This window comes from Bufo bufo, chromosome 2 (genome assembly GCF_905171765.1).
Source record: "Bufo bufo chromosome 2, aBufBuf1.1, whole genome shotgun sequence".
In the NCBI taxonomy this organism is placed as follows: domain Eukaryota; kingdom Metazoa; phylum Chordata; class Amphibia; order Anura; family Bufonidae; genus Bufo; species Bufo bufo.
The window spans coordinates 619,906,098-619,978,186 of NC_053390.1; positions in this window are offsets into that span (position 1 = coordinate 619,906,098).

Sequence of the window (72,089 nt, forward strand, 5' to 3'; positions counted from 1 at the left end):
AATCCACCTCTGAATGGCTGAAAAAAACAACAAAATGAAGGTTTTGGAGTGGCCTAGTCAAAGTCTAGGGCAATTACTTTTTCACAGAGGGCCAGGTTGTGTGGGGTAGCTTTTTTTCCTTAATAAATGAAATCATCATTTAAAAACTGTAATTTTGCATTTACAGAGGTTATCTTTGGTATCTTGAAACATTTAAGTGTGACAAATGTGCAAAAACTATTATTATCATTATAATTTATTCTCACAAACTGTTGTGGAGTTTGTGAAACTCCATAACATGCTTTGCATGCTTTATTCCAAATAACCAAGATAACCAACTTCATGACATTGAAGGAAGACTCTCACAATATATACAACACAATTTTCCAGTAGGATTATAGTCTTTGGAAAGGAATATTATACACTTTTCACTTTGATAATATAGAACAGGTTACAGTTTGGAAAACTAATCAGAGAAGTAATTCTTTGTAAAGATGAAGTTGAATAAAATTCAAAGAGATATACAGTACAAAGAAATGGATTATCTTTCTTCCTTCATCTGAAATATATGGGTTTCAATTATTTATAGCCTTTCACCGTAAGTGAAGTTAATTGGGGAAAATTAATAATTTAAATTTGTCAGAAATAGTGTTTTGTCACTCCAAAGGATTTCATAGAAATGAATCATACTAAATGAACTATACATGTCTATCTTGATAATATCAGTGAATGTTCCAGAAAGGGTCATGAGGTAATGTAAAAATAACAACTTTGTGCCATTTACTCTTGTTCCACACACACAGTGACAGGAGGGTCTATGTTAACATTTAAGGAAAGTTTTTGAAAAATGTACCAAGAGTAAAGGTAACCATGCACCCAAGTTAAATAAAATCTATTGTTCTTGTATAAGTTAAGTGTCTTAGTGGTGCCGCTTTTGTACTTGCTTTTAAGCTGGACAGTAACAGGAACGCTTTGTGTCGATTGATGGCTGAGCAAAGATGTTTGAATGAAAAGCAACAGGATCCAGTAAAGAAAAGTATGATTGAGGATATTTATCTACGTTGTTACAGGATGAAGGAATTTTTGTGCAACTTGTTACATATGTTAGATGTTTGCCTTCTCTTATGTAACATTATTTATATTAATATCTTAAACGGGATGTGCCATCAGAAAATGACCATTTAAAAGGGTTTTCTGCCAATTTAATACTGATGACCTATTCTTCAGATAGGTCATCAGTATCTGATCCGTGGGGGTCTGTCACTGGGGATCTCAGCCAATCAGCTGTTTGAGAAAGCACCAACGCTCCTGTGAGTGCAGCTGTCTTCTCGCAGCTCATCAAGCACAGCGCCGTATATTGTATAGCGGTTGTGCTTGGTTTTGCAGCTCAGCAACATTATATGGGGCTGAGCTGGGCATAGGTCAAGTGACAGATGAACGTGTCCTCACTGGCCTAGTAAAAGCTGTGAGAACCCCTTTTTTTTTACATTTACAGTCATGTGAAAAAATTAGGACACCCTTTGAAAGCATGTGGTTTTTTGTAACATTTTTAATAAATGGTTATTTCATCTCCGTTTCAACAATACAGAGAGATTAAAGTAATCCGACTAAACAAAGAAAACTGAAGAAAAGTCTTTTCAAGATCTTCTGTAAATGTCATTCTACAAAAATGCCTATTCTAACTGAGGAAAAAGATAGGACACCCTTGCCCCTAATAGCGAGTGTTACCTCCTTTGGCTGAAATAACTGCAGTGAGACGGTTCTTGTAGCCATCTACCAGTCTTCGACATCGGTCTGAGGAAATTTTACCCCACTCCTCAATGCAGAACTTTTTCAGCTGTGAGATGTTTGAGGGGTTTCTTGCACGTACAGCCCTTTTCAAGTCACCCCACAGCATCTCAATGGGATTCAAATCTGGACTTTGACTTGGCCATTCCAGGACTCTCCATTTCTTCTTTTTCAGCCAATCTTTGGTTGATTTACTAGTATGTTTTGGGTCATTGTCATGTTGCATGGTCCAGTTCCGCTTCAGCTTTAATTTTCTAACTGATGGTCTCACATGTTCTTCAAGCACCTTCTGATACACAGTAGAATTCATCGTGGATTCTATGATGGTGAGCTGACCAGGTCCTGCTGCAGCAAAGCAGCCCCAAACCATGACACTTCCACCTCCATGCTTCACAGTTGGTATGAGGTTCTTTTCTTGGAATGCTGTGTTTGGTTTACGCCAAACATGTCCTCTGCTGTTGTGTCCAAATAATTCAATTTTGGACTCATCTGTCCAAAGAACATTATTCCAGAAGTCCTGGTCTTTGTCAACTTTATCGCTGGCAAATGTCAGTCTGGCCTCGATGTTTCTCTTGGAAAGCAAAGGTTTCCTCCTTGCACACCTCCCATGCAAGTTAAACTTGTACAGTCTCTTTCTGATTGTAGAGGCATGTACTTCTACATCAACAGTAGCCAAAGCCTGCTGTAGTTCTCGAGATGACACTTTAGGGTTTTTGGATACCTCTTTTAGCATCTTGCGGTCTGCTCTTGGGGTGAACTTGCTGGGGCGACCAGTCCTGGGCATGTTGGCAGTTGTTTTGAAAGCCCTCCACTTGTAGACTATCTTCCGGACAGTGGAATGGCTGATTTCAAAATCTTTTGAGATCTTTTTAAATCCCTTCCCAGACTCATAGGCTGCTACAATCTTTTTTCTGAAGTCCTCTGACAGCTCTTTTGCTCTCACCATGGTGCTCACTCTCACTTCAACAGTCAGGAGCACACCAAACTAAATGTCTGAGGTTTAAATAGGGCAAGCCTCATTCAACATGCAGAGTAACGATCTACTAATTATGTGCACCTGGTGTGATATACCTGTGTGAGATCTGAGCCAATTTAAGAGGGAATACATGTGAGGGTGTCCTATCTTTTTCCTCAGTTAGAATAGGCATTTTTGTAGAATGACATTTACAGAAGATCTTGAAAAGACTTTTCTTCAGTTTTCTTTGTTTAGTTGGATTACTTTAATCTCTCTGTATTGTTGAAACGGAGATGAAATAACCATTTATTAAAAATGTTACAAAAAACCACATGCTTTCAAAGGGTGTCCTAATTTTTTCACATGACTGTAGATAAAAATCCTAATGTCGTGCAGTTTTCACTATTGGCCAATAGGCCTAAAATGTGTCCTGTTCTTGAGAGCACTCACATGGCACAAAGACACAATGGACAGGAGGGAACCTCATGGACTTCTAAGGGAGATTTATCTAGACATGCTCTGTGACCTGTGAAGAGGTCAGGAGGGAGTAAATAAGTTGTGATATCACCTATTGTGAATGGTGGATCCTGTGTTATCTACATAGAGGAATTACTTGTCATAATTTTCCCTGGTGGGCCCAAGTAACCCCAGTCTGACCCTGATGGTAATATACATTGTAAAAAATGTTTAACATAAAAACACTTTACTTATTTGGGCAGTGACAAGGCCAAAACTGACCACATAACTGAAGTATGAACTCAGCCTTACAGGTCGATGTTAGCGCCAGGAATAAAGAACCGTGTAGAGGCACAAGATCGTACTGTAGCGTAAAAGAGTGCACTCCTTTTACACTGTCATCAGCTGATTCCACATAGATGTCTACAAGACCTGTTCTATTAAACACTTAGGCCTCTTTCACAAGGGCGTCAAGGGTGAGGGCCGGATGCGTTCAGGGTGTATTGCGTGAAACCTGCGCGAGTAGGCACGCAATTGAAGTAAGTTTTGTCTGTGATTGCGTTCCGATGTTCCGTTTTTTCCGCGCAAGTGCAATGCGTTTTGCACGTGCGTGAGAAAAAAACTGAATGTGGTACCCAGACCCGAACCCGGACTTCTTCACTGAAGTTCGGGTTTGGGTTTGGTGTTCTGTAAACATGGTTATAATGGAAAATAATAGCATTCTTTTAATACAGAATGCTAAGTAGAATGTCAATTGAGGGTTAAAAAATAATAAAAACATAACTCACCTTATCCACTTGATCGCGCAGCCGGCATCAACTTCTTTCTTCTCTTTCAGGACCTGCAAAAAGACCTTTGATGAAGTACAAACCGGATTCCAAAAAAGTTGGGACACTAAACAAATTGTGAATAAAAACTGAATGCAATCATGTGGAGATGGCAAATGTCAATATTTTATTTGTAATAGAACGTAGATGACAGATCAAACATTTAATCCGAGTAAATGTATCATTTTAAAGGAAAAATACGTTGATTCCAATTTTCACGGTGTCAACAAATCCCCAAAAAGTTGGGACAAGTAGCAATAAGAGGCTGGAAAAAGTAAATTTGAGCATAACGAACTGGTCAATTGGCAACATGATTGGGTATAAAAAGAGCTTCTCAGAGTGGCAGTGTCTCTCAGAAGCCAAGATGGGTAGAGGATCACCAATTCCCACAATGTTGCGCAGAAAGATAGTGGAGCAATATCAGAAAGGTGTTACCCAGCGAAAAATTGCAAAGACTTTGCATCTATAATCATCAACTGTGCATAACATCATCCGAAGATTCAGAGAATCTGGAACAATCTCTGTGCGTAAGGGTCAAGGCAGTAAAACCATACTGGATGCCCGTGATCTCCGGGCCCTTAAACGACACTGCACCACAAACAGGAATGCTACTGTAAAGGAAATCACAGAATGGGCTCAGGAATACTTCCAGAAACCATTGTCAGTGAACACAATCCACCGTGCCATCCGCCGTTGCCAGCTGAAACTCTACAGTACAAAGAAGAAGCCATTTCTAAGCTAGATCCACAAGCTCAGGCGTTTTCACTGGGCCAGGGATCATTTAAAGGGATTCTGTCACCTCCCCTAACCGAAAATCCAATTTTAAAGCATTCATGTAGCACAGCTTACCTTGAATCGGCTGTGCTCTTTTATCTTGTAATCCGTCCAGTAGTTTATGATAAAAATGACTTTTATGTTTATGTAAATTAACCCTGAAGGTGCCCAGAGGGGCGTTTTGTTAGCTTTAGTGTGCCCAGTACCGCCCCTCTTACGGTGCCCAAAACGCCTTCCTTCCGACTGCCTAACCGCCCACAGCCTCTCATCCCTCTCCTCCCTCTCCCTCACGGCCGAACGAACTCTCGCGCAGGCGCAGTACCCACTGAGGGCTGCGCCAGTGCGATCTGCAGGAGACTGAGGGCAGGAGCTTCATCTTTGTCACTGGGCATGCGCCGAGCCCAGTGACGTCAGATGCTCGCTCTTCCCTCAGTCAGCCTGGTGAGGAAGCGCAGAGGATTGCCGATCGGCTGCTGTACCCTGCGTATAATAATACCTATTTTCTCCAAAAAAATAAGGATTTCTTTCCAGGAGGGAGGGTGGGGAAAGAAATCGCTGGCTGGCTTCACTCTGGCAGGAAGACAGGCTGGAGAAAACGCAGGGTGCAGCAGCCGATCGGCAATCCTCTGCGCTTCCTCACCAGGCTGACTGAGGAAAGAGCGAGCATCTGACGTCACTGGGCTCGGCGCATGCCCAGTGACAAAGATGAAGCTCCTGCCCTCAGTCTCCTGCAGATCACACTGGCGCAGCCCTCAGTGGGTACTGCGCCTGCGCGAGAGTTCGTTCGGCCGTGAGGGAGGGGGAGGAGAGGGATGAGAGGCTGTGGGCGGTTAGGCAGTCGGAAGGAAGGCGTTTTGGGCACCGTAAGAGGGGCGGTACTGGGCACACTAAAGCTAACAAAACGCCCCTCTGGGCACCTTCAGGGCTAATTTACATAAGCATAAAAGTCATTTTTATCATAAACTACTGGACGGATTACAAGATAAAAGAGCACAGCCGATTCAAGGTAAGCTGTGCTACATGAATGCTTTAAAATCGGATTTTCGGTTAGGGGAGGTGACAGAATCCCTTTAAAATGGAGTGTGGCAAAATGGAAGACTGTTCTGTGGTCAGACGAGTCACGATTCGAAGTTCTTTTTGGAAATCTTGGACGCCATGTCATCCGGACCAAAGAGGACAAAGACAACCCAAGTTGTTATCAACGCTCAGTTCAGAAGCCTGCATCTCTGATGGTATGGGGTTGCATGAGTGCGTGTGGCATGGGCAGCTTGCATGTCTGGAAAGGCACCATCAATGCAGAAAAATATATTCAGGTTCTAGAACAACATATGCTCCCATCCAGACGTCATCTCTTTCAGGGAAGACCCTGCATTTTTCAACAAGATAATGCCAGACCACATTCTGCATCAATCACAACATCATGGCTGCGTAGGAGAAGGATCCGGGTACTGAAATGGCCAGTCTGCAGTCCAGATCTTTCACCTATAGAGAACATTTGGCGCATCATAAAGAGGAAGGTGCAACAAAGAAGGCCCAAGACGATTGAACAGTTAGAGGCCTGTATTAGACAAGAATGGGAGAGCATTTCTATTTCTAAACTTGAGAAACTGGTCTCCTCGGTCCCCAGACGTCTGTTGAGTGTTGTAAGAAGAAGGGGAGATGCCACACAGTGGTGAAAATGGCCTTGTCCCAACTTTTTGGGGATTTGTTGACATCATGAAATGCTGATTCAACATATTTTTCCCTTAAAATAGTACATTTTCTCAGTTTAACTTTTGTTCTGTGATTTATGTTCTATCCTGAATAAAATATTAGAAGTTGGCACCTCCACATCATTGCATTCAGTTTTTATTCACGATTTGTATAGTGTCCCAACTTTTTTGGAATCCGGTTTGTAATCGCGCTCCCCACGTGGTGAATGTGGTGACGTCAGTGCAGGTCCTGCTGAATGACGTCAGTGCAGGTCCTGCTGAATGTAGATAGAAGGGGGGAGCAGTGGTGGTGTTGGATAAGCTGATATATAGACGCCTCAACCTATCAAAAAGTAGAACACAACCCCATTGATGATTATCAAAAACAGTATATGGAGACCCTCTGCAAAGGCAGGTATAGGGGTTTCTTTGATCATAAACAATATACTTATTTAAATGTGGAGTCGCCCATCACACCCATCATACATGCCCTTCCCAAAATTCATAAAGGGTTAAATCCCCCACCTCTGCGGCCCATAATATCTGGGATAGGCTCTCTCACAGAGAGATTGGGGCAATGGCTGGAAACCATCTTAAAACCTTTAGTTAAATGTGTCCCTGGATAGACAAAAGATACTGGGGAGGATTTTATGATAAAAAATGGAAAGAAAGTTTTGCCTGGTTGACCACTGATGTTGTTTCTATGTATCCATCCACACCCAAACATGTTGCATTACTTGTCCTGGAATATTATCTGCATAAATATAGCCAACATAATATGGATTTTATTGATTATGTGTTGGAAGTTACTAGTTTCCTCCTAACGAATAATTATTTTTCCTTTGATAATTGCTGTTTCTTGCAGATACAAGGAGTTTCGATGAGGGCTAAATTCTCCCCATCATTTGCAAATCTCTCCATGGCTTATTGGGAGGAGCAATATATTTACAATGAGGAGAATCCATTTTTGGGAGCTATTGAGTGCTCTTGATTTGGAGCGACAATGTGTCTGCCATACCCTCATTTTTGAATTATCTCAATAATAATCCTTGTAATTTGTGTTTTGTTTGCTCATATGACACAGTCACAATCAATTATTTGGATTTAACCCTTACAGGTGTCACTAACCAGAACATACAAATGAAAACATATTGCAAATTAATTGCAGGTAACACTATTCTGAGAGCCAATAGCCATCATCCTACCTATACGTTGAAAGCGATCCCTGTGGGTGAATTCGTCCGCGCTAAGAGAAATTGCAGCGTGGATGATTTATTTCAGAGGCATTAAAGGGAGTCTGTCACCACAATTTGCCCTTATAGACCACTTACATAGCACAGTAGCATAACTATAGATCAGTCAAATGGTACGTTTGTCTTTTTGTTTGGATGTTCACCAGGGGCAAAAACTGAGTTTTATTCATATGTAAATGCGGGATCGCAAGTGCCCAGGGGCGGCGTTCGGGCTGTAAGTGCCCAGGCCGCTCTGCCTTCCTCTCACATAACCCCTCCCCAGCCTGTTGCTTGGCCCGCCCTGTATGCCTCTTACATCATCCAGTGTACTGGCCGATATCCCGCTGGCACATGCGCACTGCATGGAATAAAGCTGCTGCCGCCCACAATGGTCATCACAGTGCGCATGCGCCGGCGGGATATCGGCCAGTACACTGGATGACATAAGAGGCTTACAGGGTGGGCCAAGCAACAGGCTGGGGAGGGGTTATGTGAGAAGAAGGCAGAGCGGCCTGGGCACTTACAGCCCGAACGCTGCCCCTGGGCACTTGCGATCCCTCATTTACATATGAATAAAACTCAGTTTTTGCCCCGGTGAACATCCAAACAAAAAGACAAAGGTACCATTTGACTGATCTATAGTTATGCTACAGTGCTATGTAAGTGATCTATAAGGGCAAATTGTGGTGACAGACTCCCTATAATGACAATTAATATTCGTTTATCAGAAAGAGGGTATCCACAATGGTTGATTTCAAGAGCTAAGGCCATAGCTCAGAAGAAATCCAGATGGGATCTGTTATTCAAAAATGTTAATAATTATAAACAAAAAAGAGATAATCAAATACTACCTACGCTAGTTCTCACATATAGTAGACAGTTTTCAAAAATTCAACGAGTGATTTCTAGATGTATTTCTATTCTGTATGAAGATGAGACACTATATGAAATATTAAAAAATGGACATAGAATAGTTTCCAGACGACCCCCCACTCTTGCCAACACCCTTTCTCCCTCCTATTTTTTACAAACTTTTAAGAAAAATAAATCCGATACCTGTTTAAAATATGTAGGTTTTACCCGATGTGGGAGTCATCCTTGTAAAGCATGTAGTCCCTAAAAAAACTTTTCATGATTCAGATCACAACTCTAATTTCCCCCTTAAGTCATATATAAATTGCAATTCTACTGGGGTTATTTATGTTGTGGAATGTAAACAATGTGACTTATTGTACATGGGCAGCACATCCAGGAAATGTAAAATAAGAATTCTTGAGCACATAAATTGCATCACAAATCCATCTTATATTAATATCTCTAAGGCAGCAAGAGATTTCATTATAGAACACAATCGTTCCTTACAGTTCTTTGTGCTTATGCTATTGAATGAGTTTTTACTAGAGGAGGTGACATTAAGAGGTTAATATTACAAAGAGAAGCCTTTTGGATATTCAGATTAAAAACTAGACCTTCAACATGCATAAACTTAAAGGGGTTCTGCACTTTGTTTTAACTGATGATCTATCCTCTGGATAGATCATCAGCTTCTGATCGGCGGGGGTCCGACACCCAGGACCCCCATCGATCAGCTGTTTGAGAAGGCAGAGGCGCTCCAGCAGCACCGCGACCTTCTCACTGTTTACCGCCGGCCCACTCACTGGGTGGGCGGGGCTAAGCTCCATTCAAGTAAACATAGCTTAGCCCCGCCCACGCTATATGATACTAGTCGTGACGTCAGTGGGCTGGCGGTAAACAGTGAGAAGGCCGCGGCGCTGCTGGAGCGCCACTGCCTTCTTAAACAGCTGATCGCGCGGGGTCCCTGGTGTCGGACCCCCACCGATCAGAAGCTGATGATCTATCCAGAGGATAGATCATCAGTTAAAACAAAGTGCAGAACCCCTTTAAAGAAGGAGTTAATGCATTTTTATTGAACATTTATATAATTAGTATTTTTATGTTCATGCATTGCTATTTATTTTCCTTGCACTCACACTCACGCCATGTGGACTTTTGTTGCTTTATACACAGTGAACAACAATGCAGTTTTCAGTTTTATATGTGTATTCAGATTGTGTGGCTTGTGGAACATGCAAGCTCATGTTCGTGTTTTTCTGCAGGATCAGACTGTGGTTTGCACTAAAGCGTGAACGAGATCCATTGACTATATTGCTATCCATTGCTTTTATTAACGAGCACATCAAATGTCATATTTTATTTGTCTTTGCACTTTGTATGAAATTAGAATAGCAACACAGGTAACGCCAAAATCAGCTGAAATGAGGCATTACACCTGTCTCCCCCTCCCCCTTCTAATGGAGTTGGAAACAGGAACAGCTCTCTATAAATTTCAGTTGGTTGGGCAATTTCTTTAGTCATGAGTAAGAACTTTTATGTTCGAAACGTGTATACTACAGTCCTGATCAAAAGTTTAAGACCACTTGAAAAATGGCAAAAAATTATATTTAGCATGGCTGGATCTTAACAAGGTTCCAAGTAGAGCTTCAACATGCAAGAAGAAGAAATGGGAGTGAGACAAAACATTTTTTGAGCATTCAATTTAATGAAAACAACTAATAAACTGAAACAGGCTGTTTTTCAGCTGATCAAAAGTTTAGGACAACACCTCCAAAAAAAACATAAACCCCCCCAAAAAAGAAATCCAACTTCCAAACATGAACTCAGTAATGAGTAGCTCCGCCGTTATTGTTTATCACTTCAAAAATTTGTTTTGGCATGCTTGATGCAAGCGTTTCCATGAGGTGAGTGGGAACATTTCTCCAAGTGGTGAAGACGGCCGCACGAAGGCCATCTACTGTCTGGAACTGTTGTCCATTTTTGTAAACTTCCCTTGCCATCCATCCCCAAAGGTTCTCAATTGGATTTAGATCAGGGGAGCACGCAGAATGGGCCAAAAGAGTGATGTTATTCTCCTGGAAGAAGTCCCTTGTCCTGCGGGCATTGTGTACTGTAGCCTTGTCCTGTTGAAAAACCCAGTCGTTACCACACAGATGAGGGCCCTCAGTCATGAGGAATGCTCTCTGCAACATCTGGACATAGCCAGGGGCCGTTTGAGGCCCCTGCACTTCCTGAAGCTCCATTGTTCCACTGAAGGAAAAAGCACCCCAGACCATTATGGCGCCCCCTCCACTGTAGCGCATAGAAAACATCTCAAGTGGGATCTGCTTGTCATGCCAGTAACGTTGGAAACCATCAGGACCATCAAGGTAAAAAAAATTCTCATCAGAGAATAAAACTTTCTTCCACCTTTGAATGTCTCATGTTTGATGCTCTCTTGCAAAGTCCAAATGAGCAGTTCTGTGGCGTTCAAGGAGACAAGGTCTTTGAAGAATTTTTTGTTTTTGAAGCCCTTCAGTCTCAGATGGTTATGGGGCTGCAGTCAGCACCAGTAAGGTCCTTAATTTTTGTCGAGGATCGTCCAGTGTCTTGACGGACAGCCAATTGGATCCTCCGGCTCAGTGCTGATGAAATTTTTTTGGGTCTTCCACTTGACTTTTTTGTTCCATAACCCTCAGGATCATTTAAGAATTTAAGAAATTCCAAATGACTGTCTTACTGCGTCCCACTTCAGCAGCGATGGCGCGCTGTGAGAGACCCTGCTTATGCAGTTCAACAACCCGACCACATTTAAAAAGGTAGAGTTTTTTGCCTTTGCCATCACAATGTGTGACTACCTGACAGAAAATGACAATGAATCCACATCTTTGCACAGATTTGGCCTTTTAAAGGCACGTGGTCCTAAACTTTTGATCAGCTGAAAAACAGCCTGTTTCAGTTTATTAGTTGTTTTCATTAAATTGAATGCTCAAAAAATGTTTTGTCTCATTCCCATTTCTTCTTGTTGCATGTTGAAGCTCTACTTGGAACCTTGTTAAGATCCAGCCATGCTAAATATAATTTTTTGCCATTTTTCAAGTGGTCTTAACTTTTGATCAGGACTGTATCACTGCAATGAGAGGATTTGTGTTGATGCGATAAAAGAATTTTAAACGCCACAAATAAAGAAACGAGCAACTCAAAGATACTTTGGTGCTGGATTCCTCTTTATTTGTTTCGCAGAAGAATCTTCTATCTTCATTCAGAAGGACCTGTGCTGACATCACTGCGCTCACCACGTGGTGAGCGCGATAACTTCATCAAAGGTCCTTTTGCAGGTCCTGAAAGAAGAAGAAAGTAGAATATAGAACATGTGTGGATGACCGGATGGATGGCGGCTCACCTGGGAGATCCCTACAGGTAGGTGGCTCCTCAGGGCTCACCCAGTACCAAAAAAGATAGCTACCACTGAAGAAGGGGAGGTACCCCGAAAGGCGTTTGGTCAGTTCGGACGGAGTAGCAAGCCAGGACTCGCATAGACTTTGATAGCGGTCTCCTTGGTTAGGGTAATATATAGCCCTATATTTCATCCAGGAGTATTGACAAACTCCGCATCATACCATTCATCTGGAGGGGCGGAACCAATGAACGCTACCTTTGTACCACACGACCGCCTGATCACATACACGGGCTCCTAGTCACGAAGAAACACCGCCAAGTCACTTGGGACGCCACGAGAATACCGCAAGACTACACGGGACGCCGTGAGTTAGTCTCGGCGGTAGAATAGAGAGAACTTTGAATAACCTACCTGCCTCTCGGCGGCGAGATCATCACATACAGTGTGAACCAGCGTAAACTAGGACTTGCCTTTCATCCGGTGGTAATGTATATAGTTCCTCCTATACTGTTCTAATCTTGATATGGACGTCATTCCATGAGCGATTCTCTTGTTATGCCATCTACTCACAAGAGCTATATTGCCTTCACCCATATCCTTACCATGGATACTGTGTACTGGTTGCACATCTGGTTTTATTGCTGGCTCTATCTGGTCACCATTTAGCCAGAGACTTTTTATTAGTCCTGCCCACCTCAGATGTACTACTCTATGCTTCGCTTATCACTTCTTATGTGAATTTTATGTATCATGTGCTATTTTATGCTATTGTAGATATTAGTGTTTTCATCGATTTATTGGTGTCCATTAAACATTATTTACATATCCACAGCTGTCCAGGTCTCCCTGATATTTGAGTGCCCCTCTTTTTTCTTCTATTAGAATATAGAACATGCTGCGATTTTCACGCAACGCACAAGTGATGCATTAAAATAACCGCTCATCTGCACAGCCCCATTGAAGTGAATGGGTCCAGATTTAGTGCGGGTCCAATGCGTTCACCTCACGCATTGCACCCGCGCAGAATTTTCGCCCGTGTGAAAGGAGCCTTATACAAGTAGAGCCCCCCTGACAGAGTAGAGAGAGCGTCAGCAGTAAGTTTGTGTTGACGTCACTGATTATTTTGTTCTTCCTATGATCCATCAGAACAATAACCTCCCAAAAAATGGATCCTGTCTGTTGAGCATCCACCTTCACTCGGTCAGCATTTGGCCAGTAATCCATCAGTATTGCTAAAGCCCCAAAAAAAACTGGATCCAAAACAGAGATGACACGTGAATGGAATAATTGCATGTCTTCTGTGTTTTGTACCGACTCCTGCTTTTGACTGCAAAATCATAAGCCAATTCTGATGGACAATACAGGCCTTACAGCTGCAACACAGACAGGATCCGTTGTGTGACTTATTTATCCTTCCTTCTGACAGATCAGAAAAAGGGTCAAATAAATGATAATGTCATCCAGGCCAAAATTGCAAAATAGTGGCCAGTTATGGAGTGGGGAGGATGGGAGAACAGCTTGAAAAGTCCACAGAGTGGTGCAATGACATAGTGTTGAAGGTAGCAGTAGCATGAGGAGGCCACAGAGTGGCCAAGTGACATAGTGGGGAGGTGGCAGCAGCAGCAGCATGAGGAGATCACAGAGTGATCCATTTACATAGTGTTGAAGTAGCAGCAACATGAGGAAGCCACAGAGTGGCCCAGTGACATAGTGTTAATTTAGCAGCAGCATGCATAGACCAGAGATTGGCAAGGTGACATAGTATGGAGGTGGCAGCAGCAGCAGCATGGGGAGGCCACAGAGTGACCCAGTGACATAGTGTTGATTTAGCAGCAGCATGAGGAAACCACAGAGTGGCTAAGTGACATAGTGGGGAGGTAGCAGCAGCATGAGGAGACCACAGAGTGGCCCATTTACATAGTGTTGAGGTATCAGCAGCATGAGGAAGCAACAGAGTGGCCCTGTGGCATAGTGTTAATTTAGCAGCAACATGGGGAGACCGCAGAGTGGCAAGGTGACATAGTATGGAGGTGGCAGCAGCAGCATGAGGAGGCCACAGAGTGACCCAGTGACATAGTGTTAATTTAGAAGCAGCATGAGGAGGCCACAGAGTGGCAAGGTGACATAGGTGTGGAGGTGGCAGCAGCAGCAGCATGAGGAAGCCACAGAGTGGCACAATGACAGAGTGTGTAGGTGGCAGCAGCAGCACGAGGAGCCCTGAGTGGTGAGGTGGCAGCAGCATCAGGAGAGTGGCAATGCCAGTGCCAGGTGAAGATGGTGGGTGCAGGATGGAGATCTTGGCTTCAGATGTGTGCCATCAGGCGGGTGGCAGCATTAGAATAGTAGCTGAAGCATGGTCTCCTTTGTCAAGGTTTGGGTGAGGCAGCATGGATGATCTAATCTGATGAATCAGGCATTAGTTGGTGGAAATCCTGGCTGATCCATGCCTGATTCATCTTGATAAAGGTCAGTCTTTCCACATTTTGGGCGGACAAGCTATTTCTCCTTGGGGTAACTATGGCCCCCACGACACTAAACACACACTCTGATGCCACACTACTGGCCGGGCAGGACAGCCTTTCCAATGAAAACTCGAACAGTTGTGGCCACAAATTCAGTTTGGCTGCCCAGTAGTCCAGCGGATCTTCAATGTGGGGTGGCAGGGTGCTGTCCAAGTATGCCACCACCTGCTGGTTTAGGTTCTGCTCCTGGTCTAGCTGCTGCTGCTGGTGAGTAGTTTCTTCACTAGGCGGGTAAAGAAAGCTGCTAATTATCGACTCTATACTCAAACTGCTGCTGATGGAGCTGGTACTGCTCCTACCCTACCACCCAGCCACAGCAGCCATGGCAGTGGAACGAGAGCGCAGAGGGCTCCCCCAGTCAGACCTGCGAGAAGATCGACAATTGTGCAGATAGGCAGCAGCCAACTGACTATATAGGATATCTCTATAGTAGTTCAGTTTGTCCTCCCTCTCAGTGGGGATAAAAAGGCCCCCATTTTGGACCGGTAGCAAGGGTCCAAAAAGGTAGAGAGCCAGAAGTCATTACTATGCCAAATGGTGACAATTCAGCTGTCTCTACCCAAGCAAGTGAGCATTTGCATAAGTGATTCCACTGCATACTGCCACGGTGTGCCTGGGTCATCTGCCTCATCTTCCTCATCTCCCTCTTGCTCCTCCAGCTGCTCCTCCTCTCCTGTCACCTGTGTAGAAAAACCACCCATTTTGCTACACATTTTTTGTGTGTCAATGTCCTCCTCCACCTCCTCCAGTTCAGCCCCCACAGGGCGTATGTGGCCACCACATCTCCAGTCCCCTGACCAGTCAGATGTACCAGCATCTGTTCCAGGATATGAAGCAGTGGAATGACATTGTTCATCTTGTAGTCCTGGCGACTGACGAATAACGTGGCATCCTCAAAGGGCCTGAGCAAATGGCAGGTGTCACGCATGAGCTGCCACTGGCTGACATCAAAGTTACACAGGGTAGTACTCCTGTCCGCTTGGATCATCAAGAAATAGTTTATGATCTTTCCGTGTTCGTATAGACGGTCCAACTTATGGAGGGTGGAATTCCAACTGGTGGAATTGTAACATATCAGCCAATGTTTGGGGACTCCGTTCTACTGCTACAGCTCAAGAAGGGTGTGCTTGGCAGTGTATGAGCTGAACTGTATGCAAAGTTTCCTGGCCATTTTTAGGATGTCTTGCAGATGGGTGGAAGACATCATGAACCATATGACAACCAGATTGAACAGGTGTGCCATGCAGGCGCATGGCTCAGCCCTCCTTGATGCAGCACCGACACCCTGTTCTGCCCGTTGTCGGTCACCATGGTTCCGATTTTGAGTTGTCGAGGAGAAAGCCAGGATTCAATTTCTTGATAAAGGACACGGAGCAGTTCCTCCCCTGTGTGAGTCCATTCACCTTAAGCAAACGAGGTTTAGAACAGCATGAAACCACCGTGCCCTGCACATGTGGTATGCTGGAGGAGCACTGTGAATTGTCCCTGCAGTGGAGGCTGAGGACACAGTGGAGGATGAGGAGGTAGAAGCGGACATTGTCGCAGGACCAACGGCGTGAGAACGTGGAGGCGGAAGCGATTTTACCTGGCCAAGTTGCTGGTGTGGCTGGAGAGGAACCACATTTACCCAGTGGGCCGTAAAGGACATATATTTTCCCTGACCGTAGTTATAGCTCCACACGTCGGTGTCTGCAGTGCACTTTGGCAGACACCGACAGGCTCAAGGACTGGCCCACCTTCTATTCTACATATATGTTCAGGTCTAGTACTGCCTTTTTGGCAAATAAATAACGGCTTAGGACTCTCCACCTCTGCTTGGCACAAGCCATCAGTTCTCTGAAAGGTGTAGAGTCCACCACATGGAAAGGGAGGGACTGCAGCACCAGCAACTTGGCCAGGAGCACGCTCAGCTTCTGTGCCGTTGGATGAGTGCAAGCATACTATTGTCTCGTTGCAATCGCTTCAGTGATCGATTGCTGCCAGAATGAGTGACGAGGAGTAGAGATTGCCTTGCGGTTCACCCGGCGGTAGTTTCGTGGCGAACCTAGCTCGTTCGCGGTTCGCAGAGTGAGCGAACATATGACGATGTCCATCAGCGCCATATTATTTTACATTGTGAAGAACTTTGACCCATGACACATCCATCAGGTGGTACAGGACAGCCAATTGAGACGTTTTAGCACAAGGACATACCCCCTACCTTATAAATAGACCTAATCTGGCCGCCATTTTACATTCAGTCTTTTGCCAGTGTAGGGTAAAAGTTGCGGTGTGGAGCAGGGACAGACTGTTAGGGACACCCAACGCTAGCTAATAGGGCCACAAAAGTCCTTTTACGGACTGGTATAGGTGTGCTATCGATAGGTGTGACTTACTGAGGGGTGCAATATACGTATAATATACTTTCTAACTTAGAAAGCATATTATAGTGCATTTGCATTGTGCAGCAGTTGTATGCGGTTCCGCTGCGATACTGCAGCTAAACAGAGTTCCAAACGCTATTGGAACAAATAATTTCTACTGGTGTGATATACCAGTTGCCACCCAAAAAAGTGATTGAAGCAGGGGTATTATATACCAATTATATACTTTCTATATAGTGCATTTGGGTAGTGCAGCATTTGTTTGCGGTTTAGCTGCGTTACCTCAGCTACAGATAGTGACAAACGACATTGGAACAAATAATTTCTACTGGTGTGATATACCAGTTGCCCCCCAAAAAAACTGATTGAAGCAGGGGTGTTATATATGAGGAGCAGGAGCATCAGGACCGGTAAATGATGGGAAGGACAGACAGCTTCCTTTGGCTGAGGTGGTGGAGCCTTGACTGCCTGAAATTGGGTGCTTGCCACTGGGTGATGCAGCGGTTGCTGCGGCAAGCTGTACCACCACATTGGAGCTACGGTTCTCCCAGGCCACTTTATGGTGACGCTGCATATGTTGACATAGGGCCGTGGTGCCAACATTGGCACCCAGGCCACGCTTCACCTTCTGCTAACAGATTCGGCAAATGGCCATGTTCACCTCCTCCGGTGGCTTAACAAAAATCTACCCCCAACAGTCCGCACTGATTGACTGCTACCGCTGCTGCCTCCGTGAAACCCTGCACCACTACTTTCCGGGAAGGTAGGCTCCTGTGAAGCTGCTGGTCTACCCCAGGCACGTTTGGCTCCCGACCTCCCACTGCTGCCACCCTTCTCCCGGCTACGCTACTGACTTGCTGGCTCCGCCGCTGTCTCACGCGCAAGCTGCCACCCTCTACTCTCGATGATGATAAAGCCCCTTTGTCACAAGGCTCCCAATTGCGATCGGTTACCTCATCATTGAGTACTGTTTGAACGTCACTGATGTCCTCCTCAACGGTCTCTGAGCCAGGAGCCTGACCGCTCGCAACACCAGCTCCCACTCCACTCTCCTCATCACTATTTGCCCGCCTACTGGAGTAAACAGCGGATGTCTCCTCCAGATCTTGGCTTGGCAGTAGCTGCTGACTGTCCTCTAGTAGCTCATCCTCGCTGTATAGTGGAGTTAAGCCCACAGCATATAATACTTCTCTGGCTGAGGGAACAGAAAAGGACAGAGGTAGGTTGAGCACCATGCCAACTAAGGATTGTGTCTGACGAACCCACCAACTCTTGGCTGTGGGTATCTGATGTCACTTGGGACAAAGTGAATAACCGAGTCATCATTCAAGAACAGCTGGGTTGCTGGTCAGGACACGACCGCTAGCTTACACTGTGAGCTCAGGTCTCTGGAAGTGACCCCTGCTGCCACGCCCCCTTACTCTGCTGAGACCTGCACTTGTGCCAGAAATATCTAGGCCTCTGCCCCTCCCCTGTGAATGGCCCGTCGCTTCTGTGTCTGACACACTGTAAGATCAAATCAGTAAATAAAAAGGAAATTAATACACCCCAAAAAAGGCTGTAATTTTGTCACTTCACCACACAATGGCAAATACTTTTTTTTGCCACTAATACATGCCAAAAAAGCTTTAGAATATATAACTGCACTGCTGAACTGCAAATAATACTTAATTTTTGCCACTAATACACAACAATAAAGGCTTTAGAACATATAACTGCACCGCTGAACGGCAAATAATACTTCTTTTACCACTAATACACGCCTAAAAGGGCTGTAATTTTCTTACTTCACCACACAACGGCAAATAACACCTTTTTTTGCCACTAATACACGCAAAAAAAGCTTTAGAACATATTACTGCACCGCTGAACATCCAAAAAAGCTTTAGAACATATAACTGCACCGCTGAACGGCAAATAATACTTAATTTTTGTCGCTAATACAGATGTAGCAGGGTTAGCACTCAACTCTAAACTCAAAATTCTTAACTCATCACGTTATCTTGAGACAAAAGCCAATGAAAAGCAATTGAAGGTGTTTGCTTAACTCATTTAGTTTAGATAACACGTCTCATAAACCACTAATATACGCCAAAAGGGCTGTAATTTTCTCACTTTACCACACAACGGCTAATAAGCCCTTTTTTCCCACTCATACATGCCAAAAAAGGCTTTAGAACATATAACTGCACCGCTGGACGGCAAATAATTTTTTTTTTTGCCACTAATACACGCCAGAAAGGACTGTAACTTTCTCACTTCACCACACAATGGCAAATAATACTTTTTTTTTTACCACTAATACACAACAATAAAGGCTTTAGAACATATAACTGCACTGCTGAACGACAAATAATACTTAATTTTTGTCGCTAATACAGAAGTAGCAGGGTTAGCACTCAAACTCTAAACTCAAATTTCTTAACTCATCATGTTATCTTGAGACAAAAGTCAATGAAAAGCAATTGAAGGTGTTTGCTTAACTCATTTAGTTTAGATAACACGTCTCATAAATCATGAGTGTTAACTCTACTACATCCGTACATGACAGAAATGGTTTTACAACATATAACTGCACCGCTGAATGGCAAATAATTCTTATTTATTTATTTTTTTGCCACTAAGATACGCCAAAAAGGGCTGTTTTTTTGTGACTTTACCACACAACGGCTAATAAGCCCTTTTTTTCCCCACTAATACACGCCAAAAAAGGCTTTAGAACATATAACTGCACCGCTTAAAGGCAAATAACACTTTTTTTTGCCAATAATACACGCCTAAAACGGCTGTACTTGTCACGACGGGGAGTGGGGGAAACCCCCCACCGTGCGGTGTCAGAGGGTAAAGGGGATCAGCCTGGCCAAAAGGAGTGATAAGGGAGCAGGTCACCTCCTACATCATCCCTAATCCTCTTCCTGACTCCTCACCGTATGAGCGGACCCCGATGGTAGGACGACTCATACTCAGGATACCTAAAGACCCTAAGTCGCCCTGGTAATCCCTCACCAAAGAGCAGGGAAGAGAAGACCTGTTCATCCCAGTAATGGAGGAACAGGAGTCTCTATCTGAGGCCAGGCTGCAAGGAGAGGGGAACACATACAGCTATGGAGATGGCAGGTAAGTGAAACCAGCAACACACTTACCTGCCACAGACACACTGACTGGAACCCGTGCACAAGTGCTAGTGTCCACACCAACATCAAAGGACACAGCACACACCACAAACCACACAGGGACCCAGGACACTCATAGCTGCAATAAATGTGAAACAGGGGAATGTCTAAAAAACATGCTGGACACCAAACACTACCAGACATGTAACACCAAAAATAGACATACCAACACCCTGATCAAAAACCCACTCCATACACAAAGGGACAGGAAGGGAAGGAGACACCGTGATAACATTGATGACCACAAGGGTGGCCCTCACTGGACAGATGGAACAGAGAACCACCAGCATACACCAAGGCTGGAGGAACACCGGGCTACAAGCATCCAGCAGAGACTAAATAGCCCAAGCAGCCACACCCACACACACATAAACCCAGTATTCACAAGACACTAGGAAGGGAGTTAACCCTTCCAACACCAGACAAGGGAAGGCTACAACTTAAAACGGAAGTGCACACACAAGCATACAAAACCACATGTTACCACCGGCAACAGCATGCGTGGCAACCATGTCACGGCAATCACCCAGAAGGCCAAGACACTGCCACCGCATGCTCTCACATCAACACGTTGCCACGGGCAACCGCAAGTGTAGCAACAGTGTCACAGCGCAAACCAAAGGCCGTGACAGTACTTTTCTCACTTCACCACACAACTGCAAATAACACTTTTTTTTGCCACTAATACATGCCAAAAAAGCTTTAGAATATATAACTGCACCGCTGAGCAGCAAATAACACTTTTTTTGCCACTAATACATGCCAAAAGTTTTAGAACATAGAATTGCACCGCTGAAAAGCAAAAAAAGCTTTAGAACATATAACTACACCTCTGAACGGCAAATAATACTTTCTTCTGCCACTAATACATGCCAAAAAGGGCTGTAATTTTCTCACTTCACCACACAAACAGAAAATAATACTTTTTTTTTTTACCACTACTACATGCTAAAAAAATCTTTACAACATATAACGGCACTGCTGAATTGCCAAAAAAGCTTTAGAACATATAATTGCATTGCTGAACAGCAAATAATACTTTTTTTTTACAACTAATACACGCCAAAAAGTGCTGTAATTTTCTCACTTCACCACACAACAGCAAATAACACTTTTTTGGCCATTCATACATGCCAAAAAAGCTTTAGAACATATAATTGCACCGGTGAAAGGCAAATATATTTTATTTATTTTTTGCCACTAATACACGCCAAAAAGGGCTGTAATTTTCTCACTTTCCCACACAACGGCTAATAAGCCCTTTTCCCCACTTATATACTCCAAAAAAGGCTTTAGAACATATAACTGCACCGCTGAACGGCCAATAAGCTCTTTTTTTCCCACTTATACATGCCAAAAAAGGCTTTAGAACATTTAACTGCACCGAACAAGGGCTAATAAGATGCAAAAATATTTTCTAGTAATACAATGAGGCATTCCGTTATTCATTCCATCATAATAGAAGTCTATGGCCTGCATAAAGGATCCGCCTGGTTTACATTATGCAGGAGAGGACTCCAGCATAATGTAAAGCGGACGGATCCTTTATGCAGGCCATAGACTTCTATTATCACGGAATGAATGATCCTGCGGTAATCTTTTAACCCTTAACCACTTCCCATCTGGGCCCTTTGCCCCCTTCCTGACCAGGCCAAATTTTGCAAAACTGACATATCTCACTTTATGTGGTAATAACTTTGGAACGCCTTTATTTATCCAAGTCATTCAGAGATTGTTTTCTCGTGACACATTGTACTTCATGATAGTCATAAATTTGAGTCAAAATATTTCACCTTTATTTATAAAAAAATCCCAAATTTACCCAAAAATTTGAAAAATTCGCAATTTTCTAAATTTCAATTTCTCTGCTTTTAAATCAGAAAGTGATACCTCATAAAATATTTATTATTTAACATTCCCCATATGTCTACTTTATGTTGGCATCATTTTGGAAATGTCATTTTATTTTTTTAGGACGTTAGAAGGCTTAGAAGTTTAGAAGCAATTCTTCAAATTTTTAAGAAAATTGCCAAAACCCACTTTATAAGGACCAGTTCAGGTCTGAAGTCACTTTGTGGGGCCTACATAGTGGATACCCCCATAAATGACCCCATTGTAGAAACTACACCCCTCAAGGTATTCAAAACCGATTTTACAAACTTTGTTAACCCTTTAGGCGTTCCACAAGAATTAAAGGAAAATGGAGATCAAATTTTTAAATTTCACTTTTTTGGCAGATTTTCCATTTTAATCAATTTTTTTCTTTAACACATCGATGGTTAACAGCCAAACAAAACTCAATATTTATTACCCAGATTCTGCGGTTTACAGAAACACCCCACATGTGGTCGTAAACTGCTGTATGGGCACACGGCAGGGCGCAGAAGGAAAGGAACTCCACATGGTTTTTAGATGCCATGTCCCATTTGAAGCCTCCTGATGCACCCTTACAGTAGAAACTCCCAAGAAGTGACCCCATTTTGGAAACTAGGGGATAAGGTGCCAGTTTTATTAGTACTATTTTTGGGTACATATGATTTTTTGATCATTCATTATAACACTTTATGGGGCAAGGTGACCAAAAAATTGGTTGTTTTAGCACAGTTTCTATTTTTTTTTTTTTACGGTGTTCACCCGAGGGGTTAGGTCATGTGATATTTTTATAGAGCTGGTTTTTACGGACGCGGCAATACCTAATATGTATACTTTTTTTTATTTGTTTCACTTTAACACAATAATAGCATTTTTGAAACCAAAAAAATGATGTTTTAGTGTCTCCATGTTCTAAGAGCTATAGTTTTTTTATTTTTTGAGATATTTTCTTATGTAGGGGCTCATTTTTTGCGGGATGAGGTGACGGTTTTATTGGTACCATTTTGTGGGACATACGCGTTTTTGATCACTTGGTGTTGCACCTTTTGTGATGCAAGGTGACAAAAATTGCTTGTTTTGACACAGTTTTTTTTATTTATTTTTTACGGTGTTCACCCGAGGGGTTAGGTCATGTGATATTTTTATAGAGCTGGTTTTTACGGACGCGGCAATACTAAATATGTCTATTTTATTTTATTTTTTCTATTTTTAATTTTTTTTTTTATTCATTACTTGGGATTTTTTTTTTTTTTACATGTGAAACTTTTTTTTATTTTATTTTTTCAACCCTTTATTTTATTTTTATTTTATTTTACACTTTTCGTCCCCCATAAGGTCATACAAGACCTCTGGGGGACATTTACTTCACTTTTTATTTTTTTTTACACTGTTGATTTCTCCTGTAACTGGGGCTGACATAGTAGCCCCAGTTACAGGACAAATGCACCCCTATAGAGGCTGTACAGCAGCAATCCTGCGCTGTACAGCCTCACAGCAGGGCTGATCGAGGTCTCTGAGAGACCTCACACAGCTCCTGCACTCTCCGGTCACGGCGGTCACATGACCGCCGGGCCGGAACAGGAAGCGCACAGCGCTTCCTGCTCTGCAGACACAGCGCTCGGTGAGCGCTGTGTCTGCAGCGATCGTGAAGGCAGGGACACCTGGGCACTGTCCCTGCCTTGTCTTAGGGTTGCCCTGCTGTCACTGACAGCGGGCAACCCGATCAGCAGCTGCACGATTAGCGTGCAGCTGCTATTTCTGACAGGACGTTTTAAAACGTGCTGTCAGAAATAGACGTCCACCCATAGGACGTTTATATCCTATGGGCGGACGTGAGGCGGTTAATAACTATTCACTATGGGCATTAGCTAGATTTTTAGATTTCACTTCAACTTGCTGTAATATTAATATTAAACAGCAGTTATAAAATTAAACAAGAAGGTCTACAGAAGAAGAAACAACAAATCAACTCTTGCACATAATACCTTCAAGAAACAAATTATAAGCTACTGTCCATGCAATGGAAAGCCCAAAAGTACTCAAAAAATTACCTTGATTCCAACTTCCTCTTCTAGTGTAATGGCTTAGTCCTTGTTCACACATCAGTTATTTGATCAGTTATTTGCATCACTTATTGTGAGCAAAAACCAGGTGTGGGTCAAAAACACAGAACAGGTGCAGATCTTTTCATTACACCTCATCTCTGTGTAGCCTCCACTCCTGGTTTTGGCTCACAAAAACTGATGGAAATAACTGATCAAATAACTGGTGTGTGAACAAGGCCTAACAAGCAACTTATAAATTTTTGGTACAATGGTGCACCCCCATTGACGTGATCTATCATATGGAAACACCGGCAATCTGGATCAACTTGCAGGATAACAGGCCAAATTGGATGGACAAATGTCTTTTTTTGGCCTTATATACTATGTTACTATGTTAATTAACCGGAAAAAATGTCTTGGCAACAGATAAATTGTGGTCTTATTAGAACCAATATATATGCTAACCTGGTGTCCAGTACCCATCACTGTGTGGCACAGCTTGTTTTTCTTTTAATCTAGTTATATAAAATAGGAGGCTCCCCTGCGCAAATGTAAGGAAAAGGTGATCAAATCTAAGTGACTCACACCATCACTTCTAAAAATGGTTCAGAAACAACAGCCAGCGGGATTGTCACTCTACCTCCGGAATCACCTTGGGTGGAAATATATCGCACTATATCTTATACATATAAGTAGGATACATTATATATTTATATTAATATTTTTTTATTTTATCTTATTTTATTATATCTTCTATGTGCAATTAAATATTCTTTTACGTATACATGTATCCTACTTATATGTATAAGATATAGAGCGATATATTGCCACCCAAGGTGATTCCGGAGGTAGAGTGCCTATCCCGCTAGCTGTTTTTTCTGAACCTTGTTTTTCTTTTAACACCCTTTTTTCTTCTTTCCCTCTTTTCTGCTCCTTTCTACCCCTTCCATTTCCTGCTCTATATGTTATAGGGACTTTGTTACCAGATGTATGATGCCCTATCTGAGGGCAACATAAACTGGTGACAGAGAATCTGATTCAAACACAGGGTCACTTACTTTTTTGTGTGTACTCATTTATTTAAAATCACTGGGTTACCCACTGACTGATTGACAGCTTTCTCGCTATAAAAGTGCAGGGTAGGGGGGCGGAGCTAGCGCCTGAGCTGAATGGAAGCGTCGGGTTAGCGCTCCTGCTTTCAACCTGCTGAGGGAACAGCAATCTTTTGCATAAAGAGCTCAAAATGGTCAAGTACGGTGGCCAGAAAACAGTGGACCAAGCTCCGCAAGCTAAAGCAACGTCTGCAGTCTCGGACATGACAAAATATCTGAAAAAGCAACCAGCAGCTGGCCCGGCCAAAGAAACCAAAATGGCCGCGGCACCCGGCGGAGCTCCACGAGGCCGCACCTCAAGCCTTTCTGAAGAAGAGGAAGACATAAGAGAAGAGGGTGAGTCACGTAACCTCCCGGTTTCACGCCGCTTTATTAAACAAGCATTAGAGGAGGCAATGCACCCGATTATCTCTAAATTACAAGAAGTGGCTCAAGACATACAGCAGATAGGCCACAGAGTAGATACACTTGAGACTACGCAGGCTGCGGCGTTAGATCACAGTGCTGCAGTCAACCATTCACTGTCTGCCTGTCAGCGGCACATTAATCAGTTATACTCCTCCCTGGAAGATCAGGAGAATAGAGGAAGACGTAATAATCTCCGGTTTAGAGGGATACCGGAGACGGTGTCTCCCTCAGAAATACCGAACGCCATTACAAAGATTGTTACTTCCTTACTGGGAGAGTTCGATCCAGCCATGCTGGTAATTGAAAGGGCGCATAGAGCTTTACGCCCTCGTCCAAAGGAAAATGATCCTCCCAGAGACGTTATCTGTCGTTTTTTGAATTTCCAAGATAAGGAAGCAATATTAAAAGCTGCTAGAATTGCACCATCGATCCTCCTGGAGGAGGCACAGATACAAATATACCAGGACTTATCCCCATCTACTCTTCAAAAGAGGCGGTTTTTAAGACCTCTCACTGCATTACTTATTGAGAAGAAGATCCTATACAGATGGACCTTTCCATTTGGACTGTCTTTTACAGTTGCTGGAAAAAGGATCATGATATCCTCCTTTTCAGATCTAGCAGAAGCCTATACAGTTCTGGACTCTCCCCCTCTGAATATCCCGGACTGGGACAAAGTTCAAGACATCACAGATTTACCTGCCTTACCTGTTCCTCAGCCTTGGGAGATCACAGCAACGCCTAAAAAATCGAGATCTAAGAAGTCCAAAGAGGTCTCAACGCCAAAGAAGACCCACTTCACCCAAGATAATTCCTGAATCATGTTGTCTTTTCTCCTTTAATACATTATTCAATATGATAGAATTCTCTGTCTTGACTGTTGTTTCACCCTGACCTCCGGGTGAACTATAGTTATAGACATATTTGAATTTCTCTTATATATTTTCTCAATTGTTTTATGTCATCTTATATTAATATACCTTTCCTCTGCCCTTATCCTATATCCTCCTACTGTCATGCCAATCTCTCACCCTCCATCCTCTTCTAATGTGCTCTTTAATATTTTTTCTATTTCATTTTTGATATACTGTCACCTTCACTCTTATACCTTGGTCTAATAGTATGTCTCTTACAATATTATATTTTAATATGCAAACCTGTTCCCTCCACGATGCAGGTTACCTGTGAACTTGTTTCACTTTCCCCCTATTCATTTTAATAGTTGCTGTACGAGTGACTATCCATGTTGTTGATATTCCACTTAATGTGGTCTCAAGTTATGGTTATTACGTTATTATGGTATAACTCTTGGTTTTCAAAAACTCTTATGCTCAATACACATCGATATGCCACTTATCTCTCTTTAGTCAAGTTATGTCTGACCTAGTAGTAGTCTCTTACAACGTGAAAGGGCTGAGATCCCCTTCTAAACGCAGCCAGATTTTTTCTCTCCTATGGAAAGAAAAAAGTACAGTGATTTTCCTACAAGAAACTCACTTCAAGCAAGACAACTTCCCAGACCTCTCGTTTTCTAAATACCCCACTTGGTACCACTGCGGAGCAGATGGTGCAGCATCTAGGGGGGTCAGCATTGGTTTTAAGCGAAATACTCCATTCACATATTTAAGTCATACCCAAGACCCTGAAGGTCGTTATATCTTATTAAAAGGAAAGATTGGACAGACCCTATATACATTTGTCAATGCTTATGCCCCTAATGCTGGACAAACTAGATGGATAGCCAATCTTCTATCCCTAGTCGAAGAACAGAGTGAGGGTATTCTAATACTAGCAGGTGACCTAAATATGCCTTTAAACCCCCTTATAGATACGTCTTCAAAAAAATCAACTCTCCCCGCGAAGGCAATCAGAGCTACTCTGGCTAGAATGTTCAATCTGGGCCTAATTGATGTGTGGAGAAGCCTCAATCCTAACAGCATTGATTATTCTTTTTTCTCTGCAGCCAACAACTCATATAGCAGAATTGATTATATACTGATCTCCAAAGAACATCTACAACTTTGCACCTCAGCGAAGATAGGACCAATGACGTTGTCTGATCATTCACCTATCTTCTGCTCCATCTCTCCTCCACAGAGAACGGGTAAGAAATCAGGCTGGAGGTTCAATGAGTCTTAGATAATACCATCCATAAAAAAAGAATACTGGCCCTTTTAAAAGAATACTTCCAAATAAACCAAAATTCAGAAACTTCCCCAAACACCCTATGGGATGCCCACAAAGCCTACATAAGAGGTCATTTGATAAGTCTATGCTCCTATCTGAAAAAAGAGTCGGACAAAAAAATAAATTCCCTTCTACTCCAGATTAATACTCTTGAGAAGACTCATAAAATTTCCCTGTTACAACTCCACCTATCTGAATTACTTTTGCTCAAAACTGAGCTAAAGAATTTAATAAATGAACGTTCTGCGAAGTTCTTCCTTAGTTCACAACAAAAAATATTTGCCCACGGTGACAAAGCAACAAAATACCAAATGCAAAGAATTAAACGTAGAAAAACGACTAGTTTTGTGCATAAAATAGCCTCTCCATCAGGATCTATGTTGCTCAAAACAGAAGAAATCGCAGAACAGTTTAAGCAATATTATGAGTCCTTATACAACCTTCCCCCATCTCACCTTCTAAACCCTGACTTGGATAGGACACAAAATATTTCCGCCTTCCTTAGTTCACTTCAACTTCCAACTCTTTCAGATAGCCAGCATGACCAACTGGCTGCCCCATTTACAATATTAGATATTCAAGAAGCTCTAAAGTCTTCCCCAATTGGGAAAAGCCCGGGCCCAGATGGGTTACCTTTGACTTATCATAAAGCTTACTCTGACATTTTATTTCCTTATTTCCTTCCAATTTGTAATAATGCCCTACAAAATTCCCCTGTATCACCCGATATGTCCAGAGCTACAATTACAATCATTCCCAAACCGGGCAAAGATCATTCATTATGCTCAAACTACCGTCCTATATCTTTGCTTAACACTAACCTTAAATTGCTGGCTAAAATGCTGGCTACTAGACTGCAAAAACTTCTTCCTTCTCTAATACATCCAGACCAGGTTGGATTTGTTAAAGGTAGAGAGGGTAAGGATAATGTTATGAAGATTTTAAATGCATTATATTTCGCCTCTCTTAACAAGATACCAATGGTTCTTCTGGGTACTGATGCTGAGAAGGCGTTCGATAGAATAGATTGGTTGTATATTAGCCTTACGCTAGCCAAATTTAATATCCCTGACCAATTTACAGACGCAATCAAGGCTATGTATCACTCCTCCTCAGCATCAGTGCTAGTTAATGACACCTTATCACCTTGTTTCCACATACGTAATGGCACAAGACAAGGCTGCCCTCTATCCCCGCTTATCTTTGTCCTAGTCATGGAGACGCTCCTACAAGCCCTGAGACAACAAACAGATATTATGGGACTCAGAGTTGGCGAACTAGAAATTAAGTTGGCCGCCTTTGCTGATGACTTATTAATCTGCACAACTAACCCCAAAAAATCCCTTCCCTCTATTTTATCCATATTAGATCTATTTGGTTCACTTTCCAACTTTAAAGTAAATCCTGCCAAATCACAACTTTTACATAGTGGATTCCCTCCTTCAACAATTAGAGCTCTTAAGCTTCACTCTCCCTTTGACTGGTCTACACAGCTGTTAACTTATCTAGGTGTAAAAATTTCTCCTAACACTAAAGACTTATTTAAACTGAATTATACTCCACTTCTACACTCGGTTGTTGCTCAGATGGACTCATTGAGCCTCCCTTACCTGTCATGGTTTGGCAGGAAGAATATAGTATCCGCCTTGATTCTACCCAAATTAACATACCTCATGCAGGCTTTGCCTATCAAAATTCCGAAATCCTTCTTTAATGGGTTCAACAAAGCGGTCCGTAAATTTATATGGAAGGGTCGTAGGCCAAGAATTTCATTTGACACTCTTACCAAACCTAAGCATCTAGGAGGTATTAATCTCCCAGATCCTGAAATGTATATGAGGGCCATACATCTAGCCAGAGTAGTTGATTGGATTCGAGCTCCCCCCCATAAATTTTGGATTAATATGGAAAGCAACTTTCTTCCCTCCTCTCCCAGGGCTATTTTGCTTGCTGGAAAACCTTTCCCGCCATCTCATCAAATTCAAAATCCTATGATAAGATGCTCTTTTGCAATATGGGATTGGCTTTCCTCTTATAACAAAGTTCTTACTACCCCTTCACCACTCCTGACTTTAAAAGATGTTATTGATTTAGCGCCTTTAGATCTTAAAGAGTCATGTAGCCCTATGATCAGGCACTCTAACCTACTCATTTCTGAAATTATTAAGGAATATGGTAATATTCCCCCTCTTCCCTCTCTGTTTAACAGTCTAAAAGAGTCTTTGTCGCTCGATATTGCATATAAAGGTATTGAGTCTGTAATGTCTTCTATTAAGAATCTTCCTCAGATGCCACCTACAACCCCTTGGTTCGACGATTTAATTGGGTCTAAACAAGCGCCTCAGAAATTAATCTCATCCATATATAAAAAGTTAAAGTCCCCAGTAACTGTTATCAAACCAGCAATAGTAGGTGTCTGGGAGAAAGATCTAGGTCGCTCATTGACTCCCACTGAGATTAAAGTGATGTTCACTATTACGCATAAAATTTCAAGATGTATCCGAATCCAAGAAAATGGGTATAAAATTATGATGCGGTGGTATAAAACGCCAGACAATATTGCACAATACTTTCCTAACGTTTCTAATATTTGCTGGAGGTGCAATACCTCTAAAGGCACTTTTTATCATATATGGTGGGAATGCTCAATTATTCAGAAATGGTGGTATTCCATAGTAAACATATGTAATAAAGTCTGTGGTTCCTCTCTTATATGCTCCCCAGAAATGATCCTCCTTAGTTTAGGACTGGATAAGATTAGCAGGAAAGTTAGGTCCTTACTACTTATTCTTTTAGCTGCAGCTAGAATTCTAGTAGCTAGCGCATGGTTATCCACAGACCCCCCAGATGAAGCTAGGTGGATTCAAAAGGTCGATCAAATATTCAGATTGGAGGAACTTTCCCACTGGGAAACCCGCACTCGTGCAGCTTTTCTTGACATATGGGCTCCATGGAAAGCTTATAGAGCTTTCCCTTGAGTTACATTTTTCACACTTTCTTTTCTACAACCCTCCTTAAACCCTTTCTTTTAAATTTCCAAATAAGGTTATACTCTTGGCTTACTAACATATCCTGTTGAGGCATAATGGAGCTATAACATGAACCTAACCAGATTTATACCATACGTTTGGTTCTTTCATCAAGTTATCTTTTCTTTTATGTTAATTTATGTTCCTTCATTTCTTGACCTGTACAGACATGTTACAACGTTATGATGTAATAACACACTTTCTCATCTTGTACCATGTACACCTGTACTATTTCTCAATTGCCATTTTAAGCTATGTATTAATAATTAAAAAACAATAAAAATTGTTGATACAAAAAAAAAAAAAAAAAAAAATATATAAAAGTGCAGGGTAATTACAACTTCATCCATTCCTGTGAACAGGATGAAGCTATAATAATCCTGAATCTCACTACTAGGTAGACATTGTGCAGATAAGCATTGAGGAGTCTGCAGTTCTTAAATGAGCACTTTGACTCCTTCGAACAAGTAATTAGCAAAGGTGCCAAGGGTCAGTATACAATCCATATAATCTTCGTGGTCTCTTCTGAGCATAAGTCATGAATATTCTAAAGCCAGAATAACGTACTTCTTTACTAGGATTTTTACACCCACTTAACAAAGTCCCAAATACAGAGGCTGAAAATAGCCACTTCTTAGTGGAGTCACATAGAATATCATACAATGAATGCATTCAAAACACAAATTGATCAAGTAAAGAAATGGGTAAAAAAAGGGAAATTTTAAACACAAGGATTTTTCAAAATACCAAGAACTGCTTAAAGACTCCTCTTTGGCACACAGGGAATGAATGGCTATGCAGCTGAACTCTATACATTTCACTTATTAGAACACTGTCCTAACTTACAAAATTAAATTTTTACTGTGTCACATGGTTTAGAGTGCACTCCTGATTGGCTGCTTAGAGTTGTGAATCCATCTGGACAGGGGCAGATTTGGTAATTCTAGGCCCCAAAGGAAATTATGTATGGGAGCCCCTGTTGTGCTACAGAGTTATCCCCCAAGACACCAGTAAGCTCAACCCCATCAGCTAGTTTATCTCCAACCCCATCTGTCTGCTAAGTATCACACTTGGTTTGGCAGTGCAGTCTAGGCTCTTCTGCTACTGCTCTACGGCTGGGAAGGGCCCCCTCTTTTACCGGGCTACAGTATGTGCAGCCAAACCAGCTGCTTGGTGTTATGTCTGCCTCTTTACTCAGTTCCACTTTTGCTTGGTTTATATCAGGGATGGCCAACCTGTGGCTCTCCAGCTGTTGTAAAACTACAACTCCCACCATGCCCTGCTGTAGGCTGATAGCTGTAGGCAGACTGTGTATGCTGGGAGTTGTAGTTTTCCCACACCTGGAGAGCCTCAGGTTGGACATCCCTGGTTTATATGGTCTTAAAGTTCAACACTGCATATGGGAAGTTATAGAAAAGTACAATAAAACATTCAACTTTCCTTGTCTCTACTGGTTGATGAACTTTTCTTCATAAAAAAAACCTGTAAGAATTGAACATCACAGAACGTTTTGTGCTACAGTATATTTGTGCCACTATTTTATCGAGTAGTAAAGTAAAGCAGCCTTCTTAAGTCAAAAGATCGTTAACCAATACCATACAGGGTTAAACTAATGTGCCTATTTTTGTGGTATGTTTTTGTTAAAACAGCTGAACACGATGGATCAGCAGATGGATCATATTCCTTTCTGTGGGACAAACTGCAGTATTAGTTTGTCATCAAAAAAGATACTATAAAAGATGTTCCCTCAATGTCCCCTCAGCACCCCCTAAATGATTATAGTGTTACGAGTGCACTTTAAAAATGTAATAAATGTTAAATAAATGACGAATCCCTAAAATAATCCAGCTTGCATTAAATGTACTGTCATTCTGAGGTGGAAAGCATTCATTGTATCAGTTTCTTTTGTGTCAAGAGAAGAAAATGAGAAAATGGTTATATCCAATTAAAACCTTTGTGTCCTGTATGTATAATGTCCCTTTTATCATGTCAAGAATTTCAGTTGAAGTATTTTTAATCACAAGCTTAGTCTTTCCAGCTTTATGAATGTTAGGTTATATTTCAGTGATGTCTGTGATTCTCTGAATACTTCATTTTTTAAAATTATATTTGCTATTACAAATGTGCTGTTAAAGGCACAATAGTATAATTAGTACAGTCCAAGGGCAGAAAAAACTTTTTAAAGTTAATGTCTTAATTAGAGATGAGCGAAGTTCAAAGCAGAAGTGGAACCTAAAGAGATAAAATATAACGGAAATACTTGCATCTCGTCTGTGTTTTGGACCCACTCCTACTTTTGGCTTTCAAATACTGATCAAATACTGATGCAAAATATTGACCAAATAGTGATCATGTGAAAGAGGCCTTACAGATGCTCAAAATACAGGATCGTTTTTTTTTATATTTTATTTTTCTGTTCTTCTGACAGAAATAAACAGATAAACGGTGATGTGAACATGGCCAAACAGTGATGATAATGGCCTGATGACCATTATTGGTGCATATACAGTACAGACCAAAAGTTTGGACACACCTTCTCACTTCAAAGAGTTTTCTTTATTTTCATGACTATGAAAATTGTAGATTCACACTGAAGGCATCAAAACTATGAGTTAACACATGTGGAATTATATACATAACAAACAAGTGTGAAACAACTGAAAATATGTCATATTCTAGGTTCTTCAAAGTAGCCACCTTTTGCTTTGATTACTGCTTTGCACACTCTTGGCATTCTCTTGATGAGCTTCAAGAGGTAGTCCCCTGAAATGGTTTTCACTTCACAGGTGTGCCCTGTCAGGTTTAATAAGTGGGATTTCTTGCCTTATAAATGGGGTTGGGACCATCAGTGGCGTTGAGGAGAAGTCAGGTGGATACACAGCTGATAGTCCTACTGAATAGACTGTTAGAATTTGTATTATGGCAAGAAAAAAGCAGCTAAGTAAAGAAAAACGAGTGGCCATCATTACTTTAAGAAATAAAGGTCAGTCAGTCAGCCGAAAAATTGGGAAAACTTTGAAAGTAAGGGCTATTTGACCATGAAGGAGAGTGATGGGGTGCTGCGCCAGATGACCTGGCCTCCACAGTCACCGGACCTGAACCCAATCGAGATGGTTTGGGGTGAGCTGGACCGCAGAGTGAAGGCAAAAGGGCCAACAAGTGCTAAGCATCTCTGGGAACTCCTTCAAGACTGTTGAAAGACCATTTCAGGGGACTACCTCTTGAAGCTCATCAAGAGAATGCCAAGAGTGTGCAAAGCAGTAATCAAAGCAAAAGGTGGCTACTTTGAAGAACCTAGAATATGACATATTTTCAGTTGTTTCACACTTGTTTGTTATGTATATAATTCCACATGTGTTAATTCATAGTTTTGATGCATTCATAATCATGAAAATAAAGAAAACTCTTTGAATGAGAAGGTGTGTCCAAACTTTTGGTCTGTACTGTATATTCCAGGGTGGCAGCACACTACAGTATGATCATTAATGGCAGAATGATCTATTCTGTTGCATCAGGCACCAGTGTCTAGAAATCCTGGTTGATCCACACCAGATTCATCTTTATTAATGTTTTTTTGTCAACATTTTGGGAGGCAAGGCAAGTTCTCTTAGAGGTAACTATGCCAATTCCTATGTGTTTATGTCCTCATCGTCCTCCTGCCAGTTCATCCTCCTCAGGGATCACACTGCCGTGAGATGTAGACGCCCCGTCTTCTGTCCCCTCGTCAATCAGATTTCTCAGCATCCCCTCTAGGGAGCTAAATTACATCATGCATCCTGTAGTTACATAGTTACATAGTTAATACGGTTGAAAATAGACATAAGTCCATCAAGTTCAACCAATGGATAGGTGGGGACGTGAATCCCAGAAGGAAGTGAGACTCAGATTTCTACACAATTTCATAAGAATTAATGTCATTTAAGAGTTCATCTAAACCCTTTTTAAACCTGTCCACTGTTCCTGCCGTGACCACGTCCGGAGGTAGTCTATTCCACAGATTCACAGTTCTTACAGTAAAGAAGCTTTGACGCTTCTGGAGACTGAACTTTTCTCCAGTCTGAGGCAGTGCCCCCTTGTCTTTTAAGGCCATTTTACATGGAACAGTTTTTTACTGTATTTTTTGTATGGCTCATTTAAATATTTGTATAAGTTAATCATGTCTCCCCTTAACCTCTTAAGGACACATGACGTACCGGTACGTCATGATGTCCTGGTACTTAAGGATACGTGACGTACCGGTACGTCATGTGTTGTTCCGATCACTGCCGCCCGGCCGGCAGTGATCGGAACCCGGTGCCTGCTCAAATCATTGAGCAGGCACCTAGGCTAAATGCGCGGGGGGGTCCCGTGACCCCCCCATGTCGGCGATCGCGGCAAACCGCAGGTCAATTCAGACCTGCGGTTTGCTGCGATTTCTGCAGTTTCTGGTCCCCGCGGTCGATCAGAAACTTTATATGCCTAAAATAACGTTTTATTAACCCCCCCTGCACCTCCGAATGATTTTATGGTGGCGGGAGGTGCAGGGGGAGGGTTGCGGGCGGTGTGGGCGGTGCGTGAGGCGGGCGGTGCGGCAGGCGGGATCGCGATCCCCCGCCCGCCTCCCCTTGTATAATCGTTGGTTTCTAGTGGGTATACCAGAATGCCAGCACATTGCTGGCACCCTGGTATAAACGGCTGACATCTGCGATGCGATGTCAGCCGTTTAACCCTTTCCATACAGCGGTCCGTACGGACAGCTGTATGGAAAAGGTTAACAGCGCAGGGAGCTCCCTCCCTCTCCCATCGGGGGGCTGCTGTGCCTTTGCAGCCCCCCGATATGGAGGGAGAGAGCCCCCAGACAGCCCCCCGACAGATCCCCTCCTTACCCTTCCCCGTCTGCGCAGTTCTGACCAGTACTGAGCAGACGGGGAAGGTTCCCATGGCAACAGGACGCCTCTCAGGCGTCCTGCTGTCCATGGTGCTGAACAGATCTGTGCTAAAAGGCATAGATCTGTTCAGACAAAGTGTAAAATACAGTACAGTACAATATATATATTGTACTGTACTGTATTATACAGACATCAGACCCACTGGATCTTCAAGAACCAAGTGGGTCTGGGTAAAAAAAAAAAGAGAATAAAAGTGAAAAAAAAGTAAAAATCAAAAAACACATTTATCACTGATTAAAAATGAAAAAAATAAAATTCCCTACACATGTTTGGTATCGCTGCGTCCGTAACGACCTGATCTATAAAACGGTTATGTTACTTTACCCGAACAGTAAACGCCATAAAAATAAAAAATAAAAAACTATGATGAAATTGAAATTTTGCCCACCTTACTTCCTAAAAACGGTAATAAAAGTGATCAAAAAAGTCGCATGTACGCCAAAATTGTAACAATCAAACCGTCATCTCATCCCGGAAAAATCATACCCTACCCAAGATAATCGCCCAAAAACTGAAAAAACTATGGCTCTTAGACTATGGAAACACTAAAACATGATTTTTTTTGTTTCAAAAATGAAATCATTGTGTAAAACTTACATAAGTAAAAAAAAAGTATACATATTAGGTATTGCCGCATCCGTATCGACCGGCTCTATAAAAATATCACATGATCTAACCCCTCAGATGACCACCGTAAAAAAATAAAAATAAAAACGGTGTAAAAAAAGCCATTTTTTGTCATCTTACGTCACAAAAAGTGTAATAGCAAGCAATCAAAAAGTCATATGCACCCCAAAATAGATGCCAATGAAACCGTCATCTCATCCCGCAAAAAATGAGACCCTACTTAAGATAATCGCCCAAAAACTGAAAAAACTATGGCTCTTAGACTATGGAGACACTAAAACATTTTTTTTGTTTTAAAAATGAAATCATTGTGTAAAACTTACATAAATAAAAAAAATTGTATACATATTAGGTATCACCGCGTCCGTGACAACCTGCTCTATAAAATTACCACATGATCTAACCTGTCAGATGAATGTTGTAAATAACAAAAAATAAAAACGTGCCAAAAAATCTATTTCTTGTTACCTTGCCGCACAAAAAGTGTAATATAGAGCAACCAAAAATCATATGTACCCTAAACTAGTACCAACAAAACTGCCAACCTATCCCGTAGTTTCTAAAATGGGGTCACTTTTTTGGAGTTTCTACTCTAGGGGTGCATCAGGGGGGCTTCAAATGGGACATGGTGTCAAAAAAACCAGTCCAGCAAAACCTGCCTTCCAAAAACCATATGGCATTCCTTTCCTTCTGCGCCCTGCCGTGTGCCCGTACAGCTGTTTACGACCACATATGGGGTGTTTCTGTAAACTACAGAATCAGGGCCATAAATAATGAGTTTTGTTTGGCTGTTAACCCTTGCTTTGTAACTGGAAAAAAAATATTAAAATGGAAAAAGTGAAATTTTGAAATTGTATCTCTATTTTCCATAAAATCTTGTGCAACACCTAAAGGGTTAACAAAGTTTGTAAAATCCGTTTTGAATACCTTGAGGGGTGTAGTTTTTTAGATGGGGTCACTTTTATGGAGTTTCTACTCTAGGGGTGCATCAGGGGGGCTTCAAATGGGACATGGTGCCAAAAAAACAGTCCAGCAAAATCAGCCCTCCAAAAACCAAACGGCGCACCTTTCACTCTACGCCTCGCTGTGTGCCCGTACAGCAGTTTACGGCCACATATGGGGTGTTTCTGTAAACAGCAGAGTCAGGGCAATAAAGATACAGTCTTGTTTGGCTGTTAACCCTTGCTTTGTTAGTGGAAAAAATGGGTTAAAATGGAAAATTAGGCAAAAAAATGAAATTCTCAAATTTCATCGCCATTTGCCAATAACTCTTGTGCAACACCTAAAGGGTTAACGACGTATGTAAAATCAGTTTTGAATACCTTGAGGGGTGTAGTTTCTTAGATGGGGTCACTTTTAGGGAGTTTCTCCTCTAGGGGTGCATCAGGGGGGCTTCAAATGGGACATGGTGTAAATAAACCAGTCCATAAAAATCAGCCTTCCAATAACCAAACGGCGCACCTTTCACTCTACGCCCCGCTGTGTGGCCGTACAGTAGTTTACGGCCATATATGGGGTGTTTCTGTAAACGGCAGAGTCAGGGCAATAAAGATACAGTCTTGTTTGGCTGTTAACCCTTGGTTTGTTAGTGGAAAAAATGGGTTAAAATGAAAAATTAGACAAAAAAATGAAATTCTCAAATTTCCTCCCCATTTGCCAATAACTCTTGTGCAACACCTAAAGGGTTAACAACGTATGCAAAATCAGTTTTGAATACCTTGAGGGGTGTAGTTTCTTAGATGGGGTCATTTTTGGGTGGTTTCTATTATGTAAGCCTCGCAAAGTGACTTGAGACCTGAACTGGTCCCTAAAAATTGAGTTTTTGTAAATTTCTGAAAAATTTCAAGATTTGCTTCTAAACTTCTAAGCCTTATAACATCCCCAAAAAATAAAATATCATTCCCAAAACAATTTAAACATGAAGTAGACATATGGGGAATGTAAAGTCATCACAATTTTTGGGGGTATTACTATGTATTACAGAAGTATAGAAACTGAAACTTTGAAATTTGCTAATTTTTCCAAATTTTTGTTAAATTAGGTATTTTTTGGTTCCAAAAAAATAATTTTTTTGACTTCATTTTACCAGTGTCATGAAGTACAATATGTGACGAAAAAACAATCTCAGAACGGCCTGGATAAGTCAAAGCGTTTTAAAGTTATCAGCACTTAAAGGGACTCTGGTCAGATTTGCAAAAAATGGCCTGGTCCTAAGGTGTGAAAAGGCTGTGTCCTTAAGGGGTTAAACATATCTTCTCCTTTTTTATTCTTTCTTTATAACAAAAACCCTCCATGCCCCTTATCAGTTTAGTCACTCTCCTTTGTACAGTCTGCCGACTGACAAATAAAGTGCCTCCTCAAAGGGCCTGAGCAAACAGCACGTGTCACGCATGAGCTGCCACTGGCTAACGTGGAAATTCCACCAGGGAGTAAACCTGCTACATTAGGAAATCATTGACCGCCTTCCTCTGCTCATACAAGAGGTCTAACATATGAAGCATGGAGTTCTAATGATGGAAACGTCGCATATCATGCAATGTTGGGGAATAGCATATTGCTGTTCAAGGAGGGTGTGTTATGCACGGTAAGAGCGGCTGAACTGCGTGAACAGTTTCCTAGACATTTTTATCAGCTCTTGCAGTTCAGTGGAAGACTTTAAGAACCGGATGACAACGAGATTGAAGATGCGCACCATGCAAAGCGCATGGGTCGGCCCTCTCTGCCGCAGCAGACAAAATGTTCTTATCATTATTACTAACCATGGTTCCTATCTCCAGTTGGCAAGGAGCCAGCCAGACTTCAATTTCTTTATTGATTATGCGGAGCAGTTCCTCCCCAGTGTAGCCCCGTTGGTCCAGGTTGACGGGGTGCAGAACCGTGTGACAACGCCTACTAGAAATGACCAAAGTTCTCAAAAATTTAATTCGTCTGATTCGCTGAATTTTACAAAAATTTTGCTTTGTGACAAATTACTTTGTCACAAAACACATTTATTTGTAAATAGAAAGTGCTATGACAGGGAATGGCGATTGCACCGCCCCCTCCCCCTAGTCAATGAAACCCTCAGATGCTGCATTCATTGCTGATGAAGATTAAAATTAATCAACACAAAAAAATTAAATCATACAATTCCTGGGCTATGCCAACTAAACGTGTTGTCAGAGGCAGGGCCTGTTTTAGACAAAATGTGGCCCTGGGCAAAATCAAAAGTGGGGCCTCAAATATTGTAATAATGTACTAACAGCACAATTACATTCTGTCAATTCCAGCCTTTCCTCACAGATTTACACCCCATAAAGCTCCTCACACAGTTCTTTACCCTCTTGGCCCCAGAATACGCCACATGCCCCCTCCCCTCACAACAATGAGTACCCCTCACTCACAGCATCTAAGAGTGTTAAAAACCGGAAGCGCAGGATTCCTCTTCATGCGCACTTTCCCCCCGCGGAGATCGGAGAAAGGACCATGTTCTAAAAATGAGCCGCAGTCTGTACTAGGCATCCCGGCTCATTGTTAATATATCCCTGTTCGGGCCACTAGATGGCAGCACTGAACTGTGATATAGTGATTTCTATACAGAATAATGGATCAATTTACATCTGATGATTAGGGTTGAGCGAACCGAACTTTAGGATTTTATGACCCCGGACCCGAACCCAAACATTTCAGTAAAAGTTTGGGTTCGAGTTCGGTTTTCGGCGATTTAATGGCAGGGCAGCCAATCAACAAGCGTTTAACTCGTGTGCCCTTAGGCTGTAATTGGCCAGTGCAGCATAAAAAGGAAAGTGTAGCAGCACAACAAATAATATATATTGTTCCTTACTGTGGTGGTGCCCGCTGTGTCAGAAGCCAGTCTTAAGCTTCCCCAATTCCAGATGCAATTGTAACAGAAAACTGCAGCACTCTCCAGCCTTGGTCTTTTCAAACTTTATTCACCAATTCAATGCGACGTTTCGATCTGTGTGATCTTTCTCAAGCAATTTGCTTGAGAAAGATCACACAGATCGAAACGTTGCATTGAATTGGTGAATAAAGTTTGAAAAGACCAAGGCTGGAGAGTGCTGCAGTTTTCTGTTACAATTGCATCTGGCCAGTGCAGCATGTGACCCAGCCTCTATATAAGCTAGAGTCACGTAGCGTCACACGTGACTCTGCTCTTACTAGTGTAGGGATAGGATGCTGATGATGTGAGGGAGAGAATAGGAAAGAATCTGATATCAGAACGTGTTGTTAACTCTGCGATCTACAGAGATTTATTTTTTTTGTGGGGGCAATGCAGCATTTTTGTACCCTGCCCTGAGACCAGTAACACAGAAAAATACGTTTTATCCGTTTGTTAGGTAGGTGGGCGTCGGCGGCCATTTTGTGCAAGTTCAGTGCACCAGCACTGCATATTTACCAGGGACAATAATTTAATCCTGTTCTTTTAGTTCAGTGGGCAATATATACCTATTTTTTAAGTGCACCTGCACTGCATATGTGCCAGGGGAAGGGAAAATAATATAGGTAATCCGTCTGTGAGTTAAGGGACCCAGGGGGTGACATATTCAATTTTTTTTTCTGTAAAGTACCCCTGTGCTGCATATGTGAGTGTAATCAATTCAGTAAATCCATCTGTTAGATTCTGGGGGGGACAAATTGATTTTTTTTTTTGCTAAAAAGTACATTTGCGCCCTGCACTGCTATTGTAATAGTTAAAGAGAATCAGTTAAATCCATCTGTTTAATTGTGGGTGAAAAATTCATTATTTATTTTTTACATAAAGTACCTTTGCGGCCTGCACTGCAAATCTGATAGTGAAATATAATCAGTGAATACAACTGGGATATTGTAAGTCAAAAAAACACTTTTGTTGGCCATAAAGTACCTTTGCGGCCTGCACTGCAAAAGTGAAATAAAATCAGTTAATCCATCTGTTTCACTGTGGGTGAAATTTTTTTATTTTTTTCCATAAAGTAAATTTCTGACAGTCCAATACAACCATTAAATACTTCTGTTATATTTTTGTTTGAAAAAAATACCCTTTTTGTGCTAGATAATACATTTGCGGCCTTCGCTGCATTTCTGACAGTCCAATAAAACAGTTAAATACTGCTGTTACATTGTCGTTTGAAAAAAACTCACTTTTTGTGCGAGATAGTACATTTGCGGCCTGCACTGCATTTCTGACTGTCCAATAAAACAGGCATGGATACCACAGGACTTGTCCGTACCTTTTGCAGAATAGACAAGTATACAGGCCTTACCCAGCCATTGTTATACTCCAGCGCACTTTCTCATTGTTTTATTTTTTATATTTCCCAATGTTTTGGGGTCTACCCAAATTTAAACAAAAATAAATAAATAATAAAATAAATTGAAAAACAAAAACCAGTGTTGGCTACCTCCTCCTTCACCGCCGCTTCTACCTACACCGCCACATCCACCGCCTCCTCAATCTCCTACTCCTTAATGGACCTCCTCCTCCTAGATCAAGATTATTATTTTTTATTTTTTACGCATTTTATGTTATTTCCCTATCCACTTGCCATACTCTTAACCACATTTTGCTGCTATTTGCAGCCATCTAGCCATTTCCATGACTTTTTTAGAGGCATTTTAATGCTCCAAAGTTCGGGTCCCCATTGACTTTAATGGGGTTCGGGTTCAGGGTCAAGTTCAAACCCGAACATTCAGGTGTCCGCTCAACTCTAGTGTGCAGTGATTCTAAGAGCGACACCTGTCATCTGCATGTCATACTGACACACAGTATTATTTCACTACCATAGCAGACTCTCTATGAGTGTTACTGCAAGACACAGTGTTCTACACCACTTTAAAGGCTCTCTGTAGCCAGAAAATAGGCGAATTGGCGATTCAAATTTTTGAAAAATGTGCTCATCTCTAATTATGACTTTTCATGTTGTTGTTGTCACCCTCAGTAGTCTGTTTCGGGGGCCACTATTGTGACTCTTCATGCTGTTGCCACCCTCACCAGTCTGTTATGGGGACACTAGTGCATTTGGCCATGTTGACATCACTGTCTACTCTTCCATTTTTCTGATCCATCTGAAGAACAGAAAAATCAAAAACAAAACGGATCCTGTCATTTGAGCATCCATAAAGCCTCTATAACACAGTCAGTATTTTGCATCAAGATTTGATCATGATTTGGAAGCCAAAAGCAGGAATGGGTCCAAAACACAGAACAGATGCAAATATTTCCATCATATTTTATCTCTGTTTTGGACCCACTCCTGTTTTTGCCCTACAAATACTGATTAGATGCTGAAAAAATACTGACCATGTAAAGAAGGATATTCAACACAGTGACATCAACACAACCTTACTACTGACACCCTGCCCAATCTAGCATGCTCTCATTAGTAATACTGCCCCCTACTGGACCCAACAGTGATAATGCTCCACAAGAGTGCCACAAGACTGCCTCCATTAGTAGAAGAGTCCTCCAGTATTAATAATACTCTCACACAGCGCCCATTAGAAATAAGGCCCCCTATTATTCCCCCAGTGGTAATAAAGCTCTCTACAGACCCCTCAGTAGTAATAAGGCCCCCATAGTGCTCTTAGTAGAAATAATGCAGATCCTTCCTATAGAGCCTCCAGTATTAATAAGAACGCCTAATGTCCACTGGATTTAAAATGCCCCCACAGTGCCCCCAGTATTTATACTGCCCCCTACTGTTATAATGCTCGCCTTGAAGCGCCCCAAGTATGTATAATGCACCTGCAGTGCCCCCTGTAGTTATATCGCCCCTACTGTTATAATGCTCGACCTGAAGCTCCCCCAATATTTATAATGCCGCCTGCAGTTCCCCATGTAATTATATTACTCCGTTTAGGGTCCTCAGAAATTATAATTCCTCAACACCATACAGTCTCATGTAAATAACACTATTTCCCTCCCTCCGCCATAGAGACCCATATAAATACCATCACACTATCTCTCCAGCCCCCTCCAACATACAGTCCCATTTAAATAACATCACCCTACCCAGCCACTTCCAAATTTCAGTCCCATGTAATTAACATCACTCCACCCCTCTGTCCCATGTAAATAACTTCCCTCTCTTCAGCCCTAACATACAGTCCTAGTTAAATAACTACAACTCCCAACATTGCTCTGCCTCTCACACTGAGTAATACTCACTTACCTCTCCTCATGTAGCAGATCTCACCTCAGTCTCTTCCCATGGCTTCTCTTCACTGCTGAGCCGTCCTCTCCTGCACTGGTCACATGATGGTGACATCATCCCAGGTCCTTTTCAGCTACTGAATTTAGAACTGAACACTTGACCTGCGAGGTCATCACAGGTCCTTAAGCTCTTGCAGTGCATTAGATTCTAGAGATGGGAAGTTTGAATCTTTTACATGAATCGATTCATTTTAATCAGTTCATTCAAAAGAACTGATTCATGAATCGAATCTTCAATTCACTTGCTGAGTCGGCTGACAAGCAAGTGAACCGAAGGTCGGGAGTCGACAAACCGTCTGTGGTGCGCAATGTGCCACAGTTAATCGTGCCCCATCACCCAGGTCCCAGACAACATTCAGACACTCCCCAGGGCAGTGTCAGGGCAAAGGCATTTTCAGGAGTTCCCGTGATGAACCAGGCTCTCCATGGGGCTGCCAGGAAGCCCGGTGAAGTCACTGGCACTGATGGGCGGGCTTTAGCGCTGCCCTAGTCAGTAAAACGACTAGGGCAGCGCTAAAGCACGCCCATCAGAGCCGGTGATGTTATCGAACACACTGCTGGGCAGAAGCTTCTGCCTGGTAGTGTGTTGTTGTAAACAAAAGAGCCCTTGCCCTGCGCAATCTAGCGCAGAGCAAGGGAGCGCATCAGAGCATGAGATGCTTCGATGCTAGCATCAGGGGGGCTGCCTGGGTGAAAATATGGGTATGTCCGGGTTCAGCTCTGAACCCGGACAACCCCTTTAACAGTACACTGAATCTGATAGATTGGCTGATCAGACATAAAATACACTGCTCAAAAAAATAAAGGGAACACTTAAACAACACAATGTAACTCCAAGTCAATCACACTTCTGTGAAATCGAACTGTCCACTTAGGAAGCAACACTGAGTGACAATCAATTTCACATGCTGTTGTGCAAATGGGATAGACAACAGGTGGAAATTATAGGCAATTAGCAAGACACCCCCAATAAAGGAGTGGTTCTGCAGGTAGTAACCACAGACCACTTCTCAGTTCCTATGCTTCCTGGCTGATGTTTTGGTTAATTTTGAATGCTGGCGGTGCTTTCCCTCTAGTGGTAGCATGAGACGGAGTCTACAACCCACACAAGTGGCTCAGGTAGTGCAGCTTATCCAGGATGGCACAACAATGCAAGCTGTGGCAAGAAGGTTTGCTGTGTCTGTCAGCGTAGTGTCCAGAGCATGGAGGCGCTACCAGGAGACAGGCCAGTACATCAGGAGACGTGGAGGAGGCCGTAGGAGGGCAACAACCCAGCAGCAGGACCGCTACCTCCGCCTTTGTACAAGGAGGAACAGGAAGAGCACTGCCAGAGTCCTGCAAAATGACCTCCAGCAGGCCACAAATGTGCATGTGTCTGCTCAAACGGTCAGAAACAGACTCCATGAGGGTGATATGAGGGCCCGACGTCCACAGGTGGGGGTTGTGCTTACAGCCCAACACCGTGCAGGACGTTTGGCATTTGCCAGAGAACACCAAGATTGGCAAATTCGCCACTGGCGCCCTGTGCTCTTCACAGATGAAAGCAGGTTCACACTGAGCACATGTAACAGACGTGACAGAGTCTTGAGACGCCGTGGAGAACGTTCTGCTGCCTGCAACATCCTCCAGCATGACCGGTTTGGCATTGGGTCAGTAATGGTGTGGGGTGGCATTTCTTTGGAGGGCCGCACAGCCCTCCATGTGCTCGCCAGAGGTAGCCTGACTGCCATTAGGTACCGAGATGAGATCCTCAGACCCCTTGTGAGACCATATGCTGGTGCGGTTGGCCCTGGGTTCCTCCTAATGCAAGACAATGATAGACCTCATGTGGCTGGAGTGTGTCAGCAGTTCCTGCAAGACGAAGGCATTGATGCTATGGACTGGCCCGCCCGTTCCCCAGACCTGAATCCAATTGAGCACATCTGGGACATCATGACTCGCTCTATCCACCAACGTTGCACCACAGACTGTCCAGGAGTTGGCAGATGCTTTAGTCCAGGTCTGGGAGGAGATCCCTCAGGAGACCGTCCGCCACCTCATCAGGAGCATGCACAGGCGTTGTAGGGAGGTCATACAGGCACGTGGAGGCCACACAGACTACTGAGCCTAATTTTGACTTGTTTTAAGGACATTACATCAAAGTTGGATCAGCCTGTAGTGTGTTTTTCCACTTTAATTTTAAGTGTGACTCCAAATCCAGACCGCCATGGGTTAAAAAAATTTGATTTCAATTTTTTTATTTTTGTGTGATTTTGTTGTCAGCACATTTAACTATGTAAATAACAAAGTATTTCAAAAGAATATTTAATTAATTCAGATCTAGGATGTGTTATTTTTGTGTTCCCTTTATTTTTTTGAGCAGTGTAGTACACACACAAAGGTAATTGAAAATAATACTGTGCAGTGTGTTCATGATTTTCTAATAAACCTGAAATTTCTGTATAAAGAGAGCCTAATCTAAACTCTGTGTCATTTCTCTTATCTCTCTGCTGACTGTCCCGGCCCTTACAACTGCTGCAACCTGGTCATTAGACTCAGTGTATTGTGCTGGTGACACCTGATTCTTTTAACTCAAAGAATAGAATGAGTCTACTAAGGCTAGTTTCACACTAGCGGCAGGGGAGTCTGGCAGGCTTTTCCACATTGACTATAATGGGGAGGGGGCGGTGTTCCAGCGGCAGCACGCAGCACACGGCGAGAGACAACCGGACTAAAAGTACGACATGCAGTACTTTTAGTCCGGCTGCCTCTCGCCGTGCTACTGCCGTGCTACTGCCGAAACTCAGCCCCCGCCCTCATTATAGTCAATGGGGACAGAGCGGCAGTCCGGGGGCACACGTGAACTAGCGGCAGAACAGATCCGACAGGCTGTTCACCCACTGGAACAGCCTGCCAGACTCCTTTGCCGCTAATGTGAAAGTACTCTAACTAAGTATTTTTAAATGCTGATCTAAGTGTACCTTCATGAGAAATAATAATACGTAACTTTTATTTTTCTTGTTAAAATAAATGAGACAAAGTTTGTGTAAAAATTCTTCTGAACGCACTGCTGTGCACATTGCTTTTGGAAGGGGGGAGGGGGGGTTTGATGGTCTTGTGCCCTACTCAAATGTTTATGGTTTACGGTGGGGTAGCTTCTCAGGGTAAGTATTACTTAGAGTGCTTCCTACTGTCTTCTCAGCTCAGCCTAATTATTTCTGACCCTCATAATCTAGTCTAGAGCGGGGGAATGGCTGACTGGCTGTAGTCGAAGCACTCGGCCTGAAAAAAGCGACCCCCAGCCGCAGGAACCTCGGGCCTGACCTAGTCGTCCCTTTCCTTCAACTACCTACAAGAACCATCCATAGGGGTGATGCATCTTGCTAGGAATTTGTAGGCATCCAACACATCCCTCAACCAAAAAGGAGGTGGTGACTGGGATAACAAGATCCTGAGGGCTGAGGCGAAATGGATATTTAAGTTGAATTCGGTTACACAAAACGGCCTAAATGAATACCTTTCATTCAAGCCATTCTTACAATAGAAGACCTATAAGGCTGAGCTGAGAAGACAGTAGGGAGCATTCTACGCAATACTTACCCTGAGAAGCTACCCCCACTGTAAACCATGAACATTTGAGTAGGGCACAAGACCATCAAACACCCCCCCTTCCAAAAGCAATGTGCACAGCAGTGCGTTCAGAAGAATTTTTACACTAACTTTGTCTCATTTATTTTAAAGAGAAAAATAAAAGTTACGTATTATTATTTGTCATGAAGGTACACTCAGTTCAGCATTTAAAAATTGTCAAGACCACTGAGTAATCAGATAGTCTTTCAGGTACGACAACCTATCTTATATTGTGTTCTATACTCTAAGTAAGGCCTCATGCACATGGGCATCACAGATGCGGACCCATTCACTTGAATGGGTTTGCATTTCCGGAGATGCGGAACAGAGTCACGGAACGGAAAACCGGAAGCACTACGGTGTTTCTTTCCGTTGTTCTGCACCGCAAATAAATATGACATGTCCACGGACCATTCAAGATGTTGCCCATGCAATGGGGACCGCAATTGTGGTCCCCAATGCGCGGAACGGCCGCACAACGGCAGTGTGCATGAGGCCTAAGTAGAATCATTTGATTCTTTTAACTAGTAGACTTATTAGATTCTTAGATTGTGCTTCACAGATCTGATTGATTGCAGGGCGGGGAGGGGAGGGGCTAGCAGAAGCCTGGCTTTCCCTCTAGGATCATATTACACAAGACCTGCTGCTAAAGTCTCTGCTATGTACTAAGTCTGACTGAGCTGTTTCAAACGACTCCTCCAGTTCAGTGAAAAGAATTGATTCAAAAGAACGATTTGTTCATGAACCGGACATCTCTATTAGATTAAATTGTATTGCCGTCCTGACGACGGCAATACAGTTATATCTAAAAGGCAGGCAGGACATTCGGGGCCTGGGACAACACATCAGGGGCCCAGGCCCCGAATGTTTTGAACTAGAAACTCCCCTGATAAGAACCTCCCCAGCAGTCATTTTCTACAGTTTTTTAAAGTTCTGAGAGAGAGCAGTGTCATTGCTGTTCTCTGTGCTTTCCACTCATTACATTAGATAGATAGCTTATATATATAATACAGATAGTCAGTGTACGGTAGCTTATATCCTTATATAGTGTAGCTGTTGCAGTGCAGTGTGTTAGGTAGTGTGATAGGTTCTGCTGTCCATACATACATGCTACAGACAATCTCCTATGATGTCACAACAATACATAGTGCACCAATCAGTAATATGTAGTCAACCCTGCTAAAATGTGATGTTTCACGTATTGCGCCAAAATAGTTGCATCATTAGTGCTGATTAGCGCAATCGCGAAAATATTGGAGCACTCTATCTGCATATGAAGCCATTTTTAATGTTCAGCCTTGCCAACCATTTTCTCCAGTCTCAGGAAATTTCTAGCAGCTTGGAATATGTAGCAAAAGTGAACTACGCCTGTATTGCGCGTGCATTACATGAATATTAAATTACCGATTTTCGCAATCAAGAAAATAATATACGCAATTGCTTAACGCATTTAGTTGCATTTAGTTTAGATAACATGTCTCATAAAGCATGTGTGTTAACCCTGCTACATCCGTATGACGAATATTCTACAAAATATTCGAGAAATATCGAAAATTTGAATATTGCCCCTGCCGCTCATCACTAGTTATTTCCATATTTTTTTTTTGTGAACAAAATTCAGGAGTCATATTCAGGAGCCAAGCCTACTCTCAGATTAGGTATCATGAATAGATCTATACCTGTTCTGTGGGTTTGACCCAGACCTGCTTTTGGCTTGCAATAATTGATGAGAATAACTATACAGCCATAAGTAGTAAGGTGTCAAACAGCAACTGCTGCTGACACATAAAAACCGGCTCTTACTCCACCGAGGCCAGGAACCTCGGTGACACATACCTATCATCCACGATGATTCCTTGTACCTTCTTACATACCTCCCCCCTTTGTTGAACCCTGAGGGGGTGAACACATGCCATACAGTATACTTGCGTCCATTCAATAACCCTGTCAATGGTGTGGATACAGTAGCAAAGTGGGTGGAAAATCTCATGTAATAGCCTATCATTCCTAGGAATTGCTTTACTTGTTTAGTGGTGACAGGTCAGGGCCAATTTCTTATTGCCTTTATTTACTTGGGGTTTGATCACTCCACGCCCAATGACATACCCCAGGTATTTAGTCTCCTCTAACCCTATTGCACATTTTTTTGGGTTAGCGGTTAGTCCCACCTTCCGAAGAGAGTCCACTACAGCCTGCACTTTGGCTAGGTGACTTTTCCAGTCGGTACTGTGGATGACAATATCGTCCAGGTAAGCCGAAGTGGGAGCACCATGCAGACCAAAGGGTAGCACCTTGTACTGATACAGCCCTTTAGGTGTGATGAAGGCAGTTTTCTCTTTGGCAGCCTCCGTGAAGTGCACCTGCCAGAAACCTTTTGTGAGGTCCAAAACAGAAAAAGTACCAGGCTTGTCCTAACCTCTTAATAAGCTCATCCACCCATGGCATGGGATATGGATCAAATTTGGAAATCTCGTTCAGTTTACGAAAATCTTTACAGAACCAGAGTGTGCCATCCGGCTTGGGTATTAGCACTATAGAACTAGCCCACTCACTTTTAGACTCCTCAAGGACGTTTAGCCTCAGCATCATCTGCACTTCCTCTGAGATGGCTTGTCGCCAAGCCTCGGGTACCCGGACTTTCGCCTGAGGCTCAGTGACAATGTCATACCGAATTGTGGAAGTGCGTCCAGGGAGATCCGAAAACACATCCATATTCCGGCTAATAAACTCCCTGGCCTTCTGAGCCTGCTTAGAGGAGAGGCTGTCAGCAATTCTTACTGTGGCAGCCACTTCCCTTGCTTCAGACAGAGGGGCCATGGTTGAGTAGATTCACATGGTAACCCTGCTCCGGCTTTCGCCTCCCTGACTGGTGTAACTTGTAATTTACCTCTCCAATTTTTTCAAGTACCTCGTAGGGCCCCTGTCACCTGGTCAGGAACTTACTGTCCACGGTCGGCACCAGAACCAAAACCCGATCACCCATGTTAAAGATCCGGACCCTAGCCTGCCAATTATATATCCGACTCTGGGATCACTGAACGGCCTCCATATGCTCCCTGACAAGAGGCAAAACAGTCTCTATCCACTGTTGCATCTTGGTAACATACGCCAGGACACTTTTATGTGGAGTGGGTTGCTGTTCCCACGACTCTTTGGCTACGTCCAACAAACCGCGAGGATGTCTGCCATATAGCAATTCGAAGGGCGAGAACCCAGTAGAGGCCTGGGGCACCTCTTTCACAGCGAACATGAGATAGGGCAGAAGAAGGTCCCAGTCCTTCCCATCTTTAGACACCACCCTTTTTAACATGGTTTTTAATGTTTTATTAAACTTTTCAACCAGATTGTCCAATTGCGGATGGTAAACAGACGTCCATAACTGTTCCATATGCAGAAATTTACAGAGCTTTCTAATGATCTTAGACATAAAAGGGGTCACCTGGTCAGTAAGAACTTCTTTAGGTAGCCCCACTTGGGAGAACATTTCGATTAGCTCCTTAGCTATTAGTTTAGCCGATGTATCTCGCAGTGGCACCGCCTCAGGGTGCCGAGTGGCGTAATCAAGTACGACCAGGATGTGTTGGTTTTCTTCTAGCGGACATCGGTACTGGGCCTATGAGGTCCATTGCAATTCGCTCAAACGGTATCTCGATAATCAGGAGAGGTACCAAGGGACTGCGGAAAAGGTGCTGGGGGCTAGTTGCCTGGAAGGTCGGGCAAGACTTACAGAATACGTCCACCTCTCTAAACACACTGGGCCAGTAAAACCATTGTAGTATCCAGTCCTGTGTTTTCTGCATTCCCAGATGCCCCCCCGAGAATATGTTGGTGGGCTAACTCTAACACGAGTTTGTGATAAGCCTGGGGCACCACTAACTGTTCCATATGTTCACCCTGCAGTTGGTTTACCCGATACAACATATCCTGATGAACCACAAAACGGGGAAACACCGACTCTGCCCCCGGTTGTTGTGGTTCACAATCTACTATTAATACATTTCCCCAAGCTCGGGATGGGGTTGGGTCTCTGTGTTGTGAAGTACCAAAATGGTCCCCAGAGACAATGAGGTCTGCCAGCTCAGGCTCCGGCGGCAAGTCCTCTACATCTCCTACCATTACATTCAGTGGGGTTGTCCCCCCTTCTTCCACCGAAGTGGAGGTCACCCCTACCACTGGCCCTTCGGCCTCAGGTTCCCAGGGTTCTGGCCTCCCCCTGGAGCCAGGCCACTCTGCTGGGGTTACCCCTGTCTCATAGGTATCAGTCACTCCCGTAGCAGGCCACAGTGCCGGGAAGCCCGGGAAATCTCTCCCTATTATAAGTTTGTAGTGTAAATTTGTGGCAAATGCCACTTCTTGAGTCCACCTGTCGGCCCCTTTGGTTAGAGTCACCAGGGCGATGGGATAGTCTTTTAAGTCTCCATGGATGCATATAACATAGTAACATAGTACATAAGGCCGAAAAAAGACATTTGTCCATCCAGTTCGGCCTGTTATCCTGCAAGTTGATCCAGAGGAAGGCAAAAAACCCTGTGAGGTAGAAGCCAATTTTCTCCACTTTAGGGGAATAAAAAATTTCTTCCCGACTCCAATCAGAATAACTCCCTGGATCAACGACCCCTCTCTAGTAGCTATAGCCTGTAATATTATTACGCTCTAGAAACACATCCAGGCCCCTCTTGAATTCCTTTATTGTACTCACCATCACCACCTCCTCAGGCAGAGAGTTCCATAGTCTCACTGCTCTTACCGTAAAGAATCCTCTTCTATGTTTGTGTACAAACCTTCTTTCCTCCAGACGCAGAGGATGTCCCCTCGTCACAGTCACAGTCCTGGGGATAAATAGCTGATGGGATAGATCTCTGTACTGACCCCTGATATATTTATACATATTAATTAGATCTCCCCTCAGTCGTCTTTTTTCTAAAGTGAATAACCCTATATATGACCCCAACTTTCCAGCCAGTATACTCCGTGGACCGTACCAGGGGAGCCCTTACTAGGGACACCAGACTCCCTGAGTCCAGCAGAGCCTCCACTGGAGTGTCTCCCACTTCCACCCGGCACAAGTGGTTTAGAGTTTCTGGGGTGCCTGCTGCACACAGCTGACAGTAGCCATAGTTAGTATCCATGGGTTCCACCTGATGTGGACAGTCAGCTCTTACATGACCAGGCTCCTGACATTGCCAGCAGACTATCGGAGCCAGGTTCGTAGGGGGTACATGCCGGGTGGGTTTAGTTGGTGCAAGTCACCGGGTCTGGGATGGAGATTTACAGGGTTTGACTGCCCACCCCCCAAAAGAACCCCTTCCCCGTAAGATTCTTAGTAGCCTCGTAGCGCTCCAACAGGTCCACCATTTCCAGGGCATTGCCAGAAGACACCTGGCCAATCCAGTGCTGGAGAGGGGGTGGCAGAGCCCTTCAGAACATATCAGCCAATAGTCTATCTAGCATAGCCATGGGACTCAGCACTAGAGTTGAGCGGACACCTGGATGTTCGGGTTCGACCGGTTCGGCCGAACTTCACAAAAAAGTTTGAGTTTGGGACCCGAACTTGACCCAAACTTGACCCCGAACCCGAACCCCATTGAAGTCAATGGGGACCCGAACTTTTCAGCAATAAAATGGCTGTAAAAATGTCATGGAAAGGGCTAGAGGGCTGCAAATGCCAGCAAAGTGTGGTTAAGAGCATGGCAAGTGCTCTGCAAACAAAAGTGGATAGGGAAATGACTTTAAAAAACATAAAATACGTACAAATAAAAAATTCTAATCGTGATCTAGGAGGATGCGGTCCATATGGAGTAGGAGGTTGAGGAGGCGGTGAATGTGGCGGTGGAGGAAGAGGTGGAGGAAGAGGAGGTAGCCTACACAGTTTTTTGGTTTTAAATTTTTTAATTTTTTTTTAAATTAGGGTACACCCCAAAACATTGAGAAATATAACCTGTGATAACCCCCTGCAGTCGTGCTAAACACACATTCAGACAATACACTGGCTGCAGGGCAGGCCAGCACTTCCAAGGCATAAAGGGCAAGCTCAGGCCATGTGCTCAATTTGTAGAACCAGAAGTTGAAGGGGTCAGACCCATCAGTCAGTACGTGTAGGCGTGTGCACACATACTGCTTCACCATGTCGCACGTCCCTGTGATGTCCACAATCCAATTGAATATCTTCTCTATCAACTTTCGATGTTCTTTTATGGTGGCGGGGATTAAAGGGGTATTCTCATCTCAATGATCACTGTTTAATCTGCTAATGATATAACAGTGATCATTTTTGTAAATATAATGTATTAGCCAATTCCCTCCCTTTTTGATAAAATCCGTCCCCTCCTAGCTCTGTGTTGTCATGTATCTCCCCTAGTTACGGTCACCTCTCGCCTGCCGAATGCAGGGGCCGCGCATGCGCAGAGTAACCACATCGATCCAGTGGCTGGCCTCTCCTCTCATTCATGAACGCGCACGGCCGACTGTTCATTTCCTTCTGCTACTTCTGAAACAGACCCGCGCATGCTCTGTTTGCAGTGCAGACTTGGGAGAGAGGAAGGAGGGGCTGGAGTGGTGTCCGATTACACTCTGCTCTGCCGGGTAGTGACAGAATGTGCTCAGCATCCTCCAGCTCTTACTGGGCAGACCTCGCTATTGTGCTCTGTCCCCTTATCACTGGCACCTTGAACTAAAGGTCACAGGACAGCTGGTCCCAGCCCTTCTCTGATAAGGTGCCCCCTGCTTTGCGCTTCTTGACATTAGTAGGAGTTCCTAACATTAGCATGGGCTGATGTCCAACTGCTCCACACAAGCTGCTAGTTGTATAAAATAGTAATGTGGCCCCAAGAGAAGTCAACAGGGCCACACTGCACCTCCACATGCCTCTGCTTTCATTGTGACATGTTCTAGGGGAGAATAATGCTGGATAGAAGTGTCCTATATTTGCACTATACGGCGGCACTTCTGTATCATAGTGCCATATAATGGCACCATATGGCAGCACACAGAGAACAGAACTGCAATATGGCTCCAATAGAAGTCTATGGGGCTACACACTACCTCTGCATGCCTCTAATTGCATTATGGACTGTTCTAGGAGAGAATACTTCTGAATTATGGTGCTATATAAAACCATATGGCGGCACAAAGAGTGTACTTGAGACTTTACAAAGCAAGAATTTCCCATCCCCCATTCTGCTTTCTCTACACGGATAAATGCCCCGCCATCTCTCTGTTAAAAATGCCCCGCCATCTCTCTGTTATAAATGCCAAATTCCCCGCCATCTCTCTGTTATAAATGCCCCGCCATCTCTCTGTTATAGATGGCCCGCCATCTCTCTGTTATAAATGCCCCGCCATCTTTCTGTTATAAATGCCAAATGCCCCGCCATCTCTCTGTTATAAATGCCCCGCCATCTCTCTGTTATGAATGCCCCGCCATCTCTCTGTTATGAATGCCCCGCCATCTCTCTGTTATAAATGCCAAATGCCCCGCCATCTCTCTGTTATAAATGCCCCGCCATCTCTCTGTTATAAATTCCCCGCCATCTCTCTGTTTTAAATGCCCCGCCATCTCTCTGTTATAAATGCCAAATGCCCCGCCATCTCTCTGTTATAAATGCCCCGCCATCTCTCTGTTATAAATGCCCCGCCATCTCTCTGTTATAAGTGCCACGCCATCTCTCTGTTATAAATGCCCCGCCATCTGTCTGTTATAAATGCCCCACCATCTCTCTGTTATAAATGCCCCGCCATCTCTCTGTTATAAATGCCCCGCCATCTCTCTGTTATAAATGCCCCGCCATCTGTCTGTTATAAATGCCCCGCCATCTGTCTGTTATAAATGCCTCGCCATCTGTCTGTTATAAATGCACTGTCATCTCTCTGTTATAAATGCCCCGCCATCTCTCTGTTATAAATGCCCCGCCATCTCTCTGTTATAAATGCCCCATCATCTCTCTGTTATAAATGCCCCGCCATCTCTCTGTTATAAATGCCCTGCCATCTCTCTGTTATAAATGCCCCGCCATCTCTCTGTTATAAATGCCAAATGCCCCGCCATCTCTCTGTTATAAATGCCCCGCCATCTCTCTGTTATAAGTGCCACGCCATCTCTCTGTTATAAATGCACCGCCATCTGTCTGTTATAAATGCCCCACCATCTCTCTGTTATAAATGCCCCGCCATCTGTCTGTTATAAATGCCCCACCATCTCTGTTATAAATGCCAAATGCCCCGTCATCTCTCTGTTATAAATGCCCCGCCATCTCTCTGTTATAAATGCCCCATCATCTCTCTGTTATAAATGCCCCGCCATCTCTCTGTTATAAATGCCCTGCCATCTCTCTGTTATAAATGCCCCGCCATCTCTCTGTTATAAATGCCCCGCCATCTCTCTGTTATAAATGCCTCGTCATCTCTCTGTTATAAATGCCCCGCCATCTCTCTGTTATAAATGCCAAATGCCCCGCCATCTCTCTGTTATAATATTATTGGTGAATAATACAGATGTAGCAGAGCTGTAAGAGAAGAGATTCAGGGAAGACAGAGCAGAGCTGTATATGCATATATACAGATAAAAGGTCTAAGGTTTATACATAGCTGTAGTAGAGCTGTATTGGAAAAAAATCTGCGTCAGTGGGGGATGGTAATGTTTTATGGGCGTCAAAAGCACAGATCATACGGCTACTGGCTGACAAGCTTTTGAACTAATGTATAGTAGTGAACTACTGTGTAGCTGCACAGAATGGGTTTGTAAAAGAAAAGACAGGTTCTATGTGTAAAACTGTATTAGGGTCCATTCACACGTCCGTAAGTGTTTTGCGGATCCACAAATTGCGGATCCACAAAACACGGACACTAGCAATGTGCGATCCGCAATTTGTGGACCGCACATCACAGACACTATAATAGAAAATGCCTTTTCTGGACCGCAATTGCGGACAAGAATAGGACATGTATTTTTTTCAGGAACGGTATTGTGGATCCCGAAAAAACAGATCCTGAAAAAACAGATGCAGATCCTGGAAATGCGGATTCACATCCGTTCCAGCCCCATTGAAAGTGAATGGGTCCGCAAATTGCGGAACGAATGTGGACCCAAATTACGGATGTGTGAATGTACCCTTAGGCTCCATTCACACGTCCGCAAAATGGGTCCGCATCCGTTCCGCAATTTTGCGGAACGGGTGCGGACCCATTCATTCTCTATGGGGACGGAATGGATGCGGAGCACACAGTGTGCTGTCCGCATCTGCATTTGCGGTGCGCGGCCTCGATCTTTGGGTCCGCAGCTCCGCAAAAAGGTAGAGCATGTCCTATTCTTGTCCGCAGCTTGCGGACAAGAATAGGCATTTCTATGGGGGTGCCGGGCTGGTGTGTTGCGGACCCGCAATTTGCAGGTCCGCAACACACCACGGACGTGTGAATGCAGCCTTAGGCTACTTTCACACTTGCGCTCGGAGCGGATCCGTCTGGTGTCTGCACAGACCGATCCGCTCCTATAATGCAAACAATGGTATCCGTTCAGAAAAGATCCGTATGCATTATATTTCACAAAAAAATCTAAGTGTGAAAGTTAGTCAGACAGATCCGTCCAGACTTTGCATTGAAAGTCAATGGGGGACGGATCCGTTTGAAAATTGCACCATATTGTGTCAACTTCAAACGGATCCATCCCCATTGACTTACATTGTAAGTCTGGACGGATCCGTTTGGCTCCGCACGGCCAGGTGGACACCCGAACGCTGCAAGCAGCGTTCGGGTGTCCGCCTGCTGAGCGGAACGGAGGCCAAGCGGAGACAGACTGAGGCATTCTGAGCGGATCCGCATCCACTCAGAATGCATCGGGGCTGGACGGATGCATTCGGGGTCGCTTGTGAGAGCCTTCAAACGGAACTCACAAGCGGAACCTCGAACGCAAGTGTGAAAGTAGCCTTAGACTGCAGGACAGAACATGTTCCTGTACACTGAGCTCACTTCACATGGCTCTCTGATGATTCCCAGCAGGGGGGGGGCCTCAGACACTGCAGGCTGCCAGACTGATGAGTCATACTCTTCACATGAACGAGCACGTAAGCACTCAGCTCTCAGTGTGATGTCATAAGGAGGTGTGGCCGGCCTTCACTCTAGCTGCCTAAGCCCGCCCAGCCTTAGCTGCAGAAAACCAGGAAGTGGACAGCAGAGTGACTGCAGGGAAGGCTGAAAGAGCAAGATGATAATACCCCTTTAAGGCTTCCAGGCTGGAGAGGGAGCCTAAGAAAGGGATACCACATTCAAGGGAGGTCAATGGATGAAATGAAATGCAATCGAGCGGAAATGTGGGACAAAGTATTTGGGACAAAGTATTCCAAGGATTTGGAAACGTTAGCCAGGAGAGGCCCTGCTGCCGCTTTGTTGACTCTAGATAACTTCTGCCTGATCGCACGTCCCTGTGATGTCCACCATCCATTTGGATATCTTCTCTATCAACTTTCGATGTTCTTTTCTGAGCCTACCATGTTGATCACGGTTATTGGCGAATCAGGATTCCACGCTGGAGAGGGAGCGAGAGAAAGAGAGACCACATCCAAGGAAGATAAATAGATAAAAAAAATATTTGATCGAGCTAAAATTTGGGCAAAGCTGTTAAAGCGCAAATGTTGGACAAATTATTGAAGCTTAAATGTGGGACAAATTATTAAAGCGCAAATGTGGAGAAAATTATTGAAGTGCAAATGTGGGACAACTTGTTAAAGTTTAAGCATTGAATGAAAGGAGGTGGCGCGCATTAATTAAAGAAGAATTTCTTAAATTTTATTCCCTGTCACCTATGCAGAGCAGGGGTTTCAATCCGGCAAAATTATAAAAATGTCACCTGACAATGTAACAGACGATTTTTTTTAAATGTATGTTCCTGTCACCTATGCAGAGGTGCCCCAGTGACATCCACAATCCATTTAGATATCTTCTCTATCAACTTTCGAAGTTATTTTCTGAGCCTACCATGTGAGCTTGTCCACATTGGCTGTGGACAGGCGGCTGCACTTGTCTGTGATGACACCCCCTGCTGTACTAAAAACACGTTCAGATAATACACTGGCTGCAGGGCAGGCCAGCACTTCCGAGGCGTAAATGGCAAGCTCAGGCCATGTGCCCAATTTGGAGACCCAGAAGTTGAAGGGGCAGACTCGTCATTTAGTACGTGTAGGCAGGTGCACACATACTGCTCCACCATGTTGGTAAAAATGCTGCCTCCTGCTAAGACGTTCCATATCAGCTGGTGGTGCTGGTTGTTGTGGCGTGCTTACAAAGCTTTTCCACATTTCGGCCATGCTAACCTTGCCTTCTGAGGTGCTGGCGGTGCCCCAGCTGTGTTGGCGACCTCTTCCTCTGCCTTCGCCTTGTGCTTCCACTGTGCCCCCGCTGTCAGGTAGGAATGCCACCCGCAGCGTGTCTACCAGCGTGCGCTAGTACTCGCACATCTTACGATCGCGCTCCAGTGATGGAATTAAGGACGGTACGTTGTCCTTGTAACGGTGATCCAGCAGCGTGGCCACCCAGTAATCAGCACAAGTTAGAATGTGGGCAACTCGGCGGTCGTAGCGGAGACACTGCAGCATGTAATCGCTCATGTGAGCCAGGCTGCCCAGAGGCAACGAAAAAGCTGTTCTATTTGGAAGGTGTAACGTCTGTGTCCTCTGTATCCCCCCAGCCATGCACCAGTGATGGCCATGGGCTGGTCTGGGTGCCACCCTGCCGTTAACAAGGTTCCTCCTCCTCCTTTATCTCGTCCTCCTCATCATCCACCTCGTCATACTCCAGAACTGTGTCCTGGCTGGACAATTGTGTACCTGGCGTTTGTGGGTGCAGGAAGCCACCCTCGAAGCCACTTGTGAATGACTGGCCGGAAACCCTACAAAATGATTCCTCTTCCTCCTCCTCCTCCTGTGCCACATCCTCTTCCATCATCGCCAGCAGCGTTTTTTCAAGGAGGCATAGAAGTGGTATTGTAACGCTGATAACGGCGTCTTCGCCACTGGCCATGTTGGTGGAGTACTCAAAACAGCGCAACAGGGCACACAGGTCTCGCATGGAGGCCCAGTCATTGGTGGTGAAGTGGTGCTGTTCCGCAGTGCGACTGACCCGTGCGTGCTGCAGCTGAAACTCCACTATGGCCTGCTGCTGCTCGCACAGTCTGTCCAGCATGTGCAAGGTGGAGTTCCACCTGGTGGGCACGTCGCATATGAGGCGGTGAGCGGGAAGGCTGAAATTACGCTGTAGCGCAGACAGACGAGCAGCGGCAGGATGTGAACGCCGGAAGCGCGCACAGACGGCCCGCACTTTATGCATCAGCTCTGACATGTCGGGGTAGTTGTGAATGAACTTCTGCACCACCAAATTCAGCACATGCGCCAGGCAAGGGATGTGCGTCAAACCGGCTAGTCCCAGAGCTGCAACGAGATTTCGCCCATTATCGCACACCACCATGTCGGGCTTGAGGCTCACCGGCAGCAACCACTCGTCGGTCTGTTGTTCTATACCCCGCCACAACTCCTGTGCGGTGTGGGGCCTGTCCCCCAAACATATGAGTTTCAGAATGGCCTGCTGACGTTTACCCCGGGCTGTGCTGAAGTTGGTGGTGAAGGTGTGTGGCTGACTGGATGAGCAGGTGGAAGAAGAGGAGGAGGAAGCCGAGTAGGAGGAGGAGGCAACAGGAGGCAAAGAATGTTGCCCTGCGATCCTTGGCGGCGGAAGGACGTGCGCCAAACAGCTCTTCGCCTGGGGCCCAGCTGCCACTACATTTACCCAGTGTGCAGTTCGGGAGATATAGCGTCCCTGGCCGTGCTTACTTGTCCACGTATCTGTGGTTAGGTGGACCTTGCCACAGATGGCGTTGCGCAGTGCACACTTGATTTTATCGGATACTTGGTTGTGCAGGGAAGTCACGGCTTTCTTGGAGAAGTAGTGGCAGTTGGGAACAACATACTGTGGGACAGCAAGCGACATGAGCTGTTTGAAGCTGTCGGTGTCCACCAGCCTGAATGACAGCATTTCATAGGCCAGTAGTTTAGAAATGCTGGCATTCAGGGCCAGGGATCGAGGGTGGCTAGGTGGGAATTTACGCTTTCTCTCAAATGTTTGTGAGATGGAGAGCGGAACGCTGCCGTGTGACATGGTTTAGATGCTTGGTGACGGAGGTGGTGGTGCTGGTGGTACATCCTCTGTTTGCTAAGCGGCAGGTGCCAACGTTCCTCCAGAGGCGGAGGAAGAGGCCGAGGCGGCAGCAGCAGAAGAGGTAGCAGGGGGAGCCTGAGTGACTTCCTTGTTTTTAAGGTGTTTACTACACTGCAGTTCATGCTTTGCATGCAGGTGCCTGGTCATGCAGGTTGTGCTAAGGTTCAGAACGTTAATGCCTCGCTTCAGGCTCTGATGGCACAGCGTGCAAACCACTCGGGTCTTGTCATCACCACATTGTTTGAAGAACTGCCACGCCAGGGAACTCCTTGAAGCTGCCTTTGGGGTGCTCGGTGCCAGATGGTGGTGGCCAGTAGCAGACGGACTCTCTTGGCGGTGGGTGTTCTGCTTTTGACCACTGCTCCCTCTTTTGCTACGCTGTTGGCTCGGTCTCACCACTGCCTCTTCCTCCGAATTCTGAAAGTTAGTGGCACGACCTTCATTCCATGTGGGGTCTAGGACCTCATCGTCCCCTGCATCGTCTTCCACCCAGTCTTCCTCCATGACCTCCTGTTCAGTCTGCACACTGCAGAAAGACGCAGCAGTTGGCACCTGTGTTTCGTCATCATCAGAAACGTGCTGAGGTAGTATTCCCATGTCCTCATCATCAGGAAACATAAGTGGTTGTGCGTCAGTGCATTCTATGTCTTCCACCGCTGGGGAAGGGCTAGGTGGATGCCCTTGGGAAACCCTGCCAGCAGAGTCTTCAAACAGCATAAGAGACTGCTGCATAACTTGAGGCTCAGACAGTTTCCCTGATATGCATGGGAGTGATGTGACAGACTGATGGGCTTGGTTTTCATGCGCCATCTGTGCGCTTTCTGCAGAAGACTGGGTAGGAGATAATGTGAACGTGCTGGATCCACTGTCGGCCACCCAATTGACTAATGCCTGTACCTGCTCAGGCCTTACCATCCTTAGAACGGCATTGGGCCCCACCAAATATCGCTGTAAATTGGCTGCTACTTGGGACCTGAGGTAGTTGGTTCACTAGGACGTGTGGCTGTGGCAGAACGGCCACGTCCTCTCCCAGCACCAGAGGGTCCACTAACACCACCACGACCATGTCTGCGTCCCTTACTAGATGTTTTTCTCATTGTTACCGTTCACAACAATAAGAAAAAAATTATTTGGCCCAATGTATTGAATTCAAATTCAGGCCTTTTTTTACAGGCACCTAACACTATCTGGCTATCTACAGTCAGGTACATAAATATTGGGACAGCGACACAATTCTACAATTTTTGGCTCTATACACCACCACCATAGATTTGAAATGAAACAAACAAGATGTGCTTTAACTGCAGACTGTCAGCTTTAATTTGAGGGCATTTACATCCAAATCAGGTGAATGGTGCAGGAATTACAACAGTTTGCATATGTGCCTCCCACTTGTTAAGGAACCAAAAGTAATGGGACAGAATAATAATCATAAATCAAACTTTCACTTTTTAATACTTGGTTGCAAATCCTTTGCAGTCAATTACAGCCTGAAGTCTGGAACGCATAGACATCACCAGACGCTGGGCTTCATCCCTGGTGATGCTCTGCCAGGCCTCTACTGCAACTGTCTTCAGTTCCTGCTTGTTCTTGGGGCATTTTCCCTTCAGTTTTGTCTTCAGCAAGTGAAATGCATGCTCAATCGGAATCAGCTCAGGTGATTGACTTGGCCATTGCATAACATTCCACTTCTTTCCCTTAAAAAACTCTTTGGTTGCTTTTGCAGTATGCTTTGGGTCATTGAACATCTGCACTGTGAAGCGCCGTCCAATGAGTTCTGAAACATTTGGCTGAATATGAGCAGATAATATTGCCCGAAACACTTCAGAATTCATCCTGCTGCTTTTGTCAGCAGTCACATCATCAATAAATACAAGAGAACCAGTTCCATTGGCAGCCATACATGCCCACGCCATGACACTACCACCACCATGCTTCACTGATGAGGTGGTATGCTTAGGATCATGAGCAGTTCCTTTCCTTCTCCATACTCTTCTCTTCCCATCACTCTGGTACAAGTTGATCTTGGTCTCATCTGTCCATAGGATGTTGTTCCAGAACTGTGAAGGCTTTTTTAGATGTCGTTTGGCAAACTCTAACGTGGCCTTCCTGTTTTTGAGGCTCACCAATAGTTTACATCTTGTGGTGAACCCTCTGTATTCACTCTGGTGAAGTCTTCTCCTGATTGTTGACTTTGAAACACATACACCTACCTCCTGGAGAGTGTTCTTGATCTGGCCAACTGTTGTGAAGGGTGTTTTCTTCACCAGGGAAAGAATTCTTCGGTCATTCACCACAGTTGTTTTTCGTGGTTTTCCTTGTCTTTTGGTGTTGCTGAGCTCACCGGTGCGTTCCTTCTTTTTAAGATTGTTCCAAACAGTTGTTTTGGCCACGCCTAATGTTTTTGCTATCTCTCTGATGGGTTCGTTTTGTTTTTTCAGCCTAATGATGGCTTGCTTCACTGATAGTGACAGCTCTTTGGATCTCATCTTGAGAGTTGACAGCAACAGATTCCAAATGCAAATAGCACACTTGAAATAAACTCTGGACATTTTATTTGCTCACTGTAATTGGGATAATGAGGGAATAACACACACCTGGCCATGGAACAGGTGAGAAGCCAATTGTCCCATTACTTTTGGTCCCTTAACAAGTGGGAGGCACATATGCAAACTGTTGTAATTCCTACACCGTTTACCTGATTTGGATGTAAATGCCTTCAAATTAAAGCTGACAGTCTGCAGTTAAAGCACATCTTGTTCGTTTCATTCAAATCCATTGTGGTGGTGTATAGCGCCAAAAATGTTAGAATTGTGTTGATGTCCCAATATTTATGGACCTGACTGTATTTAGGTACCGTATTACACTAATACAGGCACAGCAGTAACGACAGATTTAGCTGAATATAAATTGTAGGCCTAGTATTTAGGCCCTGGATGACAGGTATCCCTTTTACGGACAGAATTAGACTTGGAAATGCACGGTAGCGTGTGAAGTTATTGAGGATGACCCTATCAGCACCTGCAATCTAATATACCCATTTATGGATAGATTTAAACTTGTATAAATCACTGAAGAAAATGCACCAAAAGGATATGTCACTGACTAAACTAGCTGGTCATACAAGCAGATATTAAAAGCTGAGACTTCCGCCAATATGTTCCTGTCAGGAAGATATCGGAGCCCATCATTGCACCACGTCACGGTCACTCAGCATGGCAAAGGGTCCTACCACTACGCTAACTGTGGTGTAAACACGGTCTGAAGGTGATGTGATCCAGCTCACAGCCCAGCCTGCACACAAATGCCTAGCAGGACAGCCAGTGCAATGTGAACAAAGCAGGACTGTGAGCCCCACCCATATCAGACCATGTGATGAAGGATTCCAGGTGCAAAGGAATGTTCAATTGCCAAATGAAGGCACATTCAAGACATATAAAACAAAATCACTGTAGAATTGCAGTGGCCAATATGGCGGAACTGCTCAGACCCCAAACACTGTAGCGTGTTTCTCATTGGGCGAGCAGTCCCATCGCAGGTGAACCACAGAAATATCGTGGCAGATATGGAGGAGCTGCTCAAACCCCAAACACTGTAGCGTGTTTCTCATTGGGGGAGCAGTCCCACCGCATGTGGACCGCAGCAAACGACCATCCCGAGCAATTAATGCGTACAAAGGAGGACGCCAGCGCGGTCCACATGCACCACAAAAGCATCCTGCACAGGCAGAGCATTGTGCGGATGAAAATACAATTATATAAATCACTGAAGAAAATGCACCAAAAGGATATGTCACTGACTAAACTAGCTGGTCATACAAGCAGATATTAAAAGCTGAGACTTCCGCCAATATGTTCCTGTCAGGAAGATATCGGAGCCCATCATTGCACCACGTCACGGTCACTCAGCATGGCAAAGGGTCCTACCACTACGCTAACTGTGGTGTAAACACGGTCTGAAGGTGATGTGATCCAGCTCACAGCCCAGCCTGCACACAAATGCCTAGCAGGACAGCCAGTGCAATGTGAACAAAGCAGGACTGTGAGCCCCACCCATATCAGACCATGTGATGAAGGATTCCAGGTGCAAAGGAATGTTCAATTGCCAAATGAAGGCACATTCAAGACATATAAAACAAAATCACTGTAGAATTGCAGTGGCCAATATGGCGGAACTGCTCAGACCCCAAACACTGTAGCGTGTTTCTCATTGGGCGAGCAGTCCCATCGCAGGTGAACCACAGAAATATCGTGGCAGATATGGAGGAGCTGCTCAAACCCCAAACACTGTAGCGTGTTTCTCATTGGGGGAGCAGTCCCACCGCATGTGGACCGCAGCAAACGACCATCCCGAGCAATTAATGCGTACAAAGGAGGACGCCAGCGCGGTCCACATGCACCACAAAAGCATCCTGCACAGGCAGAGCATTGTGCGGATGAAAATACAATTATATAAATCAATGAGAAACACGCTACAGTGTTTGGGGTCTGAGCAGTTCCGCCATATTGGCCACTGCAATTCTACAGTGATTTTGTTTTATATGTCTTGAATGTGCCTTCATTTGGCAATTGAACATTCCTTTGCACCTGGAATCCTTCATCACATGGTCTGATATGGGTGGGGCTCACAGTCCTGCTTTGTTCACATTGCACTGGCTGTCCTGCTAGGCATTTGTGTGCAGGCTGGGCTGTGAGCTGGATCACATCACCTTCAGACCGTGTTCACACCATAGTTAGCGTAGTGGTAGGACCCTTTGCCATGCTGAGTGACCGTGACGTGGTGCAATGATGGGCTCCGATATCTTCCTGACAGGAACATATTGGCGGAAGTCTCAGCTTTTAATATCTGCTTGTATGACCAGCTAGTTTAGTCAGTGACATATCCTTTTGGTGCATTTTCTTCAGTGATTTATATAATTGTATTTTCATCCGCACAATGCTCTGCCTGTGCAGGATGCTTTTGTGGTGCATGTGGACCGCGCTGGCGTCCTCCTTTGTACGCATTAATTGCTCGGGATGGTCGTTTGCTGCGGTCCACATGCGGTGGGACTGCTCCCCCAATGAGAAACACGCTACAGTGTTTGGGGTTTGAGCAGCTCCTCCATATCTGCCACAATATTTCTGTGGTTCACCTGCGATGGGACTGCTCGCCCAATGAGAAACACGCTACAGTGTTTGGGGTCTGAGCAGTTCCGCCATATTGGCCACTGCAATTCTACAGTGATTTAGATTTAAACTTGGCCTGATACAGCAGAAAACAATTATTTAGGGAATTGCTAAGTTGGGAATTCTATTCAACCCAGAACAAAAACTGTGCTTCGGCAGACAGCAGACAGTATTACAATTGGCTAGCCACAGCTGAAACACCAGATTTAGGGTACTGCTATTTTGACAATTGTATTTTACCCCTCAATAAAATAGCAAGCACAGCCAAGCCCCTGATGTAGGATATAGCAAAAAAAAAAAAACACACACTATTGATGGTTAAAAATGGACTTGGTGGCAGCTTGTGCTGGCGCACCACAAGACACAAAATGGCCGCCGATCACCCCAGAAAAAAGTGACTGAAAAACGCTCTGGGCAGCCTTAAAACAGTGAGCAATTGAATAGCTGAGGTTGTATGATACACAGCTGTATATCGATCACTTCAGTAAATAAATCCCTGCCTAATCTCGCCCTAACAGCAGCAGCTGCATCCTATCCCTACACTGATCAGAGCAGAGTGACGTGCGGCGCTACCTGACTCCAGCTTAAATAGAGGCTGGGTCACATGCTGCCCTGGCCAATCACAGCCATGCCAATAGTAGGCATGGCTGTGATGGCCTCTTGGGGCAAGTAGTATGACGTTTGTTGATTGGCTGCTTTGCAGCCTTTCAAAAAGCGCCAAGAAAGCGCCGAACACAGAACCCGAACCCGGACTTTTACAAAAATGTTCGGGTTCGGGTCCGTGTCACGGACACCCCAAAATTCGGTACGAACCCGAACTATACAGTTCGGGTTCGCTCATCCCTAGTTGTGAGTCAGTGCATTCTATGCCTTCCACTCCTGGGGAAGGGCTAGGTGGATGCCCTTGGGAAACCCTGCCAGCAGAGTCTTCAAACAGCATAAGAGACTGCTGCATGACTTGAGGCTCAGACAGGTTCCCCGATATGCATGGGGGTGATGTGACAGACTGATGGTCATGGGTTTCAGGCACCACCTGTGCGCTTTCCGCAGAAGACTGGGTGGGAGATAATGTGAACCTGCTGGATCCACTGTCGGCCACCCAATTGACTAGCGCCTGTACTTGCTCAGGCCTTACCATCCTTAGAACGGCATTAGGCCCGATCAAATATCGCTGTAGATTCTGGCGGCTACTGGGACCTGAGATAGTAGGTTCAGTAGGACGTGTAGCTGTGGCAGAACGGCCACGTCCTCTCCCTGCACCAGAGGCTCCACCAACAACACCACCATGACCATGACCGCGTCCCTTATTAGATGTTTGCCTCATAGGTAGCGTTCACCAAGCAAAGTAAAAAGTGGTTAAGTCTGTTAAAAATAATTAACTGCCAATAAAAACCCTGATGTAGGGTATTGCACTAAATTTTTTTTTTTTTACTCAGTAATTTATGCACCTCTAATCCCAGAAGTGCAGTATATCAGAGGTATTTTTAACCCCAGTAAGCAAAAGCCGTATTTCTGGCCTAAAATGAACAGTCCCTTATGCACCTATAATCCTAGATGTGCACTATATGAAACAGAGGGGTTTGTTTCACTCAGTATGCCCCAGTATGCCAAAGCCGTATTTCTGGCCTAGATGTGCACTATATGAAACAAAGTTTTTTTTTTTAACCCTAGTGTCTCAAAGCAGTATTTCTGGACTTGCAGACATGAAGATATCCTGTGCTGGTGCACTATCGTTGCATAAAATGGATGCCGATTATGTATTGATATTGACTAACTGAAGGAAAAAAAGTTTGTTTTCAGTAGTAGTTGGCTCAGGGCAGGCTTAAAACAATTGTGCACTGCACCCACAAAACACATTTGCTGTAGATCGCTGAGTAATGAAGCAGTTCTTCATAAGATTACTCCCTGATCTCACCCTCACAGCAGCTGCAGCCTATCCCTACACTAATCCGAGCGCTACGTGACTCCAGCTTAAATAGAGGCTGGGTCACATGCTGCAGTTGGCCAATCACAGCCATGCCAATAGTAGGCATGGCTGTGATGGCCTTTTGGGGCAAGTAGTATGACGCTTGTTGATTGGCTGCTTTGCAGCCTTTCAAAAAGCGCCATAAAAATCGCCGAACACCAAACCCGAACATTTATGTAAATTCACACATAAAGCAAAAACAAAATGTCACTTTGCAGTCTTGGTGTCAGTTCACAAACAATGGAAAGTCCACATAGCAAAAAACACCTTGTTGGCAGTTCTGCCTCCAGAAGTCCATAGCAGGCTTTTAGGGGGCCCATTTCCCCTACAGACGGGTCTCAGCCATCCAGCATGGCACAAGCATCAGATCCCAGCACACACACCTCCTGAGCTCCACTGTCAGACGGAGATAATCCTCCCCACCTGGTAGTGCTGGCTGGTTTTTATACCTGGCAAAACCCAGCCTGGAGCACAGGGAGAAGTCACCCACCCAGCACTTGGACTACTCCCAGCAAGAGCCGTCCCGAATCAGCTATACAGCCATACTAAGTATTAAGGTGTCAAACAGCAACTGCTGCTGACACATAAAAACCGTCTCTTACTCCACCGAGGCCAGGAACCTCGGTAACACATACCTATCATTCCCGATTATTCCTTGTACTTTCTTACAATATATATATATATACAAACCGGATTCCAAAAAAGTTGGGACACTATACAAATCGTGAATAAAAACTGAATGCAATTATATGGAGGTGCCAACTTCTAATATTTTATTCAGAATAGAACATAAATCACGGAACAAAAGTTTAAACTGAGAAAATGTACCATTTTAAGGGAAAAATATGTTGAATCAGAATTTCATGGTGTCAACAAATCCCCAAAAAGTTGGGACAAGGCCATTTTCACCACTGTGTGGCATCTCCCCTTCTTCTTACAACACTCAACAGACGTCTGGGGACCGAGGAGACCAGTTTCTCAAGTTTAGAAATAGGAATGCTCTCCCATTCTTGTCTAATACAGGCCTCTAACTGTTCAATCGTCTTGGGCCTTCTGTCACGGCCATGGCTATGACCGTGACTCCTCTACCGCATGCGGTTGCCTGCGGTTTGGTTCTGGTGTTCAACCACAGGTGAGGGCCGCTAGTGTGCTGCCTCACTTGTGGTTGCCGCGGGCAACACGTTGTAGTTTTGGTATTGCCGCTGTGGAGCAGCCGAACCTGGTGCTAGGCAGCTGGCGGCAATCTTCATGCGGTTACACCTAGCAACCTTTATGTTAGGTGTGTGTGTGTATGTTATGCACGTTGTATGTCTGTGTACACTCTGAGTTATGTGTGCTGTGCACTGACATCTTTCCTGCTCTGTGGTTGCCCGTGGCAACGTTTGGTGATGTGTACATGTGGTGGCAGTGTCCCGGCCTCCGGGCTGACTCCCAGGACACGGTTGCCACCCATGTCGTTGCCTGCGGCAACAGCCACAGTGTGTTTGTTGTTTGGACACTTCCCCTTTAAGTTATGTTTTCCCTTCTGTGGTTTTGGAAGGGTTAACTCCCTTTCAGTGTGTGTGAGTCACGGGGTGTGTCTGATTGTTGGGTGTGGCCTCTTGGCCCTATATAGCCTCAGTTGTAGGCAGTAGCCAGAGAGGGTGTTTCAGCTATGCTGGCTGCAGACATCCTCCTGGTTACTTACCAACTGCCAGTGGGGGCCAACCTTCTGGTCATAAGCTAAATATATGTCCTTTGGTGTCTGGAAGATGTGTTTGCTTTTATGTTTCTTTATTGCACCTGTGGTCCTGGGTTCCGGTGTGTTGTGTGTTTGTGTGCTGAGTCCTGCTGTCTGTGGGCAGTACATCCACATGGGTTCCAGGCTTGGTTGTCTGTGTTAGGTCTCTGCTATGTTTGTGACAAGTACCTGCCATTGCCATAGGTTGCATTTGTTTCCCCTTGCTTGCAGCTTGGCCAGTGAGACTCCTGTTCCTCCGGATCCAGAAGGAACAGGATGTCTTACTCTGACTCCTAGCCTAGGGACCGGCGGAGGGCGAGTAGGGATCCGAGGTTCCTGCGCATGGGTCCTCCTACCTTCAAGGTCGGCCCATGCAGGTAGGAGTTAGGGTCAGGTTAGGGACGCTGTAGGAGGTGACCTGCTCCCTAATCCTGTTTGTCCTGGTCAAGCAGCGACCATCATCCTTCGGCACACGGCTGAGGATTTCCCCCATCCTCAGCCGTGACAGTATGACCAGAAAGGCTCCTCACCTGGTTTCCCTCGAAAGAGGGTAAAGCATGCATCGCCATATGCTTATGGGGTGCATGCGCGCTCTTCGGAGGGAGAGCGTTATGGGGGTTTCGCCGCTGACGGCGCGGTGAGTGGCTTTTTCCCCGCCATTTCCTCACCGTGTTCGTTTGGCGTCCCCTGATATTTTTATTACACGTGGTGTTTGTTTGGTATGCGGTATGCATACCTTCGAAAGAGGGTGCAGCATGCAGTGCCATCGCCTTGTGGCCTGCATGCGCGTTCTCCGGAGGGAGAGCGTTCCTGGGGGATCTTCGTTAACAGCACGCTTGGTGGCTTATTCCCCGCCACCTTACCTTCCGTGTCCGTGTTGGGGATCCCTCGTCCCTCTCTAGGAGTTAGGGTCAGGTTAGGGACGCTGTAGGAGGTGACCTGCTCCCTAATCCTGTTTATCCTGGTCAAGCAGCGACCATCATCCTTCGGCACACATTTCCCCCATCCTCAGCCGTGACACCTTCTTTGTTGCACCTTCCTCTTTATGATGCGCCAAATGTTCTCTATAGGTGAAAGATCTGGACTGCAGACTGGCCATTTCAGTACCCGGATCCTTCTCCTACGCAGCCATGATGTTGTGATTGATGCAGAATGTGGTCTGGCATTATCTTGTTGAAAAATGCAGGGTCTTCCCTGAAAGAGATGACATCTGGATGGGAGCATATGTTGTTCTAGAACCTGAATATATTTTTCTGCATTGATGGTGCCTTTCCAGACATGCAAGCTGCCCATGCCACACGCACTCATGCAACCCCATACCATCAGAGATGCAGGCTTCTGAACTGAGCGTTGATAACAACTTGGGTTGTCCTTATCCTCTTTGGTCCGGATGACATGGCGTTCCAGATTTCCAAAAAGAACTTCAAATCGGGACTCGTCTGACCACAGAACAGTCTTCCATTTTGCCACACTCCATTTTAAATGATCCCTGGCCCAGTGAAAACGCCTGAGCTTGTGGATCTTGCTTAGAAATGGCTTCTTCTTTGCACTGTAGAGTTTCAGCTGGCAACGGCGGATGGCACGGTGGATTGTGTTCACTGACAATGGTTTCTGGAAGTATTCCTGAGCCCATTCTGTGATTTGCTTTACAGTAGCATTCCTGTTTGTTGTGCAGTGTCGTTTAAGGGCCGGAGATCACGGCATCCAGTATGGTTTTACGGCCTTGACCCTTACCCACAGAGATTGTTCCAGATTCTCTGAATCTTCGGATGATGTTATGCACAGTTGATGATGATAGATGCAAAGTCTTTGCAATTTTTCGCTGGGTAACACCTTTCTGATATTGCTCCACTATCTTTCTGCGCAACATTGTGGGAATTGGTGATCCTCTACCCATCTTGGCTTCTGAGAGACACTGCCACTCTGAGAAGCTCTTTTTATACCCAATCATGTTGCCAATTGACCTAATTAGTGTTAATTGGTCTTCCAGATCTTCGTTATGCTCAAATTTACTTTTTCCAGCCTCTTATTGCTACTTGTCCCAACTTTTTGGGGATTTGTTGACACCGTGAAAATTGGAATCAACATATTTTTCCTTTAAAATGATACATTTACTCGGATTAAACGTTTGATCTGTCATCTACGTTCTATTACAAATAAAATATTGACATTTGCCATCTCCACATCATTGCATTCAGTTTTTATTCACATTTATTTGTTTAGTGTCCCAACTTTTTTGGAATCCGGTTTGTATATATATATATATATATATATATATATATATATATATATATATATCCAACAAAGAAAAAACAGCAGCACTAGGTTGTAAATCCAGGTGCAATTCCTCAGACCACGGACAAGGCAGTCATCAGTAATTATAATTCTCCAAAGAAGAGACAGCACTCCAGTGTATTGAAGGTGAAAAGACCCGCTTTATTGTCCCTCTGCAACGTTTCAACTGCTCATTGCAGTCTTTATCAAGCAATGAGCAGTTGAAACGTTGCATAAGGACAATAAAGCGGGTCTTTTCACCTTCAATACATTGGAATGCTGCCTCTTCTTTGGATAATTATATATATATATATATATATATATAATGAAAAATATCGGACTGCACTCCAAACGGTTCGTCAGTAAAACAGTAGGTTGTTTTTATTCACCCATGTGGTGGCAATAAGCAACGTTTCGGCTCTACATGAGCCTTTCTCGAGGCTCATGTAGAGCCGAAACGTCGCTTATTGCCACCATATGGGTGAATAAAAACAACCTACTGTTTTACTGAAGAACCGTTTGGAGTGCAGTCCGATTTTTTTCATTGTCTACAAGTGGGTAAGCTCCAGTTACCATACTTGGACTTTGCACCCTCTTTTTCTGGTATGGTGGTGCTGCCAATAGCTTTTTTATCATATATATATATTCTTTCCAAGATAAACAGAAAGTGATTTGGATGTTTTTTTTGTGTGTATTTCATGCATTCATTTTGTCGCAATTTACTATTTTGCCTGGAGAAGACATAGGCGGGAAAAGAGAAG